The 71,070-nt window shown below is 48.6% G+C and overlaps 1 protein-coding gene across 1 annotated transcript; it reads left to right on the forward strand.

The window, feature by feature from the left end:
- The first annotated feature begins 8,845 nt into the window (after positions 1-8,845).
- On the forward strand, positions 8,846-44,151 carry IGSF5 (immunoglobulin superfamily member 5). Its single transcript, XM_054576157.1, has 9 exons — positions 8,846-9,110; positions 12,367-12,444; positions 17,974-18,291; positions 22,643-22,942; positions 30,448-30,588; positions 33,409-33,433; positions 36,682-36,782; positions 38,071-38,144; positions 43,373-44,151. The coding sequence occupies exons 2-9, from the start codon at positions 12,387-12,389 to the stop codon at positions 43,466-43,468; spliced, it is 1,113 nt and encodes a 370-aa protein (XP_054432132.1). The 5' UTR covers positions 8,846-9,110; positions 12,367-12,386; the 3' UTR covers positions 43,469-44,151.
- The last annotated feature ends 26,919 nt before the right edge of the window (positions 44,152-71,070 follow it).

Consider the following 71,070-nt stretch of genomic DNA (forward strand, 5'->3'; position numbering starts at 1 on the left):
GTGGGTCTCATCTAATCCCATGAGCCTTTTATTTCTTCATGTTTTCAACATTTCTTAAAAAATTTAAATTTATGGGGGTGATTTTGGTTAATAAAATGATACAGGTTTCAAGGGTACAATTCTATAATACATCGTCTGTATGTCGTGTTGCATGTTTACCACCCCGAAGTCAAGTCTCCTTCTGTCACCTTTTATTCGACCCCCTTGACCCTTTACTACCCCTCCACCCCCTTCCCTCTGGTAACCACCACGCTGCTGTCTGTGTCTACGAGTTTCTATTTGATTGCCTTGTTTGTTCATTTGGAGCTTTCAGTTTTATATTCCATGCGAGTGAAATCATTAGGTTCTTGACTTTTAAAAGAGGGGGCTTTCTCCAGGGGGCAGCACAAAGGGAAGTCGGGGGTTGGCAGCCGAAGGGGGATTCAGGGCGCCGTCGCTAGCGTAGGCGACAGAGAGAGCCACGTGCCAAGGAGTGTGGGTGGCCTTTCAAAGCCGAGAGTGGCTGTCAGCTGACAGCTAGCAAGGAAGCGGTGACTGCCCTCCATGCTACAACCGCCGTGAGTTAAGCTCACCAAGTGAACGCACCTGGCAGTGGGCTTGTTCCCAGAGCCTCCGGACAAGGGCCCAGGCCTAGCTGGCACCTTCCTCTTAGCAGGGAACCCGGTTGAACCCGCCCAGAACTGGGAGATAATAAAGGGGCATTGTTTTCAGCCATTAAATTTGTGGTCGTTTCTTATGCCAGTTTCTAAGTCCAGGCTTTAAAAGGCTAGCAGCTTCCCTCTTCTGTCTGGTGGAGCAATTGCTCTTGGAACCGAATAGCCATGCTGTGAGGAAGCCCAAGCAACCCCTGGGACTGAAGAGCTCAGAGCAGCCACAGTTCAAGGCCACCCTTCCAGTCTTGTGACGAGGCCACCGTGGAGGTGGGTTCCCTGGCACCCATTGATCTTTCCCAGCTGACACTGTGTGACACAGGACACTACGCCCTGCCCAGACTACAAAATACCTGATTGTTCTTATTTGAAGGCACTGCGTTTTGGGGTGGTTTAAGCAGAGTGTAAATGTTCTGCTGTTTGCTCTGAGCCAGAATTGCGAATTATGTCTCTAGTGATATGGCTGAGGTTAAAGGTTACTGAAGCAAAGCCTTTGAAAGCATTCCTACATGAGAGGAAGAAACGGCCCTTGCAACTTTGAGGACACAATATTGTAGTCAACTTTCCTGCTAGGATTTTGTGAATCAAGGGGTGCGGTGGACAGAGAGCATTTTGCAAATTCCTGCTTGCAGGGAGCTTTATTACCTTTGGGCCCCAGGGAACTATACTCACAAACACGGTCACATTCCGTGCTGGTGATGGTGGGTGACAGTCACTACAGATCCTGAATGTAGGATCAGAAAGTGGCAAAGTTCTGGAAACTGAGTTAACGCTACCAATAATTTCAAAGTGAGTAAGGTTATGATGTATGATTTTAATTAAAAGAGCTTACTGTAAGATATAGTACCAAATGCAAAATAAAAACTCCCCAACCCTCTTTATACATAAATGCATTTATCACAGTGTTATTTGCTGTCCTGAAAAGCAGGAAACAACATAATGTTTAACTATGTGGCTGTTCTTACAGTCATTACGATGCTCTTATAATGATATTATGTTATGTATCGTAATGTAGTGTGTTATTATGAAGCCATTAGAACAGTGTTCATAAGTGGGTTTTAATGATATGGAACAATGCTTAAAATATAGTGTTAAACTAGAGAGGATATAAAATCATCTGGACATTATATTTTATTATATAGTACGTGAAAGCATGTTGTTCAAGTAAAAGATTTCTGGTAGCTAAAATATAGATACAACTTAATGTTTAATAATAAAGGATTCTTTAGATAACTAATGGTATATCCATAAAACAATACTTTTCAGCCACTTAAAATTATTTCATAAGAATACAAATATTTATGGAAAGACATTTAAGTCATTTGGTTGATTGGGTGTGTTAGTTTCTTAGGTCTCTTGCTACAAAACACCACAAATTAAGCGCCTTAAAAAAAATACATGTTTATTCACTCCCAGTCCTGGAGGCCAGGAGTCTGAAACCAAGGCGTGCTCAGGGCCCTGTGCCTCTGAATGCTTGGCGGAGAGGGGTCCTCCTTTCCTGTCCCTCCCAGCTTCTGTGGCTGCCGGCGCTCCTCGTTGTCCTTGGCTTGTGGCTACATCGCTCCAGTCTCTGCCTCTCTTGTCACATGGTCTTCTCTCTCTCTGTCTTCATGTCCTCTTCGTTCTGTATATGTCTCTGCCCAATTTCTCTTATTACAAGGATACCAGTCATATGGAATGTACAGCTTTCTGTTCCCGAGTATGAACTCATCTTAATTAAACTGATGACCAAGACCCTGTTTCCAAATAAGTAACATTCCAAGGTTCTGAGTGGACATACATTCTTGGGGTGGGGGGAGGTGGTTGAGGGGGAACTATTTAACCCAGTATAGCGGATTAAGTGAAAAAAAATTATATATAAAATTATATATAATACTTCAATAAAAGTTTAAAATTATGCACAATGCATACACATTCATAGACACATAGATGCACATACACACAGCTAAAGGGTTGGGAGACTTCTTAACACATTATAGTGGGTCTCCCTGGCTCGTGAGGCTCTGGGTTCTTCTTAATACCTCTCTGTATTTTTTCTGAATTTTCCATATTTTTTACATTGATAACACACTCCTTTTGTGATTAAAATGATAATGAATTTTTAAATCTTTTGCCATTCAAATTGTCAAAAATTAAAAAGCTGACGGTGTGATTGCATTTTGAACATTCACTGCGAGAGGCAGTGTAATTATCTTAAAGAGATTTTTGCTGCCCTGCCTGGTGTGGCTCAGGGGATTGAGTCCCAGCCTATGTACCAAAGTGTTGACAGTTCAATTCCCAGTCGGGGCACAGGCCTCGGCTGTGGGCCGGGCCCCCAGCGGGGGGGACATGTGAGAGGCAGCCACACCTTGGTGTTTCTCTCCCTCTCTCCCTCCCTCCTCCTCTCTCTAAAAATAGATAAATAAAATCTTAAAAAAAAAAAAGAGCTTTTTGCTAACCAGGATATTTTAGACTTCTTACAGGGTGCATGTCTTCTGATCCACAATAGCATTAAAAAAAGTAGACTTTATTTCTTTTTCAGAGCAGTTTCGGGTTCCCAGGAGAATCGAGCAGAAAGTACAGGGGGTTTCCATACCCCGCTGTGCCCACCGCGCACAGCCCCGCTCCCCGCCCCTCACTCTCAGTATCCCCACCGGAGCGGAGCATTTGTTATTACTCATGCGCTGCATTGACACGTGCTTACCACCAAGCGCCTGCAGTTTGCACTAGGGCTCACCCTTGATGTTGTACATTCTACGCGTTTTGACATATGTATAATAACATACACCCAATGTGACAGTATCACACGGAATACTTTCACTGCCCTAAAAATCCTCTCCTTTGTCTATTTCCCCTCCCCCAGCAATCAGCGATCATTTGTGCCTCCATAAAGCAACTGCATTTTTCAGAACTGATCCTAAAGAAATGGCTGTGTCCTCCCGGATCCAGCTATGCCGGTGCTCGCCACTGCGTTTGCTGGTACAAATCGCAGGTGACGTGCGGGCCAACAGTAGGAACCCGCTTAGGTAAGTGGTGCTCCCCATCAGTGGAGGGAATTGTGCTTAGTAGTTGAAAATAATGCACTTACTGAGAGGGGGCAGAGGTTAGTACATGAAGTAAAAAAAATCTGGTCACGAAACAGCAGGTACAATATGGACATTTCTCAGCAGACACGTGACATGCTGTTCACTGTCCCTCTCCCTGCATAGTGGTCTTAAGAGTAATCTGTTTAAAATTTTCCTCCTTTTTGGATTACCTGCCTTCTCTGATTTTTCCCTGGGGAATACATATCCCTCTTATATAAGGAAAATAATAAAAGTTATTCATTAAAATTCATAATGCTCATCTATGGGTGATAGTGAAATTATAGGTAGGTTTTATTTCATCTTTATATTAGATTGAGCCTTATATAAAACTACTGTTTCTGTGGGCAAAAGAAAGACAGCTAAATGTGGACACTTTTATATGATTTCAGGTATTGCTTTTAATATTTTCCAACTATTCTGTAGTTGGTCATGTCACTTGTACACCTATATTTCTCCAAGGCTTCCAGTTAAAAGATTTAAAATCATGGCTCTCATACAGATCTAAAAAAATCATGTGTTCAAGGTTTATGTAACTCATTAGTTAATGAGGGAACCAGCAAGTTGTTCCACCAGATTCCATGGAGAATTCACAGATCACACATAAATGTGCCATCATGAACGCTGAAACACTTACAAACATTTACTGGTCAGTATCTGCAGGGCAAAAATCAATTGCATGCTCACCCGACGAAGTTCATTTGCATTTCTGTCAGTACTAGAATCATTTGTGCCACTGTAAGTTTCTTACGACTTTGGGGTTATCCAGGGGAGCAGAACCAACAGGAGACACGTATTTATTATGAGAAACTGGCTCTCACGATTATGGAGGCTGAGCAGTGCCATGACCGGCCTTCTGCACGGTGAAGACCAGGAGAGCCGCTGGTGCGGCTCCAGTGCAGGTCTGAAGCTCTGAGAGCTGAAGGGCTGAGTCCGAAGCCCAGGGAACCAGGAGCATCGACGTTCGAAGGCAGGAGAGGACAGAGGGCCCGGCGAGGCCGAGAGAAGTCGCCGTTCCTGCTGCCTTCTCGCTCTACTCAAGGCCTCAGCGGGCTGGGTGGGTTTGCGAGGGGTCCCACGCAAACCCACGGGGCAGGGCAGCCTGCTTTACTCAGTCTACTGATGCAAATGCTAATCTCCCTCAGAAACACCCTCACAGACACACCCAGAAACAATGTTTAACCACATATTTGGGATCCTGTGGTCCAGTCAGGTGAACACATAAAATTAACCGTCACAAACTTCGAGTTTGCAATAGCTCAAAGGCAGCTCAGGTCCTATTAAATCAGATGCCCCTATACTCTTCTCTGCCTGTTTTGAAGTTTTTAACCACTTCTCCTGCACCTTTCCTTTGTTTCTGAAGATAAAAATCAACCTCTTTCTTTTTTTAAATCTATCTATCTATCTATCTATCTATCTATTTATTTATTTATTTTTTAAATACATTTGTCTCTGCCTCCCCCCGACCACTTTCCCTTGTCCCCTCCCTCCTTCCCTCCCTCAGCTCTTCCCCTTTGGTTTTGTCCATGAGTCCTTGCTATATGTTTCTTGACTTGCCCCTTCCCTTCCCTTTCCCTGCCGCCCCTGCCCCCCCACTCCTTTCCTCTTGTCTCTGTTGATTTCTTTTCCTTTCAGTAAAAACCAACCTCTTGATTGTATCTTGGCCTGGACCTTGCCTCCGCTCTGGGCTCATCTATGGCCACCCGTGTCCCCATCTCATTCATTCATGTCCCATGGGCCTCTTTCAACTCCGCAGGTGCGCCAGGCTCCTGCCCCCTGGGAGGCTGCGGTGCTGCCTGCATGCACATTGTCGCCTCTGCCCCAGGGCGTGGTCCTCCCTTCTCTGCCCTCCTCCTCATTCCCTCCCAACATGCCCGCCCCCATCTGAACTCAAACCCAGTTTCCTCGGGGGATGTGTCCCCCCCCCGCCCCCCGCCTCCACAGCTTCCCTCGGAGCCTCTACCACAACTTAAACTACAGTGGGAATGTTTTATTTAACTGTGAGCTTTGTGATTTTAAAATAGCAAAGGCTAAAAATATTAGTCAAACCTCTCTTTATGCTCAAACTTTGAAATAATGCACAGCTCTCAAATTCCAACCCCCCCCCCCCCCAAAAAAAACCCTCCTCAGGAAGGCACAGTTTCGGAGCTGCATTTCCAATGACTTATAAATAGTATTTCCACTGTTGCCCTGGGGTGCCATCTCAGGAAGTGGGGAACGATCATCCCCCGGGCCCAGCGTTGGTGAGGGTGGGAGTAGGGGAGACCCTCCACTTGCTACGGAACTTCTGACGGTGGTTCTCATCGTTCTATATATATTGTTGTTAGGCCACTTGTAGGAGGTCAGAATATGCCACCCCTAAACATGCCACTTGGGCATAGGGTTTATTTTAAGTTGAAGATAATTGAGAAACAGCAGACACCAGACAAACTCTCTGCCTTTCCCTCTTGTACCAGGAAGGGCATGAGGAACAGAATCGCTGCAGACTCGGGCCAGCATCTATACAACAGACCTTCCCAAACCGCCCTTATCTACCATTAAACCCCCCACTCCCATCTACCCATCTTCCCACAGTTCGCCACGCCTAACCCCCAAAAGCCTAAACTTCTTTTCCTTTGTCTTGCCACTTCTCTGCGGATTTATTGTCTTAAGATACTGACGATACAAACCCGAGTCCTGACCACCCCTTTGAGTTACTCCTCACGGCTTTTCTCTCCCGTAAATGAGTGCTGCACCTGTTAATGAATTCTTGTTAATCTTTGTCTTTTTTCTTGTCAATCTGTCTTTTGTCAGTTTCCTTTTCAGGGCCCAAGACACAAACCCAAGGAGCGTAGAGGAAGTTATTTTCTCTCCAACGCGCTCTTTGTTGTATAACAAACCTTTCTGGAAGCTCTGACAACAGGCTTTGGTTGCAGCGCGGAGGCTGAGACTGGGGCTGAGCATCTCTGGGCAAACCAGATGTGACACGGCGCCCTGAAGGCCAGTCCTTGTGCCGCCCAGGGCTGACCGACCGGCCGATAGTCTGAACATGAGGACTGAAACTGAGAAAATAAAAAAAGCACAAGGGCAAAAATGAATTCTACTGGCCTTAGATTTTTATTCTCGTAGCTCTTATTCCAAAATCATTTGAGTTTTGAATTATGCGAGGCCTTCAGGGACACCTGAAGAGGATGCTATGACCCTGTAGTAGATTTGTAACATTATGGGACTAATACATCGACTCCCCAAGTTTCGGTTTTCCTCACCATTTTCCTGACCAGCTCCTAGCATAGGGCTTGGTAGGGAAGGAAAAAAATTTCCTCTACCCTTTTAAGTTCAGGGGCTGGGGCCTGAAGGTCAGATTAACAGGAGAAAAAGGCTTATTTTGCACACATATAGGAGCCAACAAAAAAAGCGCCTGGCTTATTAAGTGGCTAAAGGCTTATATGCCTAATTTAGTATAGTAAAGGGAAGCGGGGAGAACAGGCTTCTTATGGGATGAACACATAGGTTTCTCTGAAAAAGATAAGTAGATTTTTAGGAGAACAGGTGGGAGATATGAAAGTTCATGGGATGTTTGTCTATGAGGGGGGGATTCCCCCCAAACCAGAATTTATTTATAAAAAATTTTGCATTCTTACAAGGTTAAACTTCAGCCACCTTCAAACTACTCTCCATTTGATGCAATATCTATCGAGACGATTTTTCCCACTGCTCAAAACATTTTTTGAACTCGTCGATTTTGATGCCTTTTAGTGCTTCTGCTGTTTTTTGTTTCACTTCTTCCACATCAGCAAATGTTTCCCTTTGAGGACTTTTTTCGTCCGGGGAAACAGACAAAAAAACATTGTGCAGAGTGAGATCAAGTGAATAGGGAGGGTGGAGCATGGGGGTCATGCCGTTTTTGGTCAAAAACTGCCGAACACTCAGTGCGGTGTAGGCAGGTGCGCTTGTAAATCACCCAGCATGCAATGGCCAAATGCGTTGGAAGAGTCTTCAAAACAATTCACTGACGTCGAACGCAGCCTCTCACAACAATGCCGGCTGGTACACTGATCCAGACGGGTTCCTAGGACATTCTCCTAGAAGGGGCCTGCACTCTAGAACATAATTCCGGGGTTTCTTTGGGTCCCCCCTTGTTCATAGGTACCAGTGGTCTTTCCACCTTCAGAATCATAAACTCCCTGGAGAAGGGATGTGGAATGGGTTTTATTTGCGTTTTCCCTTCTGGGGTAGGTGCGCCGTGGAGAAGAATTTGGGGCCGTCTTAATTCTCCAAATTGCTGCTGCAAGTCAGAAAAGGGAAGCTCTGAAGTGTTTTTTTTTTCTTTTCTTTTCATCTGTTGAATCTCAAATGTCTTCAGCTTAAAATACTCTATGTCAAAATGACTCTGGGGTGCAGATTCTGGTGCCTTCAGTGGGAAGGAACAGCGTTCCCTCGTTCATTTACTTCAGGGTCTCACTCTACATAGATGATCCTCATTTTCTGTTGGTGCTGATTCTCCACAGACGCCCTTGAGCCTGAGTCCCCCTGACAAGATTAGAATGTAATGGGGGAGAAGCCAGGTACTGAAAAAGAGACGTACAAGAAAGGACAGCTCGGAAAAAGAGAGGACGGTTCAACGCAGTGCGGTGCAACGGGGTTTTGGACAATGGGATTTTCCCCAGAAAGTGTCAAAGCCCTCGGAAAAGCCACGCTCCTTTGTTTATTCCTGGGGGGCTGGGTGTGGGGCTTCGGCGCCACAGAAAACCTCTTAACAGTCCTGTGCAAATGCTCCGCAGGAAACGCGGATTCACCCCTCAAGGTGGCAACATTCCAGAGTGCTGCACCCCAAGGACTCTTTTTTTCTTCTTTCACAAAGAACCTGTTCTTGCGGATGTGGAAGTGCCTGGCAGGGAGAAGGAACCGGCTTCACCAGCCGCTGGGCCTGCGCCAGAGGCCAGGGGAGCAAGGCTGGGCGGGCCCGCCAGCCTCCAGCGGGTGGGAGAGGGCGGCCGGCCCGGACGGCCTTAGCTCCGCAGGGCGGGAGAAAGGCCCAGAGGAGGGACAGGGACGGGAGGCCGGGCCGGAGGTCAGCCCTGGCCCTCGGCCTTGGCATTCCCAGGCCTCTGCCGGACTTCCTGGGCTGCTGTTTGGGGCTGGCTAATGATTAACAGGAAATATGCGGGGCTGCACGCACCTCCAGGGAGTGAGGGCCTGTGGCTGGCGGAGGCCACCTCCGTGTTTAGAGCCTGGCCTATGACGTGACAGACCGTTTCATTAGGGACTTCCTGTTAGCTGCCGAGGTCGGGTCAGGACTCTCTCGTGGCCGGATTGAATTTGTTCCTGTGTTTGTGCGGAGAGAGGACGGAGGCCAAGAAGCCTTCTGGAAACCGAGAACCTTCCCTGAAGCCCGGACGAGAAGACCTACCTGCCGGAGGTAAGACAGCTCCTGACAGGTGTTTGTGTAGGCCCGGGGGGTGGGGGCGGGGGTGGGGTGGGGTGGGGATTCCCCGCAGCTCCCGGGTCTCCTCCAGGGAGCGCGGGCCCTCCAGCTGTCCTCCTGGGGAAGGTGTGGGCCGTCAAGACATATTGTGGTTCCCAACTTGTCCAAAGTTAAAAATTAAAAGGGCGGCCGCTCTCAGAGAGTGGGAATTTGAGCCGATTTCTAATCAAGCAAGTGTCTCTTTCACAGTGAGCTACTCTCAGGGATGTGTTGAAAGCCGACACTGGGCTGGAATTTGGGAGGTCAGGATTCAAATGCTGGAAAATTACCGAGACTCATGTTGTTCATCAGACCGTCTTTTAAATGGCATTTGATTGAACGCCCGATGAGAAGGCCTATGCAGAGGGGAGCTGCTCTGAGGTTTCTGGAAGCTCTAAGGCTGCCCTAAGTCTGGCAGGCGGTGCCGGGGCTCCTCCCAATGTCGGGCACACAGAGCTGGGGTGCTGAGAGAACCGGGGCGTCCGTGCCCTCTCGAAGGCGTGGCGGCCCGTTCCCACGCACCGTGCAAAGCACTTCTTTCTCTTTGGGTTCGAGATTCCTGATTTCAAGCTGTTTCCAAGAACCCAGAGAAAAGGATTTGTGCGTGGGGTCTTCAGGTGAGATGATCAAATTCAGCAGCTCTCTCCCTGGGACGGCCAGCTTGGTGGGCCCAGACTGTCCGAGTGCTTGGGCGTTCTCGGGGCATTAAGGAACTGTCTATTTGGCGGTTAAGTCCTGTCTATTTAATATAATTTAATAAGATTTAAGATTTAAAAGAGAAGATGGGAGTCTTTCAGCTAGAGGTAGGTAATCCAAGTCCTCCACATTGAAATGAATGAGAAGTTAAAATTCAGGGACCCATCAGACTACACTATAAAGATAGTAACTTGTGAATGACCTGGCCTAGGTCCCGGTGTAATTAAAGTGGCTTGTCTGATTTCAGTTCAGACTTGGAATGGGCTTACAGTTCCTTCTGCACACACCCTTCCAATCCTGACCCCTCGCAAACCCACGTCTGTAGCTCCTGCCGTGACCCCACCCCGCTTGTCCTGGGTTCTGCTGGCTTGTTAGAAGTGGGGTCTCCTACGAAGAACAAGTGAGAATGGTGCGTGACGATGGTGGCGGAATGAAGCATTTAATAAGCTGTCATCAGTTCTTAGTCTGCATCCTGACTCATGCTCCTTATCAGCGACTCCACGAATTTCTTCGTGACCTTTGGCTATTGCCCAGGTTCCGCAGTGCTGCGTCCATACTGCTCATTTATTGCTTTTGGTTAAATATGTCACCTTTTATGACTGCACAGCTCAATTTCTTTTTCATCCTCTGCTGGGGTCTAGCATTCTAGACGATGGGTAGTGATTGACGTGCCAAATTGTGTTCCTTGAACCTTGAAAATTGGTAAACGATTTGATTGGGGATCTTGAACCGATCTCAGGAGGCCGTGACTTCAGTCCGGTGGCTGCGCTCCTTGTCGCTGAGGCGTACGGTTTGTTTAGGGGTTTGCTGAGTCTGGTTCAGTTTACAGCGAGGGGCGGGGCCCCGCAGCGGAGGGGCGCTCCAGCGCCGACACTCTGAACCTCGCCCGCGGACACACGCACTTACGGTTTAGCAAACACACGCTGGCTTCTGCTTTCCAGAGTCATCGGAAAACCGAGGGGTGGAAACCCAGCTTCTGTGACTATCCCGTTAACACACTGGCATGTAACAGGTGGCTTGGCCCGAGCATCGTTGAGAACCACCGCGCTGCGGCTCTGTTTATCTCTGCCCCTTGCGGGGGGCGCGTTCCACAGACTTCGGTGAGGCAGATATTTCCCGGTGCCCATTTCAGGTCTTGTATCTGGGCCTGGGGGTCTGTTCCCTTCGGCCTGTAAGAGAGGAAAGGGACCGGAGCCCTGGAGGCCGGTGTCAGCAGACTGCAAAAATCCCCCGTGGGGCTCTGATGGAACCCGGCGCCCCATGTTCTGGAGGGTCGTGTGGCTCCCCCAGCACAGCTGTGCAATCCGGGTGATGCCAGAGACCAAGGGGAAGCCACCCCGGTCACTAGGTTCCACATGGTGGTGGTTGAAGACCATCTCAAATAGAGACCCTTTCTGGAGGTTGGGAAGCTGGTTTTGTTTTGTTTTTTCCTTTCCTTTTTTTTTTTTTTTGTAGCTAGTCCATGATACGTTTGGCAGGTGATTTCGCCCTAAATGCTTCAGTGAGATCAAGCAGTGCTGGTGACTGCCTTGGATAGGCCTGTCTTTGGAGAAGGGAACAATAAAGAGAAAAAACCCACAGGGATGGAGGGTGAGCCGTAGGGTGACCAGAGAGCAAAGGGGTTGAGAGGGAGGGCCGAGAGGCGCACACGGCAGGACCCCCGCGTGCTGCCGGGGGCTGGTAAGACCTTACTCTGCCTGCCCTCAACCTCCCTGACCTCTGACTTCTCCCCTGCCACTCACCCCTCCCTCTGCCCTGGCCCCAGAGCCCCTGCTGCAGTTCTGCAAATGTGCCAGTCACGAACCCACCCCAGGGCCTTGGCACCGGCTGTTTCTCTGCCTGGGCAGCTCTCCTGCCGGTGCCCACGTTGCGTCGCCTCTGCTCCTTCCCCGTTCAGAGAACACCTCCTCGGGGAGTCTTCCTCTGGCCTCCCTGCTTCAGGTGATATCGAGCCCTCCTCCCCACCACCCCCCGCACATGTTCCCCTGTCTATTTTTCTCATGCCTCTTGCTGCCTTCTAACAGCCTTACGATCCATTTCTTCATTTTGTTGCCTGTTTTCCCTTTTGAGCATGTGAAGCTGTGTGCAGGATTTTCTCTTCCCAGTGACTGAAGCACTGGGGTTGAAGTGAACAGCTGTGAGCCCAGGCGGCTCCGCCGTGGTCAGTAGCTCAGTGGGGATGGTGTACCGCAGGCATCCCATAATTTATACATGGGGTGGGGAGGAAGATCATGGACTGCAGTGATTCTCAAACTTGAACACGTGCCAGAACTGAACCTGGTTTGGACAGGTTGCCAGGCTCACCGCCGGAGTCTCTGGTGCAGCAGGTCTGGGGGAGGGGGGGGTCAAGCATTTGGTTTTCTAACGAGTTCCCAGGTGAGGCTGGTGCCCAGACCACACTGACAAGCGCTGGCTCCTCTGTCCTCGGACACGTGGGCTGGTTGGGGCTCCGGTAGCTCTTTGGGATAGACGCTCATCAGGGAGAGACTGTTACCTGCTTGCTTTGTTTTCCCAGGTGAGGAGGAACATGCGCAGATGGAAGGCAGCTGGCGAGCTTTCCTGGCCGCGCTGGTCGTCGTGGCTGGCCTCCCAGGTAGGGTCGCAGGAACTTGGTGGCCTGCACCTGGGCTTCCACCTGGAGAGGGCGTGAGGGAGCCCAGAGGAGGCCGCTGGTGCACGTGGCTGCCAGCAGGTTGTTCCTCAGGCACTTCCCTCCGTGTCCCCTCCCCACCTCGGGGTCTCTGCAGTGGCGTCCACTTCCTGCCACGTTGACGCAGCTCCAGGAGCGGTTCTCCAGGCACAGCGGACCCCACCACTTCCCTTCCCTGGGGTTCGCGTGTCCTGGCCATTGGCCTCCGGTGCCTGACTCCGTGCCCCGTCCCTCTTCTGTTTCTGTCTGGTCTTTGAGGAAGGCTGACTCAGGTGTCGCCTCCTCCATGAAGCCTTCCTGGCCTGCGGTTTCCAGGGCGACAGTCTCAGTTTCCGTAGTGACAGGGTGAGGGGCTGTCAACAGCCCCTCCTCACTCTGGACCTCTCCAGGGTGCCGGCCGCAATGGCCTCCAGGCTGTCCCTGGCCGGGGTCCCCAGGTCAGACTTTGCTTTGCAGAGAGGAAGCGTGTAGACCTCAGGGGCCTTGGGGTGGCTGTAGTTTGCACCCTGAGCTCTGTTTTGACCCTGTCTTGCCTCCATTTCATGGCTTCAGGTGTGTGTGCCTTGTTTCCTGGCTAGATTTTAACTCCCTCAGGGTGGTTATCCCGTGCTCCTTACTGCAGCGGTTTTGAGGCCTTGTGGTGAAGAAAAATCTACAGATAGGAAAGTGCACAGTCATGACGGCACAGCTTGATGAGTTATCACAAGCTGAACACCTTCGTGTATCCACAATAAGACCAAGGACACGCGATGGAGGTTTCCTTCCTGCTCTTCCCAAGGGGACCGTTATCCTGACTTCTAACTGCAGAGATGTGCTCTGCTGGTTTTGTACTTTATACATAAAGAACTCTATTCCCGATGGCTACATAACATTTTTAAAAATGATTTTATTTATTTATTTTTTAGAGAGAGGAGAAGTGAGGGAGAGAAACATCAATGTGTGGTTGCGTCTCTTGTGCCCCCAACTGGGGACCTGGCCTGCAACCCAGGCATGTTCCCTGACTGGGAATCGAACCAGCGACCCTTTGGTTTGCAGGCCAGCACTCAATCCGCTGAGCCACACCAGCCAGGGCTACATGATGTTTTTTAAAACTCTGGCCATGACAGCATCAAAAAAATAAAATGAAGTGAACTAGAACTAGAAGAGGGACCATCAGAGTGTGTTACGTGCAGTGAGGACCATTTCATACGTTTTGATTTTGGGTTGTTTGCACATGAAGTCTGGGCACCGGGCTGTGGAGTTAACATGTATTTGGAGACAGAGATGTTTGAAAGCCCCAGCCCGGTAGTACACGGTGCTCGGTGTTTGTAAACACTGAGGCGCTTGATAACATTCATTTGCAGAGTGGAGAGGAACACACCGCCCCTGCTGTGCAGAGCCCCGGGACGTGTGTGGCTGGCAACGTATTGCTGTGTTAACATGCGCCTGTTTAAGGTCTTTGCCTTAAATGATGAGAATATTTAAACAAAGTCCGGGGCGTGGAGGTGGGGTGTAAGGGAGGGCGCTGCCCATACTGGTGTGTTGAGAAGGTCCCTCTCACTGACACGTGGAGAGCAGTTTTGGGCGGTGGTGGCGGCGCAGCAACGGTGCTGGCACCTCGTGCCGTCCTCAGCAGGACTCAGCAGGAAGCTCAGAGCCCTCCGGACGCCCGCCCTCCCTCCCTCCCGCTCGGTTTCCTTCGGCCGGTCCCAGCCCTGCAGGAGGCGAGCGGATTCCCACTCTCTCCTCCGGAGCCGCCCCACAGAGCACTTCTCTCCCTCCCTCCAAGATGCTTCCCGTTCTTGTCTGTGACTTTTCATCCCCTTATTCATTCCCCAGGTTAAGTGAGAGAGGGGAGAAGGTGAGGGTCTTCAGGTGCAGTGAGAGGAGCTGGAGAAGAGGACAGTGGGGAAATAGAGGGGTCCACATGCCCCCCACCACACCAGGGAGGCAACCGGCTGCTATTCCGGGAAGCTGAGAAAAAGCCGTTGCGGAAGAACAGGACTTAGGTTCAGGATCAACTTATGGAGGGCAAGTGGGAGCCACGGAAGCTGCCAACGTGCCGCGGGATGACTGGTTTCAGTTTTGCCGATGGAAGGAGGCAGCGAGTAGAGGAGAAGCTTTGCAGTCATGGTGAATAAGTATCCTGCAAGTGGATAACCCCCCCCCCCGCCCCCCGGGGCAGGGGACGGGGAGAACCTGGTGTTGGGTGACCACTGGAGCTGGTAGCCATGGGAGGTTCCTGGGAGGGGAACACCGATCTTTGCCTGGGCTCTGCCCCTCGCTTGCCTTTTTGCTCTACAAAGTGAAAGGGAGAGCAAAGGGGAGAGGGAGGCTTCGGCTGAGATAGGTGACTTTGATTAAAGGTCTTATTTACCATTTTCTCATATTTGTGCTGGGTGGGGCAGGGTTATGCACAGAACCAGCTGATAGGATAGAGGAGCAGGGAGAATGAGGTTTCAGGACCACAGGTTTCCAGAAAGGCAGCTTCTGAGTCACAAGGAGGAGCCGGAGGGGCATTCACTGACAGCGCGAGTGGAGACCGCAGGTTCCATTGTCGGGGCCGTGTTGTGCTTAGGGTTTGGTGCCTCCCGTTTCAGTCAAAGGTCATGTGCAAACTTAAAGAGCTGCCATTTGGTACAGGTCCTTCCCTCCCTCTCTCCCCTCCTCCCTTCCTCCCTCCCTCCCTCCCTCCCTCCCACCCACCACCATAGCTGCAAAGTAAAGCACGCAGCCTTTGTGTTTCCTTGGTCACAGTGCAAGTCCGCAGGATATTTGAGGACAGGTGTGGTGCGAACAGGGTCTGGACTGAAATAATGCACCTAACCTGCCTCCCACCAGACAGGGAAGAGACCATGCTCTCAAATGGTTACTCGTTGCTGGTTCTGCTGCACTTGCAAGCCTGGGTCTCACCCGTCCCTGCAGCCCTGCACCTGGCCCTGTGGCTCTGTCCCGTGAAGGCCCACGACCTGAGTCAGGAGCGGGAAGAGCGTTGTTTTCATGGTGTGGAGCATGAGAGCACGTCCGTCTTTCCCCTGGGTGTAAACTTGGCTGTGTCTTTTCTTTTGTCCTTCTGAAGGTGCAGTTCAGGCTCGTGGAAAGAGCCTGGTTGGCACAGCAGCTGCGGCTTCCCTGGGGAACCATTTCTGACTTCCCTTCCTCTGGCTTTTTCCTTTTATAAAATCCCAGATCAAAGGGGTCCTGGATCTGAGCGATGTGCTCAGACAATTGGAGTTGTTATTTAAGTTACATTTATCTTTTTGCTATCACGCGCAGAGGCGAAGGAAAGACTGGAGAACAGTCAACATGTTTACCCAAACACAGGAGTAGCCTCAGTTACCTCTGACCTTCCCTCAGTTTTGCCTCTTTGGAGCCAGTGGCCCTTGCTTGCCCCTGCTTGCCTCTCCGCCTAGTCCTGCTGGGCTCGGGACCCTGTCTGTGCTGTGGTTCATTCTCTGCCGTTGTCTGAGACCATTTAATACATGCGCCCCACATGCAACGATGCATTCCCACAGTGCATTCTGGGTACTTAGGTGAAGTATTGCTGTGTTAACATGCGTCCACCTGTGTGCTTTTTTTTTCCCCTAGAAACCTTTAGGGCTGCAATGAAATTCTTTTAGAACCCGCAACTGGACCTCAGAAGGTTGGAAGGAAAAAGGGGTTGCTGCTGCGTTTATTTGGGGACTAAACGTATATGGCGGGCTACCTGGTCCACCCAGGGGGATAATACAAGTCCACAATGTGGCAGGTGCAGGGTCTGCCAGGGTGGCTTTCTTCTGCTCCAAGCCCTGAGTGAGATGAGAGGGGAGGGGACGGAAAGGAGGGGGAATTCCGAGTGGGAAGCCACCACTGTGGTCACGAGTCCTGGGATGTTGCTGGTCTTCATTTTCTCAGCAGGGGAGCGTAGGCAGTGGAAGATGGAATAATGATCTTGAAGACCATCCATTGCCATACTTTGAATTATTATGACCAATGTAGGAAAGTCTGGGAAAACCCTGGCCACCAAGGGTGATAAAAAAATCAGTGCCCAGTGACCCAAAGATTCCTTGAGTTCTCCAGGTGCAGAACATGCTCCGGGTCAAGTGGTCATGACTGAGTTCACGTGAGCTGCAAGAGTCCCCGATCCGCTCCACGGGGAGACCGGTCAGAACTGTCATCCCAGTTAAAACCAGTGTCAGAGTGTCCCGGGTGAGCGAAGGGCAGAATGTTGTGGAAAGTGGAGTGGAAAAAATGTTACTGTTATCTATGATTATCTCGGCTCATCTCGTAGGTCGGTCCCTTCCTGCAGGTCGCGTGATAGCACGCTTCCACGGAATGCCGGGGCGTCATGTGAGGGGCTTCAGAGGGACTGTCCTATTTGGTTCTTGAAACAAGTCACTGTGGTGCTAGTGTCTCTGTTTTGCAGCCGAAGACGGTAGGGCGTGGGGAAGTGGAGATAACTTGCCCGGTGAGCCGGGGCCAAAGCTCTGGAGTCTGAGGCCTTACACTCTAGCAGGAGTGTCCAACCCATGGCCCGTGGCCCACACGTGGCCCAGGATGGCTATGAATGCCGACTGACACAAAACCGTAAATTTACTTAAAACATTATGAGATATTTTGTTTTCATTAGTGTTTGTGTGTTCAATGTGTGGCCCAGAGATGCCAAAAGGTTGGACACCCCTATAGGGTGTTGAATTTTAATCCCAACACTGGATGTGGTGAGACTTTCTAGGGGCTGCCAAATGCATCCCTTGAGCGTTCTCACGAAGGGATCTAACTCCCTACGTCTTTCTACCCCTCCTCCTTTTCTCTGTCTCTGGTCCGTAGGAGGAGGGGCATGATCCCAATGACAGCACCGTCTCCTTGCCACTTTGGGACTGACTTTTTATCACTCCTTGGCAGTGTACTCAGGACCCAGCTTTCATCTCTCTCCAGCTGTATTCCTTAAATCCTCCAGCCACAGACACTGTGTGAAGCACCCCGTGTGGGGGCTCGCAGGGTGCAGGGGGCGTGCATGGGTCGTGATCGCAGCCTGCTGGGGTCCCCATTCTCTTTGTAAAGACAAGGTACTCCACTGTCCCCTCTAAGCCCTGGAAGAAGGCCCTCCTCATTTCACCAGGAGGAAAAATGCTCTCTTCATAGCGAGGCTGAAAAATTTCCTTACAGGGACAGAACTGGGCTGGTGGTGGCTCTCTGGGCCAAGCGGAGGTCAGATACCTAGGGTGACATCCTGCAGGCAGGGGAGGAGAAGCACTGTGTCCTCGCTGCCAACCCAGCCGAGATGCTGAGCGCTGTGGAGGTAGGGGAGGGATGTGGAAAGGAGGGATGGCGTGGCTTCCCGTCCCCTGGAAGCTCCCAGTCTTCTGGGGAGACCCAGGGTGGGCATCAGTGTGACATGGAGCCTGGACCACGGGACGGTCACTCAGGGGCCCCGACTTGTATACAGAAGGGTTAGACTTTACGGTGGATCAATACAGATTCATTCACTTACTTGGAAAATGGGTTGTCTTTTAGCTTCTGGATCCAGCTACCAAATCATAGAAGGGCCCAGGAATGCCACGGTGCTGGTGGGCGGGGAGGCCCACTTCAACTGCACCGTCTCGCAGGGCTGGCGACTCATCATGTGGGCCCTGGAGGGCACCGTGGTCCTGAGCGTCACTCCCAAGGAGCCCATCATCACCAGCGACCGCTTCACCTCCGCGAGCTATGAGGAGGGCGGTAACTTCATCTCGGAAATGATAATCCACGATGTGAGATTCAGCGATGCCGGACGCGTCAAGTGCAGCCTCCAGAACAGTGGAATTGAGGGATCCGCTTTCCTTTCCGTCCAAGGTGCGTGTGCGTCAATGGCCCAGGGCGGCGCTCGGAGCCCATTGGGTTACAGGTCAGAGAAATGGACGGCACCTTCTGAAGTTCATGACCAGTGTGATGACGTCTGGGACACCTTCAGTTGGTGTCACACTTAGGATTATTCTGAACTGACGAGTGTTAGTGGTTTTGTTATTTGTGTATTTCTCTCCCGCCTTCCTCACTGACCCTCCTTCTACTTCCTTCCATTCTGTTTCTCTCCCTCTCTCCTTCCATCTTTCCATGTCTATGGTTAAGATTTTTAAAGACAGGTTTTTAATCACTTCCCATCTCATCTATTTTGGTACCTAATCGTTTTTCTGGAAACACATCCTGGAAGAGTTCTGGGGCCAGTTGCTGTCACTTGTCTATGATTTAGAGAGAGTTGACGGTCGCTGCCCCGTGCCCCGTTTTTCATATGCTTGACTCCATTTCTTTGTCTCACATTTTTATTTTTACGTCACTTTGACACCTTTACCAACTTTGAATTACGCTTTAACTTGTTCCTTTTACAGCCCCACCTCCAGTGGTTCTTACAGACAAAGGTGTGTCAAGTGTTTTAGAGAAAAGAAAAGAGTAAACAAAAATGATAAAAATGGATAACTTATTTTTCATTTCCAAAGCTAATTTTTAGGTGCTGAAGATCGTGTTACTTAGTAAAAAAATAAAAGGATGATTTATAAGGATTCAGAACACCTTTATTAAAGTTTAATCACCTTGCATTCCTTAAAAATGCACTTACATACTATTTCTAGATCCATTGGAACTAGCTTTCTACAGCAGCATCTTTTAAAACAGACCGCATTGTGCCTTTGAAGTTTTTTCCACTTTTATTTATTTGCTTGTCTAGGAGACATTTCCAAAGATTTGGGCCATATTCATGCTGCTTTCAAATTAAATTGAATAACATTTGGTGCAGCTCCATGCCTACCTACTTCTACTTGCATTTTTTAATTTAGCAGGATCATTGTGTCTTTACTTTATGTGTCTTTATGTGGCTTAATTAGGGGCCCAATGGTATTTTGTGATGTTAAGTGATTTTGGGAAGCTACCCGGGTTACTGGCCTAGTCTGCGTGACCAGATTCTTCTTATAATAATTTGCGGTATAAGGGCAAGAACACCGGAAAACGAGTCAAAGACATGAGTCTGGTTTTGCTGTCATCAGGTACCCACCTCGGTGACGCCTGAATCGGTTCAATTTCTCCATCTTTAGAGTTGGGACAAGACTCCTCTCCCCCCCTCGCAGGGCGACTGTGAGGATCGGATGATGAAATGACAAGCATGGTTTGAAGACGCCGGGACCGGGGTGGCCTGGCGGCTAACAGCTCTCGGGAGCCTGAGCGCCGGGTTCAGGCGCCGGCTTTGTTGCTGACTAACTCTGTGACAGTGGACATGCCACCTAAGGGCCTCGTTTCCTCGTTACAGGGCTGTGGTGAGAGCAGATGAGTAAGGCTGTGAGTCTTTAGAACAGCACCTGGCTCATGGCTGTCCCCAGATAGTCATTTGCTATCATTGACTGAATCCTCAATAGGGCACCCACTGTGTTAGGCCTTCAGGGGGGACTCAGAGATCAGTAGACTAGGACACGGTCCCGCCCTCTAGAACCCAACGGGAAGAGCAGTAATGCAGGCGCAGGAGTAGCAGTGGTGCATCCAGAGGCTGGCACGTGCATGGGCGGAGGGGCAGCTCAGGTTCAAATTGGGGAGGGGGACGAGAGATCAGCAGCCTTCGAGGGTGACTCCACAGAGAAGGCGCCCCTTGAGATGTGTGTCAAAGGTCTGTGGGGGATAGGCAACATCAGGAGGCGAGGGAGGACGAGGGCCCCCCGGATCAAGGAGCCACGACCAAAGCATGGCTTGTTGTCACTGTGTTTATGGCCTATAAAATTCACAAATCCGTGTGGTTTTATAGCATCTCTTCCCCAAGCTGCAGATCTGTAAAGTGTCTTCAGACATGCATTCTTATAAGCTAATACTTACTGTATCTTTTGGTTTTAAAAGAAATAGAAGGAGAATTGTCTCGGGAAATTAAAATCTTCCCCAACCAAGGTCCCGAGGAAGAACCCTGCAAAGCAGGATGGAATTCTATCGTTTTACCCTGGTTCCACTGAGCGATATATTCCATGGGTCCAAACATCACTCTTTTTTTAGAGGGACAAGTGTTCTCTGAGCAACAGGGTTTCTTTCAAGGGAGAAGAATCTTGAAAAAAGAGGAAACATCCACTATATCTTGAAAGTGAATTATCCAAAGACCATTTTGTTCTCTTTGAGTATCAACAAGAAAAATAAAGAGAACTTATATAACTCCATAGCGAGTCATCCAAAAATCTACGTAAAATGTCCTAGCTATCACCTTATATAACATATCATGCTCCTGGCTGACCTTCCAGAGAGCCAATGGGAAAAGCTGAATCACAAACGCACCCAGAAAAGAAATTGCTCCATTCAGACTGCTGCACGCGCCCAATCCGCCAATGAACCGCCACCAACCTCTAGACCTCTTGTGTGCCGATGGCCAATTTCTTCTGTTGGTAACCGAACCAGTGCCATCGCTCGGGTTTCTGTCACCTTAAACCTCTCCAACCAACAAAACAACGAACAAAGCAAAAAAGAACAGAGACAAAAAACCCTTTGGCCTGAAGGGACAAATCTGGCGCCCTCTCACTGTTGCAGGTACAGCAGTCCTGGACCTGGCAAAGGTGCCCTGCTCCCTCCGAGGGTCTCTTCAGGAAAGGGGACCTCGGAAAGCTGACTATTCTGAGTAAGCGGAGCTTTCCGAGTGGATCCAGGCCAGTCTAGGCTGGGAACTCCCAGGTGTCCCCCAGACCCTTTCGAGGGGACCCGCGTGGCCGTGACTGTTTTCAGGACAATACTAAGATATCAGTTGCCATTGCCACTTGTTCTCACCGGTGAACAAGGAGTTTTCCACTGCATGCTGGAGCAGTCTGCATTACTCAGTGGTCTGGTGATTTGCACAGGACTGATGCATAAGAGTAAACAGAGCCATTCAAAGAGCCAGAGAGAGCAATGGATTTTAACCTAACAGACAATGAACATTTCTTTTTATAGTTCCAAATTCTACAGGGCCACACACCTTTAAGAAGCCCACTGGTCAAGTTTTGGTATAGTATCAAAGAATATCCATGATTACCTAAAAAGCATGTGAAAGGCTCCTCACCCTTTCAACTATATAGCCCTGTGAAGTCAGATTTCCTTTATAACCTTTAAATGAAACAATATATCGCAACATATTGAATGCAGAAGAAGATATGAGCATCCAGCCAGAGATGAAAGAGATTTGCATAAATATAAAACAATATCGCTCTTCTTACTAATTAATTTTGGTTTAAGATCTAGGTATTTTTTTTTTATAAAACTGTGAATCTATATTAATATGTAATGACTGATTGTTATTTTTGAATTTCTAAAAATAAACATTCAATTCTAATTGCAAACATGGTAAGCCTTGGTAGCTATAACCCACATAAACCAAAGGCCTCCGGCGTCCTCACTGATTTGTAAGAGTGGATGAGGTGTGGAAACCTAAGGACTGAAAACCACTGCTCTAGACGAAGCACCTCCTTCCCCGGGAGAAAGTAGCCTGAAAATCTCAGGGACTTGCTCACATGATGCCGACTCTGTGGGAAAGCCAGGGGCTGGGGGCAGAGGTTTTGATTTGTGGTCCGGTGTTCTTTCCATTATATCACGCAGCTGGGTGTTCTGAATATTTTAATTGGAACGTTGTAATGTATCTATGTTTCGGGAAGGCTGTGTCTTTACCGGGGGCCTCAGGTGATTCTCGGAGCGTCAGCAGCACCAGTGTCATTTGCAGGTGGGCCATTAACGATGTGACCCCTGGCACGTGCGCGTTCGGTCGTCCTTGGCGACAGCTTGTCAATAGTTTACCTGAGCAATATTTTCTGATATGTGCTTGAGGATAGTTATTTCTTTAATTCCATTGGGTTTGATTTCGATTTATTACCCTTTTTGCTTGGGCTCCAGGGCAGCCCAGGACAACTTTGGGGACTGTATAGCTCCCACGGCAGGCACAGCGGTCCTCCCTTCCCCGTGCAATTTATATTCCCCTGGATCCTGATTTTTACCCATTTCTATGGAATTACATGTTTTCCGGTGAACGATCCCACCTTTTTCTGTGGGCCTGGGAAGTACAAATAAGACAAAGATACAACCTGAATTAAGGTTCCCCGCTACAGACACAGCCAGTTTGGGGTTAAGGGGGTAGCACTCATGCACTGTGATCTGAAGGAAAATGGAAGGCAACCTGGAACAGGGAGGCGTGGTCATTCCTTCAGAATGTTTCTCTTTTCTTCTTCAGTTGTGGGGACGTTGCTTACCCCCAGTGACAGTCTTGTAGTCATTGAGGATGAACCTTGTAATGTGACTTGCCGAGCGGTGGGCTGGACCCCGCTCCCCGATCTTTGCTGGGAGATTGGCGCTCCAGTGAGTCATTCGAGCTATTACTCCGTCCCGGAGCCGGACGACCTTCAAAGTGCGCTGAGTGTCCTGGCTCTGACGCCGCAGGGCAATGGGACTTTGACTTGTGTGGCTAAAATGAAGGGGCTGCAAGTCCGCGATTCTCTCACAATAAATCTTACTGTGGTTCCTCCTCCGATGGGTAAGTGAAGACTTTTTGCTTTCTGTAAAGTATATTATGATTGCATGCTTATTTTTATATGTTGTGCTGCCTCCTCTTAATGTCTAGGAAAATCCTACGGCGATCTTGATTTCAGGTGGGAATGGCAATGGAGCAAAATTACTTCCCCTGCCAGCTTAATGGCCCCGCAATGTCACCTGATTTTAAAATCCCATCTTCAAGTTTTTCTCCCTTTCTACTTACATGTGAAGATCATTAAGAATCTTGACAATTAGTGGCATGAAACAGCATCAAGTTGAGAGATCAATACTTGAATTCAACATTTTTTTCTCTCTTGCTTTTACTCATCGTTCTGGTTGACCCCATCCTGGGCCAATACGGAGCAAGCTCCCGTAATATTTTAGGAGGGTGCATGGATGGGCCCTCTCAGAATCCTTCCAATTTTAGTGAAATGATAAGGTTTCACTTTTGACCCAACAAAGCCACAGTGTATTTAAAAGTACCAAGTCTATGTGTATTTTTAATGGGACTAAATGACATAAATTTGAAGTTTAGCTCCCAGAGGGAATTACTGTAGGGTCTTCGGCTTAGGAAAAACTCTAATGAGACACCTTCGCCGGGCTCACAGAGCTGGCCTGGGCCTGGAGTCGGCCTGGGCCAACGGGAACACATGGAACTTGGGGGCTGGAGACAGACTTGGACGCCTCCATTTTACAGAAGAGCAGAGAAGGGGAGGCCCGAGCGGTGCTGTGCTTCGTCAGGTCAGGCAGGGGCTGGGGCCGAGGGTCTGGGAGGCCAGGGAGAGCTTGTCTCTTGGGCCAGAACTTGTCCTTGTACGAGAACTCCTTCCCTGAAGGCCTCTCAAAGTTCAAAACAAAGCTACCGCCGCAGCCGGGTGAGGATGATGATGACGACAATATGAGCCATAACAGTAATAATTATCAGCGCTTCACGGCACTTACCAAGTAGGGACACTCTTAAACGTCTCAGGTGTCAACCAAATTGACCTGCGCAGCAGCCCTCTGAGTGGACGCTGCTATTCCTGTTGGAAACGTGAGGGGACAGGGACACCGCGTTGCTGGGCCCATGTCCCTAGAGCTAGTGAATGGCGGGCGGTGACCTGCCAGTCTGTCTTCAGAATCTGCCCCCGTCCACTCTGCCCTGTACTTCGAGCAGCCACTTGGAGGCTGCAGGAGCACCCTGGGGGTGACGAGAGCAGGTATGAGGGGGGCTGAAACAAGAGAAGCGGGTCGCCTCACAGCTCTAGAGCCTGGATGCCAGCCAGCAGGGCTGGCTCCTTCCGAGGTCCGTGGGGGAGAGCCTGCTCCCTTTCCCTCCCGCAGCTTCTCGTGGCTGCTGGCCGTCTTTGCGTTCTTTGCGTAGAAGCATCACCCTGAGCTCTGCCTTCATCTTCAGGTGGCATTTTCCTTGTGTGCCCCTCTGTGTCCAAATGTCCCTTCCTTATAAGGACTCCGGTCATATCAGATGAGGGTCCATTGGATACCCAGTCTGACCTCACTCACCTTAACTAAATTGCATCTTTAATACTTTCTTCCCTAATACGGTCACATTCTGAAGTACTAGAAGTCAGTACTCTCACATGAATTTTGGGGAGACACAACTCACCCCGTAAGAGATGGTGTCCCTGTGAGCCTGTGAAGAGCCATTCAGAGCCTGACTGTGCTCAGCCAAGTGGTTGTGTGCTTGCCCAAAAGGGTGACCCTCAGTGCAAGCCCACACAAGCTCGACTCCCCTCCCCACACCCCGACGTCAGGCCCTTGTCTCTGTCTCCAACTCAGTTGCTCTAGAGACGAGGCGGGCGACAGAAATGAAAGCCTGAGTGAGTACGCGTCAGGTCAGAGATGGAGCGGAGGAAACCCGAGAGCACGCCGCGCCCACAGGGCAGCTGCATCAGCTCCAGCTGTTGTTGCCAACAGGAATGGGGACCGGGCTGCCAGACTTTGGACCTGACTCTGGCGTGCCTCCGGGCTTTGGAGGGTGAAGGACACAGAAATTGGTATTTCGCTGATCTTAAGTTGAGGTCAACTTATTTTAGCTTATCAGACTGAAAGGAGTTTAGCTTCTTCCCCAGCAAGACTACATAAGGAGAGGAAGCTAAAATTCAACTAGCTTGCTTTCCTTCTTCTAGCTTATTATTTTGAAAATTCCAAAACCCAGAAAAGTTTTAAGAATAGTACAATGCATACCAATGCACCTTTATCTACATACAGCAAATGTTTACATTGCGTTCTGTTTGCTTCTCTCTTTCTTAGCTTTTATTTTATTTTTTTGATGAACTATCTGAGAGTTAGTGGGAGGCTTTATGCTCTTGACCCCTAAATTCCTCAGCATGTGTCTCATAAGAACAAGGTTATTCTATGTAACCCCGATGCAGTGGGCAGTCAGGAAATTTATCATCTACACAAAGCTATTATACAATATACAATCCATATTCGATTCTCCCCAATGGTCCTTTATAGCTAGTTTTCCCCCTAAACCCATATCCAGTCCAAGACCAACGTTGCCCTTGGCCGGTAGATGTTCTTCAGTTTCCTTCCATCTCTAGCTGTTCACCCACCTTTTTTGGCTTTCCTGATATAAACGTTTTTAAAAAGTCATTTTTGCAAGATGCCCTTCAACATGGATTTGTCAGAGTTTTTCCAGCCCACTTAGATTTAGGCCAAATATTTTTTCCAAGGCATATGGCTGAGGTCACGTGGGAGCAATGTGCCCGTTCTCTCTGTCGCCAGTAGTAAGTCTGATCATTTGGTTGAGGTAAATCCCTGACGTTTTTCATTGTAAAGGTACCCTTTGCCTTTGTTATTAATCCATAATCCATGAATACTCTGCAAATATCTTCCCCCCCCCCACACTCTTTCACTTAATAGCTTTTGCATCCATCAATAAGTCACTGCCTGAATCAATTATTGATTGATGGTTGTAAAAGACTGATTTTCCTGGTCCCATCATTTTTCTATATTTATTAATTGGGATTCCTCTGTAGAGAAAAGACTTCCCTCTCCTTTTCTTTCTTTTTTAAAAAAAGCCGTTTTAGTACGGACTCCGTTTTATTCGACACGTTATAAGTTGCCCCTGCCATTATTTATTCTGACGCTCAGATTGCTCCGTATTCGGCCGTGGGAATTCCCTCCAGCTGGCTCTGGTGTCCTCCTCTGGGCATGTCCCTGCTAGTTTCTGAGCACTCGGCCCAGGGAGATGTTCCGAACTCCCGCAGCCTTCCCCTGCTCCCGCCTGAAACCTGCCGGTTCTCCAGTGAGCCAAGCCGGTTTGCTTTCAGCTATTTAAATATAGTGGCGTGTGGCCTGGGCTTGGGATAGGAAGATTTTAGAAAGTTCCATTAGCCCCAAGTGGAATGGAATCAACTGTTTAAGCCATACACCTTAACAAGGTGATGATGCAGCCAAGAGCGCGGGTCTGATCGATGAAGGCCATGGAAGTGGAGTGTGGAGATTAGCTTGCCTGCCAGGTTCTCCTTTCGCAGAGGAAGGGCAAAGCCCCCCCTCCCCCCACCCCCCGCCCAGTGTCCCTGGATGGGGTTTAATTCAGCCGAGTCTTTCTTAGACTAGGACTAGTGAAGTGAGCAGCCTTCATCAAGGCAGCTGGAGCCCCGCCTGCCTCGCAGAGGAGGGCACGGCGGGTGTCTTGCAATGAGTCTTGCTTTATTGGACTCATTTGGAAAAGGCTAATTTGTTTCTAAATTATTCATCAAGATCCGGAGCAGCTGGTGGCTGGCTGGGTGTTGTGTGTTTTATGTGAGTTTTAGTAGCTGAAGACCTCCTTGCAGCCTCTGCTGGTGGAGCTGGAGACTAGAAGGCTTCGAGGGGCACACCAAGTTCATGGAGAGCCCAGGGCGAATGGAGCTGCGCCTGTTCTGGCTCCTTCCGGAATGGGATGGACGTCAGTCCTGACACCCATCTCCTACAAATGCAAGGAATTTGCGTTTACTTCCCGAATGATGCCTTTAAATCGTTGAAAGAAGAATGCCAATGGCAGTTTTGGAAGTCTAATTCTTTCAAGCAAAAAGTTCTATGAAGCACGTATTGATTTTTTTTAAAGGAAAACATATTGAAAGGGCTAACGCCCATGCTTTCTAAAAAAATCGATCTCCTCGATTCCAGAAGTAATACAAGCCTCAAGCACTGCAGACACGCATCCCACTGAAAGCTGGGTCACCCCCACGTCTGCCCCCCTTTGGCCCACCCACAAGGTTTTCTCTTACTGTTATGGGTGGGCTTTGAGATGTGAAAACAAAGCGGTCTTTGTGGGACACACGGGTGCCTTGTAGAACGCAGGGACTCCTGGTTATAATCTTAGCTTCGTGAGAAGTGGCAGTTTCAAGGACAGACTAGAGTGCCCGGAGTGACAGTCCTGTGTCGTAGCGCTGGTGCTAGCGATGTGACTTTGGGCAAGTCACTGGCCTTTGGGCCCAGGTTTCTTGCTTGTAAACCGAGCAGGAGAAGAAAAGGGCAGAAGTTCTCTCTCCCAGCTGCTTGTCTCCGGGAAACTTTCACACATAAGCACCACCCAGAGGTTCTGATTTAATGGCTCTTTGTGGAGCCTGGGAATTGGCATTTTAAAAAAGCTCCCAAATTACTGGGCAGTCAGGATTGGGGACCACTGAACTGGGACATTTCAAAGGCCCCTCCTCCCCACCGAGTCTCATGAGACGCTGCTAACCTCCCCGGCTCAGGCCCCAGGCAGCCTGGCTCCGATGCCAGCTGGCCCTCTCCCTCGTTCCGTGACCTCGGGCCTGCTAGGTAACTTCTCTGTGCTTCTGTTTTCTCATCTGTAAAACCGAGATAACAATACCTACCTTCTAGGGCTGTTGGTGTGAGAAGTAATTGGGTTCCAACGTCTCACGTGCTTAGGGTAAACTTTGCCTCCGAGCACACGGGACGGCAGAGTGAGTATCTGTCCTTGATGTGATGGATTCAGAGATCTGTGTCCCTTCCGGTCAGCACAGGGATGTGCTTTGCACGTGCTGGTGGTGACATTTAGTATTAATACAGCTGGTTTTGAGAAGTCGTATGTGCCCTTTCAAAACTCTGAGCATTCCCGTGAGAGCGTCTGGGAAATACTATTTTCCTTTTCTTCACAGATGGGAAAAGGGCAGCCTCTCAGCTGAGACTGAAGTCACACAGTGAACTCAGTGATGCAGCCCTAACGTGCGTGCAGCCGCGGGAGGGGCCTGGGAGGGAGGCCGGCCGGGTGGAACCTGGAGATAACCTTCCTTAGTCACTATTTGTGGGTTACTCAGGTAGAGTGCCCTCACCTGGCCAGCCAGGCTGCCATTCGCCTTGACTCATCCCGCCCACACTCTCCACTAAAGGCACGTTGGTCCCACCTGGCCTGCCCGTTTCCCGTGAGACCCGGCCTGCAGCTCCCCTGGGAGGGTTATTCTGCGGTGGACGTGATACGCAGCAGCATGGAAAGACATGTGCCAAGGTCCTGGGTTTTCCTGCTCTGAGTGCCTTGACCGGTTTCCTGAGTCTCTTTGTCCCAAGTGTCTCATCTGCGAGAGGAAAGGGATGGATTAAGGATCAGATCACACCGAGATTCTGTTTTCCGTCCATGGTCGCAATGTGTGATTTATCACTATCTGACTATTATTTATTTATCTTTCAATACACTCGAAGTGTATGAATTTAAAAAATTAGCTTCCTACTAAAAAAATCCATGATATATAGGCATATGTGTATACATATATTTGTCATAGCTGATAAATTAAAATTATTATTGAAATAAGAAAGGATCTTCTGTGCAGCTCTGGTACCGAATTACGTGCTCCTCCTCACGGCACACGCGCCATGCTTTGCTTTGGGCGCCACTGGACTGAACGGAGAGTGTCAGGCTCTCCTAAGTGTGAAGCTCAGTGGGGAGATTTGAACCCCAATGGAGTGTGGTCACAAAATAGGAAGTGAAAGAATGAGCCATGGGCACCAGTTGCCCTTTCAGGGAGAGTTTGGGGCTCTTAGGGGAGTACAGGCAGCCCTTGGCTGAACCCGGTGGTTGAATTAAGGGACAAGAGAGTGAGGGAGGTCACAATACCACCCGCTCTCTCCCCTGTTTATGTCACCAACCCCGGCGAGGTGGCCCTTCCCTTTCTTTAAACAGGTCCTCCCCGAGGCTAAGAGGCTGTCTCTGCTCCAGTGTGTCAAGACAGAGGTGATTGTGTCCAGACTGGGCTGGCTGAAGCTTGGCTCGCTGATAGCTTTCTCCAGCAGGGAGGAGCATTTCAGTAAGTCAACAAGTGTGTTGACTTGGTCCAGTACGAATTTCAAGCCTAGCTGTTGAATCTTAAGCCAGATCTTCGTGTTGAACCCCGCTTGGCTCCCTTACTACGGAAGCTCCCAATATTTTCAAAGTTTACCTGAGCGCGTGTGTCAAACGTTAGTGGTCTGAGCAGGTTCACACGCATCTCTTGAGTCTCTCAGCAGCCTGGGGTGGGAGGGCAAGGCTTGTTACAGGTGAGTGAGTCAGAGGCCACAGGGAGCACAAGTGAACAGTGGCCATCAGATTTCACAGGTTCCACGGACATGCAGGCCCTCCCCTGCCCTATTGAAGCTTCAGTGATTTTAAAGCAAACCTTATCTGCTGCCCTAGGAAGGCTGACTAGCATCTAATGAAATACATTCATTTACACTGAGATACCTCCCAGGCACTCAGGGTTGAGTGGCAGCCTTTACTGAACAGCATTTCCTATTTAAACAAGTGAATTTAAACGTGGTTTGACTTCACTGCGGTTCGGTTTGGGGGAGGAGGCGGGGAGCGGCCAAGGCTCTTTGGGACACCCATGCAGTTCCCATGGTGCGTGGCTAGGTGGCGCTGCCCCACAGGACTCTCGTGATGAAGGCCCTGTTCAGAATCTATGGCGTTTTGAGAACGTGGCCAGTGCGTCTGAGGCTCTGAGCGTCCAATTGTATATAATTTTAATTAATTTAAACTTGAATTTAGATAGCCGCATGACATGCATTGGCGGCTCAGGCTAAGGCATGGCTGTCACAAATCAAATTGGCTTTCCTTCCCGCCTCCCTTCCCTAACTGTCCCCTTCCACTTCCTGCGCGCCTTGCCCGTCTCGGCCTCTCTCCCCGGACCAGCCACGAGGACAGGGCAAGACAAGAGGGCGAAGTAGACTACGGTGGCGCCGGTAGAGCCAAGGGAGGAGCAATTGCTGCGTGAAAAATGAGTTCGTGGGTGGGGACTGGCACCACGTCCCTTCAACAGGGACCCTCCCTCAATTTGCCCTCATTTCCTTTGGGCATGGGAGGGGCCTTCACTGACGGCTACTGGGGCTGTGTAGCTAAGCAAGTGTCTACTGGCAGCAATAAATGCTGGCATGGAAGATACTGCCAAGGATCGAATACTCGAGCACAGCGAAGCTGTAGCAGACCAGATAGAGGGTCGTACTGTTACTGAAAAACGTAATCTAACTTACAGCGTGGCCGAACCAGGTGGTGGCCAGCATCACTAAAATGTCTTTTTTCCTCCTTTGATCTTCTTACAGGCAGTGTCGATGAAGCAGGGACCGCGCTGCCTACCTGGGCCATAGCCCTGCTCGCAGTATCGCTTTCCCTGCTTTTCATCCTGATAATTGTTCTGATTATAATATTATGCTGCTGTTGTGTCTCCAGGAAGGAAGAAAAAGGTAACTTATTTTTTGTACCTATAGATTTGTATATGTTTTTAATTTTTGGTACAAGCAGTTGAAGTTCATGAACTCATGAGCTCTTTCCAAAAGTGCCCTGGCTTTTGGGGTCCTTGAAAGGAAATGTGTGAAAGTCACAGAGGGGATGAACTTTCTTAAGGAAAGGAGCCCCCCTCGTTGCCCCCCGCAAGAGGACAGGTCCTCATACTTTTGGGAAGGTGATGAAGTGGTGCCTTTATCACCAAAGACACTGACTGTTTGATTTTTTGTGCTCCTTTGCAAGGATATAAGGCTATTGTGAGCTGTCATTTAGGTGCTGTGTTTCTTTCTAGGGTAATACCTACATATCTGGGCACATTAAAAGATTGTTTCCTATTTTGTAGAATTCCAAATCTTCCTTTGTCAGTGAATGTTGATGTAGTGGTAGAGAGAAGAAAAAAAAGGCCTCCTGTGAACCAAAGTAGTACACATAAAATTAATAAAAGTAATTACACATTTCTTCTGAATGAGGTCTTTTGAGATACTTCGAGACACATGAAGGCAGTGGCCTCGTTTGGGGGTCCGGCTCCACACGATGCGGGGCTTGGTGTAGAGTTTGGCTGTTCGTGACATCAGAAACCATCGCTTCTTCGGCATGTGGGGGGCGCCGGGCTTTCCAAGTGCTGAAGAGTGTGTTCGTCCTTATCTTTGTCTCATAAAACCTTCAACTACTTTTATCTGAATATGTCCTACAATGAAATTCGTTATCTTACAAGTCAGAATTTCGATGTTAGTTTACTTGCATTTTTGATTTTATTAACACTAGCTGTTGTTCAGTGAGCACTTTCTACGTGTGTGCCAAGCATCGTGTGAAGTAAATTTTTTACGTGAAAAATCTCTCTCAGTGAGACATTGTGTGCGAAGAGCGTGCTCCAGCCTTAGTGCGGCTAACGGTCTAGGCTCAGCTCTTGTGTAGAGTTGGTTTGTGATTGGGACCTTGATTCTGTGATACAACTTTATTCCCTAGGACACAAAAAATGAAAGGCTGTGAACTCCCGCTGACCCAGATCTGATGGGACTTTGCTTTTCCCTGGGAGTCACCCTCTATGCCCCAGATGGATTACTCAAATAAAATAGGCTGCAATGGAAATGGAGCTATTGGGTAACTTACATTTTAATCCGGAAGTGACTGGGATCACTCAGCGCTGGCAGATGAGTGTTTTCCACGCCGGCCGCTGTGGCAGAGTGGGAGAACCTCCTGGCTGTTCGGATTCCCCTTCTTACGGGCTTTTGTCTGCTCCGCACTCGCCTGGTAGGAAGGCTGGCGGTGCCCGGGCCCCACAGGGTGCGCAGAAGCGCGATTCCCTGATTCTTAGTGTCCTCGTTCACCAAACCGGAATAAGTGCTGTCCTATAGGTTGGTTTGTGAGAATTCAACAAACCAATATATTAGGCGCTTCTGTGAGCCACTCTAGAATTGATGTTTTTTTAAAACTTAGATTAAAAAAAACCCACGTAAGAGTGAGCTGTTTTGTAACAGGTGCTGACAAGGGCCTGTGAGAGCCTCCTTCCAAGGCCCGCCCCCAGCGGTGTCCCTCACAGTGGATGTGACACTTCACTCTGACGTGATGTAAAGGAGCCAGTCAAGTCCTGGGTTTCCCCATGATAATCATTTCCGTGCTTATAAATATTTACATCAAGTTTTTTTCAAAAGTATTTTCCGACATTCTGCTTTGCTGGTGCCTGGAGAATTCCCGGTGCTTTGCCTGGTTATCTGGGGGAGGCGGGAGGGCAGTGGGGGACCCCACCCAGCGGGCCTGCGGGCCTCGGGGCCACGGCCGCTGAGGCAGGGGGACCGAGTGTCCGTCTCCTGCAGCCGTCCTGATGGGAACACCAGCGGCACTCCCTTTGTACCAGGGGGGGCCCAGACAATCTCTCTCCTTCAAATGAGGGCCCGTCCGAGGTTCCGTTTGGGGCGTGAATCAGCAGACGTTATCAGAACTGAAAATAGGTGAGAATGTTATCTTAAAAAAACAAAAGGAAAGTGGTTGCTTTTTATATCTCATAAAACTTCATGACTAGAAGGCCCAGACAGGGCAGCAGAGCTGCAAACAACAGTGGCGTCAGAGGGACGGAGGGGACAGCTGTGTGGCTCGGTTACTCCCCCCATCAAGTTCTGCATTTCCTCCCGTCCAAGGGCCCGTTGAGTGAAAACCTTAGCAATTTAGCGACAGCCTTTGGGGGAGGGTGGACGCAACGGCATGAAGTCGTACCTTTGGGACATAGTCATTGAACATGTATCTTAGAATTACAAGCATACAGGGCTTAAGCCATGTAATTCCTCATCTGTTAAAAATATGGCAATGCTGATTAGGTGGTGTCTCCTCCAGCTTGTTAAAAGTACGATCACACTAACACCTACCTCTTGGGCTGTTGGAAAGATTAAATGAGATAACGCCTCGCACAGGCTGGCATGCGGCTGGTACACGGCAAGGAAGTACTGAGTGAATGGCAGCAGGTGTGGGGACGCAGAGCGCCCCCTCAGGGTCAATGGGTGTCTTTGTAACCTTGCCGGTCCCATTCAGGGTTCCCTAAGTCCTTCTTAGGGACCTACCATATTTCAGGTACTCTGGGCTGATACATATTTATGATAGTAAGTAGCGAATTCTACCTTCCTTATGCTTAGAAGTCATTTGATAATTCTGTGTGGCAGAACTTAATACCTCCTGGGTCACCAATACTCAGTAATGTATTAAAATCAAGGGGGGCGTCTATAAAAATTGATGAGATTTTATTTTCAGAATACATGTCTTGAGTTTGCTAATGTATTTTTTTTTTCCAGAATCCAGTTACCAAAGTGAAATAAGGTAAGTTAACATCACATGTATTTTCTGAAAACTAAAGCAAATGAAAACCAAACACCACCAACACCACGCTCACACACACGCCCCCCACATAACTGGAGGATTTTAGGATTATGTTACTTAAAACAAAGTGCTGAAAGGGGGCAGCTCTGAAAGATACCTGTGCCGTCGCAAACTCGCGTGGCACCGTTACCTGCAGACTGCCCTGGGCGGGCTGTTACGTCTATGTTTGACTGTTCCTGGCTCACTTGGGAAAATTGAGATTTTATGGTTGGTGCCTGGCATTTGCAGCTCTTTCCACAAGAGGACACTATGCACCATGACTCTTGTCCCTCCTGCTTTGAGTCAAGGCTGGGGACTTGAGGATCATGTCAAGGGTGTTTGAGAACCAAGCAGAGGTCCTGCTGGAATTTCTGGGGCGGTGGAAAACGGAGAGGCTAGCTGGGTGGGTCAAGGCAGGGGGCGCTGACCAGGCAGGCAAATGAGGCAGGATCATGGCTTGTGCGTGGGAGAGGGGAGGGGAAGCTGCAAGCACTTTTAAGGTAACCGCCAAGGACTTTACAATAATACCGTAACCAACTTGCAATTGTTTGCAATATTTACGTAATTATAAAGGTACTAAGGGGAGGGATTGTTAGACGGCCATGGATTTGTGGGGGTATTGTAACAAAACTGCATCTAGTTGTCAGTAGTTAATGAGATACTTGTTGAAGAGCTACGATTGTCAAATAGCTTTAGGCTACATATGGTGAATGAAGATGTGTATGACTGAGCATGGGAAAATCTACCCGTTCTCTCTGGGACCCTACTCCCTCCCTGGGGAGGGAGTGTTGTGAGAGAGGTGGCCGCCCCATTCCTGAGGCCTCCACACAATGGCAACCTGAAGATACACCTCCTTTGGGGCTGGACTTAGGGCAAGAGGCCAGGAAGGTAAAGAGACCCTGATCTTCAGTCTGGCGTTTCCCTGGGGGGCCACCCCTAGCAGGACGGCAGCCTGGACTCTTCGGGTCACCGTGGCTGACTGTGCAGCATCTGTCACTTCTAGTCACGGGGACCTTAGGTAATTTCAGTCATAGCACAGTGATCGGCGGCGAGGCAGGGCCACGGGAGGAGAATCATTGTACAAAAACAGCAACAGCAACAAACACGGCCACGGTAGCAATGCTCACAGCTCATAAGTTCTGGGGGACTGACACCCGAGCCAGGCACTGTCCTACCCCAGGTAGATGGAGGTTTCTTCTCACTTAATTCTCACCGTGATTTTATGAGGCTGTTCTTCCATTTGTAGATGAGGAAAATGAGAGGTACAGAGAGGTTAAGTATTGTGCCAGGTACCTCCTGTCCAGAGAGTGGAGAGGTCAGGACACGAACCAGGCCGCTCTGCTCAGGCCCTGGGCCCTGGTCCGTGGGCGGTTGTTGCACTTAGACATGGGTGTGTCAGGCCAGGGGAGGAAAGCCGGGGCAGTTCCCTGGGACTCCTTTTCCTACCTGCTTTCCCTTCCTCTATGCTCATGCCAGCTGCTAGCAGACATCACAGAAAGAAAACAGTCCATAGCTTTCTATAAAATCAATGCATGTTTATTAAAGAAAAATTAAAAAACAAAGATAGGTATAAGACATAATTTTAAAGTTACCCATAATTCTCTTGTCCAGAAGAAATTATTGTGATCTAAGTGTGTGTATACTTACACTGGTAGGTTCACATAGATACACACACACAGGTATTTGGTGAAATTTGAATTATAAAAAATGTTATTTTATAGCTTGCTCCTCTCACTTGACATTTTTCCGAGGATGATTTCTGCTAACAAATCCTTCCGTATGACATTTGTGTTTCTTTTGCTTAATAAAGTGTCTTACTGAAATATACTGTAAGTACAGAAGTACACAAATCATAGGTGTATAGCTTGATTGATGTCCCCAAAGCCTACGCGCCTGGCCTTGAATGCCGCATGCGGAACTGGGGCACTCCCAGCTCCCCACCCCCCGGCCCCGCCCCATCGCTGCCTTCCCTTCCTCAAAGGCCTTCTGACACCCATCCCTGCACCTGCGGAGACTGGACTCCTAGAAACTTCATGTAAATGACATACTCTGTGTCCTCACTCATGTGGGTCTCCCTGAGCCTCCCACGGTGAGACAGACTGTCCTGCTGACGATAGGTGGAGATCGTTTATTATTACATAATGCTACATTTGAGCAGACATGCAATTTATTTTTTCCATCTTATTTAAGTGGGGATTTGGGTACTTGTCAGGTTGCATTCATGATGAATTCCGCTGCACTGAGCTTTCTAATGTCTTTTGGTGACGTGCGCACCATGCATTCTGTTGGGTTTGTAGCTGTGTGTGCAAAGTGGGCCATAAGGCAGGCATGGTTCAGCTTTAGCTGATTCTGCACGCAGTTTTCTAAAGTAGATGTGGTAGCTACTCTTCTAGCAGCAGTGCATGGGGGTTTTCACCTACGGTTGGTTCTCCAGGTGGCATGGGATTCCACCGCAGAGATGCATTTATTTTGCTAGTTCCCTGTGGTGGGACACTGAGGTTGCTGGCAGTTTTTGCTATGGTAACTAGCTCATGAAGGGACATTCTTTCAAGTAGATCTTTGCAGGTATCTTAGATTATTTCCCTGTAATAAATCCTTAGTGGTCAAGCATGAACATTGAAAAATCTTTGGATACCTGTTGCCACACTTCCTGTCCTTGGGAAGCTGCACTGACTTTTTTGCTTTATGTTAGAGGTTGCATACTCTTTCTATAAAGGGTCAGATAGTGAGTATTTTTGGTTTTGTGGGCTGCACGCTCTCATTCACAGCTACTCAGATCTGCTGTTGTACCATGAAAGCAGCTGTAGGCAACACGGAATCAGACAGGTGTGGCTGGGCTTCAATGAAGCTTTATTTGTAAAAACGGGCGGTGGGCCGGATTTGGCCTGAGGGTGGTAGCCTGCCAGTGCCGCTTGATTCGGTCACTGGTTTCTGGGAGTTGAGTACTGACCGGGGAGTGGAGTCCATGGACCGGCCTCTCAGGATGAAGCGCCATCTCTCGCCATCACGGGAGTGTGTGAGCGCGCAGGCCGTCTGCCCAGCCGCAAGGGGGGCTGGGAGTGTCCGGCCCGAGCTTCACCGCCCCCCAGAGCCAGCGACCGAGCTGTGGCTCGTGGTCAGTTCATGTGGGAGGATGCTCTGGGCAGAGCAGTGGGAACGAAACATCCAGCGCCATTAACGCTTGGATTTTAAAAATGGTCTCATTTTAGGAAATCTGCAAATGTGAGGACAACCAATGAAACTCTTGAGCCAAAATTGAAAAGCGGAAATGAAAACTATGGATACAGTTTGGATGAGCAGAGGACCGCACGTGAGTGGACGGGTGGGGCGGAAAAAGACCAGGAATGCTGGGAGCAGGGAGGGGGAGGGTGGGTGGGTTGGGGGTCTCGCCAAACCCCAGCTCCTCCTCCAGGCAGGCGGTGTGGCCGGGGCTGGTCCTCCTTCCTGGGCGATTTTTAGAAGGAGAAATTCCAGAACTGGAAATATTCTAGGATTAGGCTCACGGTAAAAGTCACCTAATTTGTTTAAAATGTAAAAATAAAGTGATGTGCAAACTTGAGTGTTTTTACAAATAAATTTTTTTTCATGATTTCTCTTTCTTTGAAGCCTTCTACCTCACCGTTTGGGAGGAGGCGTTTTGACACAGAGCGGGGGCTGCCTCCCCCAGGGCGTCAGCCACCTTCGAGCGAAACTGAAACTGGCTAGGACTCTGTTCCTGCTCACCTGTACTGGGCGTGGGGGGGTGTTGGCAGGTGCAGCCGGTGTTAAAGAGTCTTTTTGTGGCATCTCACTGTCCTACCTTGAGAGGACACAGCCCTCATGGGAGCACTTCTTAGAAGGCTCTGTCACTAGTGAGAGGCAGGGGTAGGATTTGAAGCGAGGTCCTTATTTAAGGCCCCAAAATTACTCCCTTGCAGGAGTTGGATACCTGGCTCTAATAAATTGTCTGGCAAAACACATTCTACAGCAGGATTTTTAGTTAATCGATTCTTGCTGAGAGGCCTGAGAACCATTTTTTGGGGGGACTAAAATTAGAACAGTCCTCAGAGGCCCGTTCTTTTCACGTTGCCCTGGCCGCCGCCCCTGCACGGTCCAGACTGCCAGCTGCAGACGCGCACGGCTTCCACAAAGCATCGGCTGCTCCCTTTGATAATCCGATCTCAGCTTCTTGCAAAATTCCCTGTGAGCGAATATTTATTCATGCACACTGGGAGCCATTAATCAAGTAGCTTGACCAGGAGCATGGCCCAGACCCAACCTCTCTGCTTCTTTTTTTGGCCCATCTGCCCTGTTTGCTGATTTTCCCTGGTCAGCAGTGAAAACTGTGGATTCATCTTGCTCTGGATGAGACGGACGTGTCAAGAAAGGAACTGATTTTGAGTCTGTTTACCGTATTTTTGTTTCATTAGAAAACCCATGTTCTAAAAGTGTGTAACCTCAAGGGAACTTTAAATAAAAACAGTCAGTTTATGGTTAAGGATTATTTTATGCCAGGGGTGCTATATTGAAATGAATGCCCTTCTTTATGTATCAGAATCGTTAGACTGTGTTGCTTGGTTTTTGTCACGTGTAACACTGACGTCATTCTTCTGTTGCAGAGGCCGCCTCTCTCCCTCCAAAGCCCCGCGACGTCAGTGTTCCTGAACAGCAGAGCGGTGGGCAAGCTCAGCAGGTGATTGAGACTGTTTCCCCACTTTTGGACTTTTTTTTCTTTTGTCATTTAAAAACCCTTGCCTTGTGGTTTTAGGTGAATCGTGGAAGAACGTGGCTTTTGCTCACCTTCAGGTCAACTGATCGTCCTGGAGGGAACTGGGCCAGGGCATCTCTTGTCCTTTGTCGTGGGTTTAGGGGGAAAGACCAGGAGTTTTAATTGGGGCTCGTAGATCTCAGGTGTCTGTTAGACATCCCTGTAGGGGTGTCGGGTGTGTTGTGGGACGCACAAGCCTGGGGCTCCTCGGGGGAGGCCCACATGCAGACACTGCTGGCGGTCAGGCAGATGCAGATGGGCGTCGTCCTTCTAAAGGGAGTCCGCTTAAAGGAAACAGTCAGCGAGGGCCCGTGAGTCCCCAGGAGGTGGGTTGTCTGACAGAGTCTGTGTGGTTGTCACACATGAACGAATTAAGAGTTTACATGCAGAAAATATGATTCTTTTTATCCAAAATCACATCAGGCAAAATCGATGCCACCAGCACCATTTTCTGACCTGTGGAAGTACAGCTGTAACTGAGAAGAACATTTTTATTATATCATCCCGGAAGCAGGTTTCCGCCGGTGCGCTGGATGCTGCCCCCGGCTCTGTTCTGCGGAGGAGTCCCCCGTCGCCTGTGGTCCTATTCAGAGACGCGCCTTCACAACCGCCCACCCCACCCAAACCCCCTACTCTCCCTGTGCGTGGACATTCATGAGCTGCCGGGCAGCTCCAGGCTGCAATAGTCCTCCCCACAGTTGGGATTCAGCTGAGTCCATGCATCTTGGCCGTGACATGGGCCTCGCAGGCCTTCGGGAGAAGGGACGCTCTGACAGATGTTCAGCCGTGTGTCGGGAGGACCTCAGGGATGCTATTAGTGGCAGCCAAGGCAGCCAGGCAGGAAGACATACAAGGGCTCTGGGGCACAAAAGAAGATGGGCCTACGTGACAGATTGTGAGTTTGAGCCACTTTCTCAGGCTGGGTGTCAGGGAAATGGTGAGGCACGGTTCTTCCCGTCCACGCTGCTGTCTTGTGATGCATTGAATCTGGTGCTGGGAGCGATAATTGCAGAGATGCAATGGGCCCCCTTTTGAAGGGCTGGCCTCTTGACTAAGAGGAGGCTGGGGAAAGGGACTCGCCACCAGCCAGGCTGTGAAGACTGTCGCCTGCCAACCCCACGACTGGACCTGAGTGGGGGCGGTCGTGGAGTGATGAAGGGTCTCCCTCCCACCCAGCGCCAGGCACAGCCACCCAGGAACACATTTAAGCCAACTGTTATTTCATGGTTTTTTTGTGGTTATCTTTTTCTGCCACATGTCTTTCCAACAGACAAGCCAACGTCTTCAGGTCTGGGGTGGGGGACGGGGCAGGCCGGGAGAAGATTCGGAGAGGATCCTATCAGCTGATTCGCTTTGAAGTATAGATGAGGAGAAAGGGGAACTCTAGATGCGTTTGGAAACAGGAATGGAGAATGACGTTTCAGAGCTCTGAGTGGATGCTTCTTTGGCTTCAAGTGTTGTTTTGAAGATACGCAGGGAGGGAAATTTAAGAAGTTTCTGCTACTTAAACATGGAACCAGCTAAATAATCTATTGGTGGAAAAAGGACAGTGGCCATCCTGCTGGGCCCAGAGGGCTGGCACACACATGCCTGAGCTGGGCGACGTCTTTGTAAGGCCTGCAGGGAGCCGCGCATCTCGGCCCAGAGCTCTGGGTTCCTAAGGAACAGGCAGGGTGCTCAGAAGGGGAGCTGATTTTGCCTGGGCTAGAAACTTTCAAGGGGCTTTTGCCTAGCTGGTTTTTCCTACTTCCCGTGGGGGACTTGGGACGAGCTGTTCTGAAGAGGACCGTCTTTGATCAGGCACCAAGGGGTGCCTGTGAGGGATGGGCCCGGGCACTGTGTGCAGTGCCCATTTGGAGAACTTGGACTTGAGCTGTACTGTGGGCTGTGCTTCTCGTGAAGCCCTTACAGGAAAGGGTCAGGCCTCGGAGCACGGTAGCTCCCTTGTGCTCCCCCGGCCGGAAGAGCGCACGGTCCTCCACTTGGCCGACTGTCCTTTGTGGCCTCTGGGAGGCTCAAGGTCTTGGTCCCCACCTGTGGACCTCCTGGCTCAGTAGAGTTGAGTAGGCGGCCCGAGCACCTGTGTTTTAGACCAACCCGTGGTGGCTCTGCCAGGTGGTGAAGTTTACGCGTCACTGGTTACGTCATAGCAAGATGGAAGTGGGGGGTGGCTGGGATGGAGAGGGGGACGTTGCCCAAGATCAGCTTGTCTAGTTTGTAATTTCACACCGCCCAGTAATTACCATGTGCTCAGTCCCTAGGCAGGCGTGATAACTGTGCTAACTACGTGGGGGAGGGGTTGTGCCAGACCGCTCCGCCCCCCCCTCCCCCGCCCCAGGGTTGACTGCGCCTGCGCTCCTGCTGGGATCACGTGGGCTCCTGCACCGGCAGGGGAGGGTGCAGATGCTGGGCCCCGGAGGGTGTGGCCACAGCCAGCCCGGGGCTGAGCACGGCTCTGCGGGGCAGGCAGTGTTGCTGGGTCACTCTCCCCCTTGCCTTGAACACCACCCCTTCCTGTCCTACCCAGCGTTCCGCACACCTGTGTCCACACACCGGCGTCAGTGCCCCTGCGCCTCTGCGGCCGTGTCCTCATCGCGTGTTATTGGGCGTGATTTTCACTGCATCCTCTGCTGAACAGTTACAGAAACAGGAGCCTGGGATTTTAATGCTGCAGAAAGGGGAGGGAACCCATTCGCCGCTGTGCCGGCTTCCCAGAGCTCTTGCTCCTTCGACATCCTCCCCACGAAGGCCCAGAGCGCCACAGGCCCAGCTGCTGTGGGGAAGATCAAGAAGGGATTTCGAAGGGAACCCCCTTTTTTGGATCCCGAGTTGGGCGTTGACGCTTGCAGTGCTGGCAGTCCTTAGAAAACTTCAGAAGGGGTGAGGGCTTGTCTCTGGGACAGTGGCTTTGGAGACAATCTGTAGTGCTGGAGGTTTGACTGAGGAAGGCAGCTGGCGCGACCTGGAGCTACAGGGGTTGGTGGCTGGCCTCGGTCAGGTCTGTCGGTGGCGCTGGGCCAGGTACCATGGGAAGAGGCCCCTGCCGGCTCCATGGAGGTCGCTCTCTTGCTCACCCCACCCCTCAGCCCACTCCCCGCCGGGTCTCCCTCCGGGGGCTGTGATACTGTTTATCAGGGGCAGAGAGTGGGAGCAGCCCTTGCTCCTGCCACCAAGCGGCAGGAGTGGGGATGTGCTTCCTGTACCTGGATCCCAAAGAATGGCTCCTGTACCTGGAAGTGCACCTAACAGCACAGACATGTTCACCTAATAGCACAGACGTGTTCACCCAGGAGCCCTGCCGCTTTGGCATGGGTCTCAGTGCAGGGAGGCTCCGTGGGTGCTTGTTCAAAGGCAAGCCCCTTCCAGGGCTTTCTGGGTCAGGCTCGTTGGGAAATCGGGCCTAAGAATGGATATTTTTACCACCTGCCCTGTGGGTGATTTGCTTGGAGGAAAATATTTTGTGGCTCAGTGTGAAAACATATGATACGTATAACTGCAGTGCTGTAACTGCAGATCTGTGTCTGGGGGAAACCCGTCTCGTAGGTCTGGGGATTTTCTCATAACTGTGCGTTTGGAATGACTTGGATTTCATGAACCCGCAGCCCTGAGCTTGCCGCCAAGTGCAGGGGAGAATTTGTGATGCTCGTGGGGCGCACTTTTTAAACCCTCCTGGTTTTGGATGGCCCCTAAAGCACCCTGAATTCGGTGAAAATGAAAGAAATGGGATTTTAGGCTGCGGAGACCCCCAGACCAGGCATTAAATTGTAGCAAAATTTAGAAGGTAAAAAAAAAAGAGACCGATTTTCGAAACTGACACATACCACAACAGGACACTTTTCTACCCTGATCATTTCTGTTCTGACCGAGTCTGTGGTTATAATACCGACATTATTTTCCACGAGAATTTCTGTTGGTGAAGTACAGTTAACTCAGGTGTAACCTTCCATAAAGCACACTAGGACAAAACCAATGGATACAACTGGAAATTCTTACCAAAAATTACAGTTGATGAGAAAGGCAAGTGCCTTTTATTTTTATCTGAAGCCATGGGGTTTGGCAATGTTTCGCATCTTGATGAATATTTAAAACGAACAATCCTCCCCCTGCCCACCCCCCACCCCGCCTCCCCTTCTTTCCAGACTTCCATTCACGGTTGGTCCATTTTCGGGTTATTTTAGGCAACACTGTGTCTTTCTTTCCTGTGTCTGTCAGTTTTGGGGGACGAGCACATGGAACAACTTGGAGCCTGGATCAGGTCTTCCCTATTCGTCACTCCCCTGTGGAGATCAATGTAAATAAAGCCTTGATACGTTTAGAAAACAGCTGAGTTGGCGCAGCCAGCAGTGAAAACAAAGGGCAGGCCCAAGAGCAGGACTCCGAGGCATGGCCGGAGCAGAAGCGTGGTCGGAGCAGAAGTGCGGTCTGGCAGCACGTGGTGAGGGAGACCCATCGGCTCCCCAGGCCATGTGACTGCGAGTCAATAAATGGAGACCAGGCGCCAGACTGAGTCTGTCCTTGAGACTTACTGCCATCCCACCGCCGCGTGAATCATTTATGGCGGTCAGTTGCATTATTTAAGACATTAAGTGCAGCCACTGTGCCCTGGAATCTAAGCCGGCCTTCTCAGGACTGGCAGGAAAGCATGTAGCGTGTGTTTTAATGGGGTGATGCTCCTAGGCAGGCCTTGGCGCCTCTGGGGGAATCAGTGGGTTGCATGGGATGACCCTTCAGAGCGAAAATGGCCAAGACCGCCTGCCTCCCTGATAGGAGCCCGATGCGTGATCTACGTGGAGTGGGGCCTTCTATTTGACCCCTCTCCTTTAGAAGATGTGTGTTATTAGGTTAGAAATAATTAATGTTTTCATGCAAAAGCAAGAATTGCCATTGGAAAATTGAAAGGCAAAATAGTGCATCTTTGTAGCAATTTGCCTTCATATAAACAAATATTGATTCTTGGAGTTGGTTGCTCTTTAGGGCCTGAACTTGGGGAGTTTCTAGGGTATGTGTTGAAAATACTCAGGGAAAGGAAGGACATGTGTTAACACTTGTGTTCCTCTCTGCACCTTCATTTTATTTTGTCTGACAGTTTCCTCTTCAGTGTGCCCTGCACGAGGTCTCACCGATTTAATCACCCCTTCCCGCTTTGTTCCCAGGAACCCAGTCACCATCAGCCGGGCCCCACAAGCCGCCCGCAGGTGACCTTGTGCATGGCTGGTCCTAAACAGGTCAGGAACGTGACGTTAGTATAATAAAGATGTCGCGTGTGGCCAATGACTTGCATCGTGACGAGGTCAGCGCTGCTCTCTGCTGTCCCAAGGCCCCAGCTCTGCCTGCATTACAAGTGACGTTGGTATCATCGAAGAGGCTATTTCACAGCAAGAGAAGGACTTGCTTTCTCAACTTCCAAAGCAGAATTCGACTTGTAATGTGTTTCAAGATGTCAGTCAATTCCATCGAGTTACTAAGTACAAGCTGCAACTTCGTCATGCTAATGTGTCTCATCGCTGCACACTCCTGTCTGCTGATCTAATAAATGGTGGATAAGTCTCTGTCCTACTGTGACTTTAAAAATGTTTTTATTATCTTGCATCCTATGAAGATTATATTTATGTATGTTTCATATGTGGGCATTATTGCATATTATCAGTGAAAAAAGAAGACAAAAATTAAGATGTCAGACATCTAAAGTTGCCTGGAAAATCAGAACTCATAGGCTAAAAATAAGATTCAATTCTATTGCTGATGCACACCTGGCGAAATAGCTCATCGTTGGGTATTTACAAGAAGACATTCATTTCTATGGCCCCTCATCAGGCTGCTCTCGTGTTCCCAGGTGACTTGCATGTGGATTATTCTCTGTAGAGGGTGTAGCTCACATACCACAAATGCCAGGATGAAACTGGAAATGAGTAATCTGTTCTTTAATAAATAAATGAGAAAAACACATAAAGCTTGTATTGCCTCTCTGAAATCTTTATTTTTTTAAGTGGTAGTTTATAGGATCATAGTGTTGAGGAATCAGGCACTTTTTTTAATTGAAAAAAATTTTTACATATCATCAAATAGGATTCAGTACTGTAATTTTTCTCATTGTCTTGTTATGTTTAAAATATATTTTATTGATTATGCTATTACAGTTTTCCAATTTTTTTCCCTCCTGTTTATTCCCTTCTGCCCTGTACCCCCTCCTACCAGCGTTCCTCCCACCCTTAGCTCATGTCCATGGGTCCTACATACAAGTTCTTTGGCTTTCCATTTCCTATACTATTCTTAACCTCCCTTTGTCTATTTTGTACCTACTATTAATGCTTCTAATTCCCTATACCTTCCCACCATTCTCCCCCCTCTGCCTCCCCTCTGATCTCTGTTCCTGTGATTTTGTTCCTGTTCTAGTTGTTCGTTTAGTTTGTTTTTGTTTTCTTTTAGGTTGAGTTGTTGATAGTTGTGAGTTTGTTGTCATTTTACTGTTCATAGTTTTTGATCTTCTTTTTCTTAGGTAAGTCCCTTTAACATTTCATATAATAATGGCTTGGTGATGATGAACTCCCTTAGATTTACCTTATCTGGGAAGCACTTTATCTGCCCTTCCATTCTCAATGATAGCTTTGCTGGACAGAGTAACCTTGGATGCTGGTACTTGGCTTTCATGACTTTGAATACTTCTTTCTAGTTCCTTCTTGCCTGCAAGGTTTCTTTTGAGAAATCAGCTGATAGTCGTATGGGAACTTCTTTGTAGATAACGGTCTCCTTTTCTCTTGCTGCTTTTAAGATTCTCTCATCTTTAGTCTTGGGTAATGTAATTATGGTGTGCCTTGGTGTGTGCTTCCTTGGGTCCAACTTCTTTGGGACTCACTGAGCTCCTGTGTCTCCTGGAGGTCTTTCTCCTTGGCCAGATTGGGAAAGTTCTCCATTATTTTATCAAATAAAGTTTTCAATTTCTTGCTCTTCCTTTTCTCCTTCTGGCACCCCTATGATTCGGATGTTGGAATGTTTAAAGTTGTCCTGGAGGTTCCTAAGCCTCTCCTCATTCTTTTGAATTCTTGTTTCTTCATCTGTTCTGGTTGAATGTTTATCTCTTCCTTATGCTTCAAATGGTTGATTTGAGTCCTGATTTCCTTCCCTTTACTGTTAGTTCCCTGTATAGTTTTCTTTATTTCACTTTGCATAACCTTTACTTTTTCCTCCATTTTGCGACCATAATCAACCATTTCTGTGTGCATCCTGATTATCAGTGTTTTGAACTGTGCATCTGATAGGCTGGCTCTCTCTCTGTCACTTTGTTCTATTTTTGGAGCTTTGACCTGTTTGGGCCGTATTTCTTTGGGCACACCTGTTACATTGAAGGGGTGGAACCTTATGTGTTCGCCAGGGTGGGGCAACCCAGGTCGCTGTGTTGTGACGCAGTATGTGGGGTACGGGACCGAGAGGGAACAATGCCGCTTGCTCGGCTCTCGGTGGGTTTTCAGTCACTTCCCCCGCTACCCACAAGCACATTGGGCCCTTTTGGTGCCGATTCCTGGGTGGGTGGGTCTCTCCAACAGACTCTCCTGTGAGGCTGGGAGTTTCTCCCACAGCCGCATCCCCCACAGGTTTTTACCTCCAGAGGTTCTGAGGCTTTCTTTTCCAGCACTGGAACCCTGGGTTGTGCGGTCTGTCTCGCTCCCCAGCTGTTCCTCCCGGTTCGTCTGCACGCAAATGTGGTACCGTCCAGTCTGCCAGCCACCACCTCGCCCTCCTGGTCCTCCAGCTGCCGCCTTGCCATGCGTCCTCTCCGCCCTGGCTGCCCGTCTCTGCCCTTCCTACCAGTCTGGGTGAGTGTTTCTTCTTTAACTCCTTGGTCGTCGGACTTCCATACAGTTTTATTTGTTTGGCCGTCTGGTTATTTTTTGTTTTAAAATTTGCCGTTGTCCTTCTTTTGGTTGCGCGAGGAGGCAAAGTGTATCTACCTACACCTCCATCTTGGCCGGAAGTTGTCTTGTTATTTTTTTAATAGTTAGGTTTTTTTGGGTTTAAAATCCAGTCTGGGTTCATACATTGTATTCAATTACTGTGTCTCTCAAGTCTCTTTTATTTTTCAGTTATAGTTGACATACAATATTATATTACTTTCAGGTGTACAGCATAGTGGTTATATACTTACATACCTTACCAAGTGATCACCCCAATAAGTCTAGTACCCATTCGGTACCACACTTAATTATTACAACATTACAATATGTTGGATTTTACATCCTTGGGACTATTTTATAACTGGCAATTTGTTCTTAATCCCTTTCACCTTTTCCCATCCCCAGGCATTTTCCACGGCACAAACAGGACGTGTCCGTAAACACAAAATCACATCTTCATGTTAGTCTTCGACTACTGTGCATTTGCCTCATTTAAAGTTAACATGAATGTTGTTACTAAGAATGAAATTGCTGCCTTTTCCAAATATATATTTTTTCCCATGGAGATCTTCTCAGTGTGTCTCACCATCCGCCCCATCCCTTTATATTTCACCCGGAGGTGAGGCTGTGGCTTGGCTGAGCTCTGCACTGGTTGGTGCAGATTTCTACACCTCATGCCCTCCCATGCTTTTGCCAAAGTGGAATTTGACTTTTAAAATGGGTTAAGATTTCCATGAATTCCTTCAAGTTCCTAAGTCAAAGGTACAAATTCATGGTGAAAATGTTTCCTTTTATTCAACACTCCTGCTTGCTGGCCCATTAAATGGTAGACAAGTCTATATACAATCATGATTTATAAAACACTTTTATGATCTTAAATCACATGGGGCCCCTACTATGCATGCTCTACTATGAATCAGCAGCTAACTCATGGGCTATTTGCTGGCACATTGGGCTGTGGCAGGTACCCTATCTGTTCTGATTGGTTGGCCCCCATAGAATGTCTATTCTGATTGGTTGGTGCTCACACAATGGCTCGTCTGACCGATCAGTTCCCGTACACCATCTTTTCTGATCACCTGGTATTCCAGCCTTACTGGTTGTCAAATAGTTTGAATATCACCATGGTTTGGGGGATCATGAAAACAAGTCATCTTTTCTAAGGCTGTACCCATAAAGTGAGGGCATTGCTGTCTATTTTCTTTGGAGTAGAACTAAAATGCAAAATTTCAAAAACCCATTACTATTTCAATTTCCTAGGAGCCCATTTTATGGGAAAAAAGTGCCAATGCACGTGCTTAACTGACACTCTTATTTGGTACAATAATTTGCCCCCTGCCAGTGTGATGCTGTCTCCCAACACCATCCGTGAATGGGTACAAGTCAAGGAGAAAGATGAGAAGGTTCAGGAGACCCTCTGGGCAGAGCTGCTCAGTGAGTGACCCTCACGTTCTTCACTTCATTATTCCTTCAACCACCACAGAACTCACATCCCAAGACAAGGCAAACATTGTGTCATTTGTGCCTTTTATAACCTTTACAGAATCTGACATTGTGTAGGTGTTCAGGAAATGTTGGTATCAAACAGATCAATAGTGAGAAAGACAGTATATTAAATTATAACGAATATGTGCCATCTGCTGACTATGTGAATCATATTTTTGTGGATGTTTTACGAGTTGGAGGTGGGGTTGCATGTAGACTATAATTGAACTTCAAGTTCTGAACTCAGGAACACAATGCCAAATGATTTTCATAGAAATTTACCCAACTTAATATGTGCTTCTTGAATCACTCTCTAAATATTTTTATGTCTCTCTGTGGGAAGTTTGCCTGTATCACTGATGAAGAGGTTGTTTAGTAGCTTGTTCCAGAAGTAAGTTTTTCAAAGGATCCCACCAGTTTTTATTTCACCAGAAGTAGATAAGTTCTTTGAACATAACTCTCAGGAGCTGCTGTGTCCAATCCTGTAGCCACATGTGGCTTTTTATAGTTAAGCTAATTGAAATGAAATAAAATGTAAGATTCATTCCCTCAACTGCACAAGCCACGTGCCAAGCGCTCAATAGCCATGTTGGCTACTGGCTACCATATTGGACAGCACAGGTTACAGGTGTCATGGCTGAAGATGGTTCTATTGGACCGCGCCGACCTAGAGCTAGCTACTTGACAACGACCTCGATATGTCCAGGATGGGCTCTTTCACACAAATATGCCTTTCGTGTTTTCTCTTGCTGTTACATTGGTGCCTTCGCCGGTTTCTCTGCAGGCACCCTGCACACGCCAGGGCAGCTTGCAGCTGAAAATGGTGTTTGGCTGATGGGGAAATTCATCTCTCACTTCTGCAATGCAGAGAGGTGACGCGGGCTCCGGGGGACAGGGTGATGGACGTCAGTCCCTCCAAATGTCATGGGCAAGGGTGTTCCTCAGAAGGGTAGGTATGACTCTCTGCTGATGAATGGCTGATGAGGCTGTTGTTATTTCAACAAACATCCCTCAAAGCCCCGTGTCATAAATTCCTAGCCAGGGAGACCATACCTGACCGCTCTTCCAGGGCTCTGGGACCTGGTTACTCTGTCAGATTCTGAGCCTACCCTGTGCATCCAGAAACTTCCATGGGTTACCTAGGAGGGGACTTATGTGGCAATGTCAACACATCGAAGAGAATTAGAGAGCTCTGCTTGGCTCTGACCTTGGAAAAACCGTTTGGGATGTTAAGGCTGGGTTGCCAGTTTCTAGGAGTTTGATGACCTTAAAGGTGAATGGATGGCCCAGAGCATGCAGGAGACGCTGTGCCAGTGTGCGACAGCTGCCATTAAAGTGCTTCTGACGTCCTTGAGCAAACACTCCATCCTGCCCAAAGAGGGAGGATAGTCTTCTCTGTAGAACAGCCAAGAACAAGAAGACTTCAGAGACAGAGAAATAGGTGGGAGGCAGACCAGTAAGGAAGGGTCCGGGGCAGGTATGATAGACAGGAGAGGATGGATGGCTGGTCCAGCTGGCCTGGGGCAGGACCTGCGGGCCTGGGGAGCTGTTACCATCTACAAGGCTGACAGGCAAGGGGAGGTGGGTGGCTGGGCCTGTGGGGAGAGGGTCCTTGATGACTGCCAGGCCTTAGGTGGAGGGACACAGCCAAGCCATAGAAACCTGGCAGGGAGGGAGTTGCAGTGACAAAGACACTGGCCTCCTCGCCCATGCCTCACTCTCCTGCTCATGCCTCCGGTTCACCAAGCCCACCCAGAACCCACCCAGAGCCGGAGGTCCAGCGTGTCCCTTGATGTCGTCCACCTGGAGGGAGGAGGGCGGCACACGGATGTGGAGGGATGAGAAGAAGATACCCAGCCAGGAGGATCTGGCCAAATTCAGGGACTAGAAACCGAGGAACTAAGAATGTGTCCGGAAAGTCCCAGGAGAGATGCTTTGCCTTTTAGCTTCCACTTTTTCCTTTTCCTGAGGAGGAATCCATTTCCCTAGGACACTGGCTGGAGAAAAGGAATGTGGCTGCATTGAATTTGAGTTGGTCAAGTGTTCAATGACACGTAAGTAGAACAGAGGGTGTGGATGGTAGACATGCCTAATGGCACTTACCTTTGTAGAGATATTCCCAGCGCACGCATGCGCATGCACACTCACACCCACCCATCCACATACTCACACCCACCCACCCACCACACTCACACCCACCCACGCCCCCGCCTGCCCTTATCTGACATGGCCCAGCTGTTACAACTGCCCCAGGCCACGGGCCATGGCTTCAGGGGTCGGGGTGGGGCTCGCTGCCCAAGATCCACCAGGCGTGTGTTCCAGCCTCTCAGCCTGACCTGGACGACTCACAGAGTCTGAGGCAGCAGGCTTGGGTCCTGAGCCAAGAGCAACCCCACAACTCTCTTCCCTCTTTTGTTGAGAGAGTTCTGTTATTTCTAAAGATATGAGGAGATCCTGACCCCGCAGACTGGTAAAGGTTTGTGGGAATTATTGGCCAACCCCTGGCTTTGGACTGAGAGATTCATGCCCAGCCTCATGATCATACTGGACTAACAAGGCAGAACACTTAGACGATTCTAGTAAAGTCTGTGGGGGAAAGGTAGCACAGAATGCACTGATTCCATTTCCTTTCGAAAACCTGAAGAATGTTTGATACTTCATAGGGTAAAATTTGGGAACAGTTAATAATATTATGCTTTAATTTCATGGCTAATAAAATCTGAGGCAGCTCAAATAATAATAAATCATCGTCTAAATCAAAAACTAAAAATTACAGCTGATTTTGTTTTTTTTCCTCAAAAAGTATACATTGGACTGGATTAGGTGAAATGCAGTCAGCCTGCTCACTGGTATCGTGGTGGTAGCAGGCGAGGGGAGAATCGTCTGAGCCTCTGCGTCTTCACAATTGTAGTGTGTGTGTGTGTGTGCACTTGCCTGTGTGGGTGTTTGTGTGTGTGCATGTGTGTAAAGAACAAGGGAAGGGAGGGACCTGTGTTGCATGTCTGTCACAGGGGTCAGCAAACGTTGAGCCAAACCCAGCCTGCTGCTTATTTCTACGTGGCCCACAGACTAAGAATGGTTTTACATTTTTAAGTGGTTGAAAAAAAATCAAAAAGACTATTTTATGATGTGAAAATAATATGAAATTCAAATTTCAGAGTCTACAAGTGAAGTTTTACTGGAACCTGGCCAAGAGTTGTGTTTTGCCTGTGGCAACTTTCATGCCACAGTCGAGCGGGTGTGAGAGAGACAGGGTGAGGCACAAAGTCTGAAATATTTACTCTCTGGCCCTTTCCAAGAAAAGCGTGCTGACTTTGGTCTCCTGAACACAGCCTGTGTCCTGGATGATTTCACACAATCCTCACTCAACCCTCTGGTGCTCCTGGTTCTCCATTGTAACAGTGAGCAAATGAAGCCCTGAGCATATGGTCACAGAGTGACACGCATGTCTTCTGACCCCAGGCCTTTCTGACTTCAAAGCTGGTGCTCCACCTACTCTCTATGCCATGTGACACCTTTCCTGGCTCTCCATCACTCTTAGGGTAAAGTCTAAAATCCTGTCGAGGCCCGCAAGGCCCGGTTGAGTCTACTGCCAGCCCTCCCTGGCCGTGACCGCTCTCCACGAACCACACTCCAGCAGCTGCAGTGCAGAAAACCCCCTAGGCGTCCAGGGGCCCGCCCACCACAGGGCCAGGGCCTTTGCACGTGCTCCACACAATCATCTCTTCTCTCTTCATTTTGTTCAACTCAAGCTGATCCTTTGGATTCTCCTTGGTGAAGCCACTTGGATGGTTTTGTACTAGGTCAATGAGTTATGCTTCCCTCTCTGGTTCTGGCGGTGGGGGGAGCCGGCCACAGAGAAATATGCCGAGGCTCCTTGTGCTGAGGCTGACCTACCAGCCACCTCACTGGGCGGCCTGCCACTGGGACTGCAGCAATGGCCAGCTCAGCCAGGACCCGCTCCTGTCCTCCCTGGGTCCTGGGCCGGGGCATGTGCAGCTCGGTGAGGAGAGGAACCAGCTTCCGCATGTCCCCTGTGCCTTGCGGGTCAGGCAAGCTGAGAGAAAGGCAGGGGTCCTGTTCTCGCCAGGTCTGAGTTTGTGTCACTGCCAACTTGCATTTCACGTCCAATTCTCCTCGCTGACACGGTGGCTGTGGGTCTGTCCCAGACGCAGAGGAAGCCGCTCAGCACGGACTTCTCATCAGAGTCCCGTCCCGGTCCCTGGCTGGCGAGTCTTCTGTCCTCTCAGCTTCCCGTGCTGGGCCGTTATTTCCCAGCATCTCCCAGGAATAAGTGACACTGAGTTCCCCTAGTGAACGCTTTATTCCTGTCACTCGGGGCATTCTGCTCCCTATGGAACTCTAACGCCCTCCCTCATGGTTTGTGCCTCGACTGTATTAATATGTCATAATTAATCATGGAAGGAACAGACTCCATATCTGCCTCGTTCCCCCTGTGGCCCCACGCGTCAGTAAATGTTTGTAGGATAAATGACTCATCCCACGGGCATTGAGGGGACACACACATCGATGTAGCTTTTTGGCAGCTGGTCTCACTGGTTTCAGAGTCTTCAGGCTGTCAAGGTGTGTGGATGAACATACGTCAGTGGCCCCTTCCCACTCATTGGCTCACCTGATGCCACAGCATCTCAAGCCAAGGGACACAGCACACACCTGCAGCTGAGAGATGCTCCTTTAAGGGAACCACCATGACTTTTGGGGTCGGGGTGGGTGGGTCATTGCAGAGCTGGAGTTTTCCTTTTTGGAGCCTGGAGGCCGCCAGAAGGACGATGCAGAAGAGAGACTGGAGAGCGGCCACTGGGTTTGCTGCCGACTTGCTCTGTGACTTTGGGGCTGTCACCTGACTCCTCTGAGCCATAGCCTCGTTGGTGAGAGGTGTGGCTCTTCTCCCAGTGGGTGTGGGTCGGTGCTTGAATTTCCCAGAGATTGACAGGTGCTAGTGACTTTCAGTGGAGGTTGGGTTCTTAGACATCCTACAAGGTTGGGGAGAAGCCTGCAAAACTTTCAAATGTCCCATCAGACATTTATGTAAGTGATAAACATTTTTTTATCTCTACCTGCTTTTCACTATAACTATTTTACAATGAATACAAAATAAAATATATCTGCCATACATGTGACATGCATCAGATGTTCCATGACCACTGGTACCTTGAAAATTGAGGAAGACTAAGGTTGGTTGTGGGAGAAGCTTCACCAACAGCTGTTTGCCCTTTTGGAAAACCACATCTCCAGCGGCCCTGCCACTTGTCATGTCTGAGTTGCTCCTGACGCAGGCTTTAGAGCTGTTGCATGCCCGGTGGATGTAAATGTAGGTGAATGGCTTTGACTACAGTCTTTCTGGTGCCTTCTGGTGGAATCCTACTGAGCATTGCATTTGCTGTCTTACAAACGACTTCCCTTTTATGTGTCTTTTATATCATCTCTAGGGCATTATGATGGAGTATCTTGGTTGCAAAAGATGTTTTTGCTGGTTTGGAACTTAGATGCAGCAAACTTACCACTCAAAACTGGATGTGGGTTCCACCTCTGCCAGGGATGTAGAAAGCTGGAATGAACGTCCCTTCGGCTTTAATGAGAAAAAGCCAGAGAAACCACAACATCAATAGCTTTTCCTGAACCCCTCCGAGTCTGAGAGCTGAGCTCATGGGCAACCGAGCAGCCTGAAGCGAGAGAGATGAGTCCCTGCCCCAGAAAAGGCAGGACCCAGCGCTGCGGCAGAGCAGGAGGGAGTCCCGTCGGCGACAAAGTGCTTCAGAAAAATCGGCTCCAGTTTTAACTTGCTGCCGCAGGCCTGGTGTGACCAGCGTGGCAGCAGAGAGATCCTGGGGATTCACACTCACTCACACACTCCACACACCGGACTTTCTCTACTCCACTTGGGGCTTTCCAGAAAGGGCGGGGTGGGGCCGGAAGGAGCCTGGGGTGTGGCATAGGCTTGCAGCGTTCCCTGGTTCCCCTGCCGGGGCAGGGTGGGTGTGGAGTAGGAGGAAAAAGCAGGAAATTCCACCCAAGCACCTGACCCTGCAATCAAAGCACCAGCCTTGAGCTGCTGGGATGGGGGGCATGAGATTTGCAGCCTCCAAGGGGCAGGTCCAGACCCGGGGAGCTGAGGGCAGGTGAGCCGCCGCGCTGGCCTTGGAGTGTCCTTGCCCTTGTTCAAAGCCACCTGCCCTGCATCTGGCTATTCACAGAAACTTCTCGATGCCTGCTCCTTCTGAATGGACTTTTCTGTCATCTTTAAATGCAAGATATTCAAATGCATCCCTCTTTTATAGGAAGAAATATGTCAGGTCTTAGTGCTGATATTCCATAACTCAAAATCATGGATTTTTGTGCCTTTAGCTTATCAATAATAAGGTGGTCCTCCAATTCTGACTTCTCTCTTTTTCTCTCTCCTTTCATATGATAGAAACACACTGAATGAAAATGACCCTAGAATTATAGAAATGCATGCCTAAACCTTAAAACATTTTGACACAGACATTTTTCCAAAGTCTGTTTTTATGTCCCTTCATACACAAGGAGTGTTATTTAAATACTTGTTGCTATGGCTTGACTTGTGTTAGTTAGAAAAACAGAGAAGAAGACTTCAATAAAAGATTTTTCTGTTATGGGAGTCAGCAAATACTGTGAGTGAAAGTTACGTAAAAATTAAACATGAATAGCTGAGGAGAGCTGTGCCATCGTCAGATAATCTGGCTTCGAAGATAAACCTGCGATTCCTCTGCAGTACAGAGGACCACGGATGTAAGACTGCTACATTTGCTTCAGAACTTTTATTTTGCTCTCTTTAATTGAACTTACAGATCAGCCAATACTATTTGTTGATTTTCCAAAGCTGTGTTGAACACAAAGAATCAGATGCCATCTGCAGAGAATTCTCAAAGTCACTGGTTTTGTCCGGGTGCTGTTTTCAGCCTGGCGGCTACTTAACAACAGTAATGTCCCAGTGGACTTGCATTCGGGTTTCTGCATGAACTAATATCATCTGAAAGAGAGAAACATCTTTGCTCCCTAGGCCAGTCTGCTTTATATTTCTCCGAAGACTGGCCACATTGCAACCAATGTATGGGTTGGGGTTTTTAGAGGAATCAGGGAAATTTTCAGATGTCCCAAAATTGTCACTAAGCATTAAAATTGGTGCATAAATTCAGTTATCTCCTCACCTAACTTCCGGACTATAGATATGGCAAAATGGACAGGGAAGGGCGTGTTAGCTGGCATCTCCTGCCCACCAAAGACGGTGACTCCAGGAAGCAGGAGTTAGGGAGTAGCGAGCAAGCGGGCAGGGCAGGAAGAAAAGCCAATGAACGGGGATGGGTATAGTCAACATAATACATAAGCCAGCAGGGCTCACTGCTGTGACAATGAGGGATGAGGACTGTGGCCAGGACTCCTGCGAGGAGTAAGGGACTCCCACAGGAAGGCCCACCTGAAGGACAGGAGGCTGCAGTGCTAGTCACCTGCCTCATTGCCACTGACTGGGGGCATTGACCTGCTCCCTCTCTCCCCCCGCCTCACATCTGCTGAGAAGACCCCCGGTGGCTGCCTGAGCTGGGCGCCGCCTGGGCTGAGCCTGCCCTCATCTCGTTCCCCCTACATCTGTGGACAGTGGGTCAAGGAGGTGGGACTTGGGGCATGGGAAGCACCTGCCGCAAGGAGCTCTACATCCCTTTTTCTTTTCCTATTTGGCCCCAAAGAAAGATCAAGGCAAGAGTAGAAGAGGAGGACTTGACATCTCAGCTATGGTCCATCCAGCTTCTGGCGCCAAGAACTGACTACTTGAAGTCTTTGTATTTTATTGGCAAAGTGCTGGGAAGCGGGGCAGCCCCAGCAGCTGCCTCTTGATTACAATCATTCTGAGGGAACAAATGGATGAAGGAGCCGAGGGTAGTGACGAGCATTCGTTCCTTGTCACCCATCTGCACAACTGACCTGGTTCTCCGAGAGGCCTATAGGAGGCGCTGGACCTAAAGGTTAACGAAGAGTGACATGCTTTAACCTCATCGATCTTTTCAGGGCACTAGCGGCCTGCAAAATGCAAAATTGCGATCTTTTCTCTGGAAAGTGCGCACGTGTAAGCTTCAAAGACCAGTGGCAAAGTGTAGGAGAGAGCATCGCATTGCTACAGAGGGCCACGCTTCAGGGGAGTATCAGCGTACTCCTGACTTCCCCTTTTGTTATTAGGATAAAAATGATAACATCTGTCTGAATGTGACACTACATAATATAAGGCTGTGACGTGTGCCTTCTTAAAAGGTTAAAATATAGAACAGACTGCGGAGGTGTGAGACTAAACAATGCAGAGTCAACTGTGAAAACATTGAAAGGAACGTTTAGAAAAGCGAGCTCTTAGCCTCATTAATGAAGAGCAAGGTGGTGTGAATTGTGCGGTGATGCGGTTTCACGTTCACACAGGGGAGGGCAGGCTGGGAGATTTTGCTGCTGTTTTCAGGCAGTGAGCTCTCTGGGAGAAATGGGGTTCAAGGACTGCTCAAATTTAGGAAGAGATAATGAGAAGAGGGGGGATGGAGGACGGCTAGACTGGGACCCCAAAGATGACGCGGAGGTGGAACTGTGATCAACGTACCTCGAGTATATTTTCCAGAGAAGAACACAGATTTTAGGCAATTGAGGAAGAGCTGTTGTCAGAAGGTGCGCTCTTAAAAATGTTGAACTAAATGGATAAATGGATGAAGAGAGATGGTGCGTGAAGGGAAGCAGCCCAGAGAAGTGTGGACAAATACAACGAGGTGGTGGGTTTTGGGCTGATTCACTGTGCGAGGGAAGGACAGCTCCCTGGGAAGAGAAGTCACCGGATTTCCCAGCTCTAAGTCAGGGAGGCAGAGAAAGAATTCTTTCTTGCTCAGACTTTTAGTTTATTGAGGCCATCAACGGATTAGACGAGACCCACCAGCTTTGCAGAGCACAATCCGCTTTACTCAGTCTACCAATTCCAATGTTACTCTCACCCAGAAACACCCTCAGAAGCACCCCCACAATCAAGTTTGACAACGTATCTGGGCACCTGTGGTCCAGTCTGGTCCATACATACAATTAGTCATCACACCACGCTGACCTGTCACTATCCTCAGCTCGGCTTCTGGTCACTTCTCCCTGTTCATTGAAGGTTTGGACACTTAGTTCATTATTGTTCTCTGGAGAAATGCGGAGAAAGTATTTTCATGTTTCTGCACTGTGAGAGCTTTCTGAGAAAATTGTACCAAGACATAGGACCTGGGCTAAAAGGACAAGTCTTGGACGTTAGAGGGCAATTAGCTGGTGGGAGACCTTCCAGAGAGGTGTACCTCCCTGGAAGGCTGTGTTTAAATGTCAAGGTGGGGGTGAGACATGGGCATGAGACCTGGGACCATCCCATATGCCCACATGGGTTTAAATCTGGAGAGACTAACCTTCTCTTCCTCTTAATGTCATGTATTTACATTCCAAAGGGTAAGAACCCAGGATGTTTTCCAAGGAGAATTTATTTGCACTAACGAGTGACAAAGATTCTTTGCTTGACCAAACTGTAGTCAAGCTCTTGAACCTCCTCCTACACTCATGCGTGTACTTTCTTGAAAAATCTATTTTTAGCAAGAACCCTGCTAAGTCAGTTTAACAAGAACACCACCGTCTTGATATCTGATCGCCTTCAAAACCTCATTATGTTCCTCATCCTCCCCCATCCCCCAGGTGATGCCCGATCACCCCGGCCCGCCTTCAGCAAGGGTCCGGGTAGGTCAGTTTGGCCCGAAGCCCCCGGACCCCCGATGTTTCCTCTTAGGAATTTGCCTGCTCTTTGACTGTAGTTCCCACTTGTCCATGATGTATCCTCATGTTGCACTGAGGTCTCTTCCTCCAGTGCAATTCTTCTGAATAAAATCTGTTTTTACCACTCCGACTACTGTCCAGCTGTGGAGATAAGTTTGACTCCCCGTTTCCCAAAGGGGAGGAGGGTTGGAAGCCCTCCTGCGGCGCCGCCCAGATGCACGTACTTCTTTGCAGGACGCAGTACGTGCAGCGCGACACCTGATGTGGCGCTTGTTGCGTCGTCCGTGTTTCCTTCTCTCCCGGATCGTTCCCATTGGCAAACACGCCGTTTCCAGAGCCAGCCGAGCTCGTCCCTGGCCCAGAGCTGTGTCCTTGCCGCGCCCTTTCCGTTGGCTCCTTGCTCTTTCCTGGACGTTCACCAGGTTTGCTCCCTCATTTCGTTCGGGTCCGTGCTGGCGCGGCCCCTCCACGGGCAGGACCCCCAGGTCGGCTGTATTTATGAAGGTCCCATTCCCCACTCCTGCCACCTCTCCTCCTTCACTGCTGGATTTTTCTTGGTTGCCTTTATTAGCATTTGAAATGAGTGTCATAGACCCCTTCCGTTGCTAGTTTATTGTCTGTCTCTGCCCCTAGGAAAAAGCTTCATGAGGACCCCTAGTGCTTGTCTTGCACGTTGCTGTTTTGGGCACTGATGGCTATAACGGCTCCTAGCGTATGATAGGGGCTCCAGATATTTTTGTTGAATGAATGAGTAAAGGGAAGAATGTGGCCAGAGTAGCTAAGTCAGGGGTTCGATGCACCCACCTCTGCCTCACCTCAGGCGTTTGGAGAGGGAATGGAGAGAGAGGCTCTCAATTTTCTACATGATTAATTCTTTATCAGACAGATAAACACATCAGTGGGTTCACGGGGTGAAGGGTCTCTGCAGAGATATCAAAGGCGGTGCCGCTGCACTGGCTGGCACGTCAGACATATCCCCGTACAGCAGAGTTCAAGGCGCAAGTCAAACAGGGGGAGCGTCTGACGGGGCTGGTCAGCCCCCGCGTCGGGGCTCAGACGTGCGAGAGGTCACAGCATTTTGCTTGCTCCTTCGGTTTTCTGCTGAACCCGCACAGTTTTTGAATGTCATGATGACTAGAAGAAGATAGTCCCCTCCTCCCATTTACAAAATGAGCTGGTCCCGATGCAGTCACGGCCTGCAGGTTAAGTCACCGAGCATGACCTTTCAATGAAGCCGTGCCTCTAACATCTCTCATTTCTGATGACACTGCTGAAGTGCTGGCACATCGGGGCATGTGCTGTTAGAAGATACTTATTCACAGAACACCTCCCTCGTCTCGAACGGAGCTCCAGCAGGTGTCTCCTTCAGCCTGCGCGTGCAGGAGAGCTCTCCTGTGTCTGGCCCCTTCCTCCCACCTGTGCTCCGGGACCCGAGGACACAGTGGCACTCAAGCTTCTACAGCCGCCTTTGTTTGCATCGTGAGTTTTCTTGAGGTTTTTACCAAGCATATTTTACTGTGATTTAAAATAGAAATTTACATTTATTTGTCTATTTTAAAAAATGGTTCATTTGCCCGGGCCAAGTTCCTCTACCGGTGTCCTCTTCCTGGATGAAGCAGCATTTTGGAGCGTATGTTCACTTCAGTATTTCCATCTGTAGCGATCTACATCTCGGGCGTCACGTGGAGCTGCACACAGGGCACGCCTTGTGGTGGAGATGGCACATCAGAGCATGTGCCGGGCTTCCCGCTGAGAGCCGCCCTTTGCATGCGCGGTCCCTCCTCCTCCATTCTCTTTCTGCTTCAGTCCAGCTTCTGTCCCCAACCCAGAGGGGAATCAGCTCACGTCCAGGCCGCCAGCGACCGCCATCTTGCCAGGGTGCAGGAGAGCCACGCGGGCTCTCCCCGGTCCTCCTGGCCGCATTGGAATGAGAAGGCCTCTACCTTCTCCCGAAGCCTTCCTTCTTTGGCTCCCATGTTGCTTCCTTCTCCTGAGCTGCCTCCTCCCTCAAATTGCCCTCTTTGTTGCTTGTTTTTTTTTTTTTTTTTTTTTTTTTTTTACCAGATCCCTTGTCCATGGTCTTCTTTTCTTCTCTGTTTATATTTTCTCCTTAGGTGAGTTGCTGTGGCCCCATGACTTTAAATAACGGCTATAGGGTGATGACTTCCAAACTCATCTTCATGCCCGTCTCTGCCCCTGAGCTCCAGCCTCATGTACGCAACTGCCCCCGTGATATCTCTGCTTCAAGGCCTAGTAGCCCTCTTGAACCGGAGTCCCACATAGATAAATAAAGTCCCCCACTCCAGAATGAAGAAGAAAAGTAGAAGTTTTCTTTGATTTGTCTCTTTCTGCTACCGCCACATCTCAGTGCATTAGGAAGCTCTGTCAGCTCCGCCTTCACAGGCTCTCCCCCCGCCCCAGCCAGGAGCTCATCCCCAGGGCTCCCATCTCGGTACAAGTGACCATCACCTCTCACCTAGATAATGACCCTCTTTGCTGGTTTTCTTACTTTCATGCCAGCTTTAGTCCAAACAGCAAGAAATCTTCACAGGTGTAAACCAGAAAATATTTATTCCTTCACTAAGACTATTCAGGGGCTGCTTATCATGCTTAAGGGGAGAAAAATCCTCCAATCTCCCCTAACGTGGTTCTTCTTTATTACCCTGGCTTCAGCTGTCACCGCCTACCTTTCCCCGTCCATCAGCACACACACCCACAGGAACACCATGCAGCAGGCTCCCTGGCCTCTTTTGTCTTCCCCACATCGGTCAATTCGGTTTCCACCTCAGGGCCTTTGCATGTGCTGGCCCTCTGTGTTGGGTGCCCTCCCTATACATCTCCACGTCGTTTGGGTCTCAGGTTTGTTGTCACCTCCGCAGAGAGGACTTTCTTGCCTGATGGGGAAACTGAGGCTCAGAGAGGGTCAGTAACCTGTGTGAAGTTTCTTCGCTGATAACACGCAAGTTCGGAGCCCAGGGGCCTGACTTCGCATCTTAGGATTTGACTGCTATTTTCTCTGTCTTTCCTCCCTTATAGCAGGGGTCAGGGCACACAGTATGATGCAGTGACTGTTGGGGCCTGAAGGGATTAAGGGAAGCAAAGGAGATGGGTAAAGAGGAAGTGAGCTCATGAGCACTTTTGGCAAGAGCAGCAGAGCTCAGTCACAGAACAAGTGGCTGTTGAATGAGATGAAGAGGAAGCCTGTTAACTGCTCATTTCAGCAAAGAATAAGACATCGCATCATGATCCAGAGAGGAAATGATGAGGACTGCAAAACTAACCTGCTTCCTCCCCAGCTAGCGCAGCATTATTTATTTCCTAAGGAAGAGAAATAGGCATAAGGACTTAACTCATACTTGTGTCTCTGATTAGTGCCTTATACTTGATTTAACGATTTAGCAAACACCCTCAAAGATTCATCACAGCAAGTTAGTTATTCTCCTGTAAGTTATTCAGTTTAATATTACTATTAAAATAATCCCAACACTGGTTGAAATACAAATACCTGAAACAGGCAACTAATGTTGTCAGAGGCTGGGGGTTGGAAAAGGCCCCAGAAACAATCACAGGAAGAGGGGATGCACCAGCTCTCGGGTTAGGTCATTGGGGTGTTCCCTTCGGTGCATCCCTACCCCGACCTCCTTGGCAGAGAGAAGAATCCTCACAGTGGGGCCAAGAAAGACAGTAATGAGAGAAACACGCTGAGATACCAGCATGAGCCCCAACCTTTTTGGCACCAGGGACAGGGTCGTGGGAGACACTTTTTCCGCGGACGAGGCAGGGGGATGGTTTTGGGGTGATTCAAGTGCATTTACGTTCAAGCTCACCTCCTGCATTGTGGCCCCGTTCCTAACAGGCCCAGGCCAGGACTGGTCCTTGGCCCAGAGGCTGAGGACCCCTGCAGGAGCCACATGCTCTGTTTCCTAGTGCTCCCTCACTCTCATGTCCACCCAGAACCTGTGAATGCGCCTCTATTTGGACACAGGGCCTTTGCAGATGTCATCAAGTTAAGATGAGGTCGTTAGGATGGGCTCCAAAGCAAAGGGGAAATTTGGACACAGAGATAGAGACATGCAGAGCGAAGGCCATATGACAAGACAGGCAGAGATTGGAGGGTGCAGCCACAAGCCGAGGAACCCAAGGAGCGCTGGCAGCCACTGGAAGCTGCAAGAGAAAAGGGAGGAGCCTCCTGAGAGCCTCCAGAGGGAGCGTGGCCCTGCTGACCCTCGGACTTTAGACACGTGGTCTCTGGGATCGTGAGAGAGTAAAGCTCTGATTTTTGTAAACTAGTTCATGGTGGTTTGCTATGGCAGCCCTGGGAAACTATGAACAGAAATAAAAATTCCCCATAATCACGTTTTATTTTTGTTGGAATAGCTTATTCGTATTTTAAAAGTAGTTTCTAGCAATCTCTATAAACAACACGCTTGTCAACTCCAAAATTAAATAAGGAATGTGCGATAAAACCCCTCTTTCTACCACTCCCCCTGCCCCACAGGCAACATTGTCCATTAGTTTCCTGTGTTCTCCCAGGAAACGTTTGTGCACAGGCAGAGCAATTCAAGGTCATAGCCTCCTTCCGTTTTTTAGACAAACCACAGCATACGATGCACTCTGCTTTGCACCTTGCCTTTTTTGCTCAATTATTTATCTTGGAAAATTTTCCATGTCAGTATAGAGGGAGCAGCTTGATTCATTTTTACAGCAGCAAAATTTTCCATCGTGTGCTTGGAATGATAATTTATTTAGCTGGAGCTTTCACGATGCCACTTAGACAGCTTCCAATATTTTACGATTACAAACAATGCCGCCACAGATAACATTATACGCATGTAACTTTATGTGTTTGTGATTAAATATGTAGGATGCATCCCACAAAGGTGAAATAGCATAATCCTAAAGGCATGTGGTTTTTCTTTTTAAGAATGTATTTATTTTATTGTGGCAATATATACATAACATAAAAATTAACATCCTAATAATTTTTAAATGGCATGAAGTGCCTTTGCATGGTTATGCATCTTAATCATCACCACTGTTCATCTTCAGAACATATTTATTTTCCTAAACTGAAACTCTCTCCTCAGTAAAACTAACTGCCCACTCTCCCCTCCCCCTCGTCCTGGGCAACCGCTTTCTACTATCTGTCTCTATGACTTTGACCAGACTAGGGAGCTCATAGAAGTGGAATCATGTAATGTTGTCCTTCTGTGTCTGGTGAACTTCACTTAGCATGGTGTCTTCTAGGTTGTTCATGTTGCAACAGCAGTCAGAACTTCCTTCCTTTATTAAGGCCGATAAATATTGCATTGTATGTATACATGATACTTTGTTTATCCACTTCTCCTTGAATGGACTTTTGGGTTTTTTTCACCTTTGGGTTCTTGTCGACATTGGTGTACAAATATGTGTATGAGTTCTACCTTCAGCTCCTTGTGTATATACTCAGAAGTGAAATTGCTGGATCACATGATAATTCTATGTTTAATATTTTGAGGAATTTCATACTGTTTCCATGGAAGCTGCACCATTTTACATTCCCACCCACCGTGTAAGAGGGTTCCAGTTTTTCTACACCCTCAGCAATACCTTAATTCTTGTTATCATTAGTATTTTTTAATATAGCCATCCTAATGGGTATGCAATGGTATCTCATTGTGATTTTAATTTTCACATCCCTAATGATTAGTGGTGTTGATGATCTTTTCATGTACTTATTAGCCATTCATATATCATCTTTGGAGAAATAGATATTCAAGTTCTTTGCTCATTTTAAGAACTGGGTTCTTCGTTTTTTTTGTTGTTGACTTCCCCATAGTTGCTTTTTATATATTTAAACATCACAGTATTTTGTGCCATTTTTGATAAAAAGTGTATAACAGGCAGTAGTTATAATATAACTATTTTCCTGCCATACATTGAACAGAACTTATCTTTTTCTTTCCAACTCAGAGATGCCTGAGTTTTTCTACTGCTCTGAAATATGAGCTGTTGGTCATGGTTCAGATATCCAGATGTTGCCATTGAGCCAACATTTCCATCTTCTTGGTGTAAGATTCTCAGTTCATTATTGAGTTAACATTTAATAAGAACCTGTTATGTAGCAGACACTGTTCTGGGATTAATGGCACAAAAACGAGTTAGAAGTGGTCCCTATCTTTACAGAACTTGCAGATGGAGAAATGAATGATCGTAATAGCATGGAAGGACTGTATGTTGTGTGTGGTGGGGTGACACAGGGAATCTTTGTGGTATAACTTATATCTCAGGCAGGTCTTGGGCTTTGTTGCACGTGTTAGATGACTTAGAGGAACATTGCTGTACCAGGTAACCATAAACTAGAACCAGAACAAAGGCTACCTGCAATATCTCCATTCAGAGTCATCACCTCCATAGACTCCTCAACTACAAAACGGTACAGAAGGTGGGAGGGGAACTCACCAGGTGAACACTACCAGAATAGAAACGAATCAACCTAATCAAATTTTCCTTGAGCACCCGTCAGAGGCCTGATATGGTGCTAAGGCAGGGCCAGGAAACGCTCCTCTTGTCTTCCTCATGTCAGCCCTGGAGTAGTGTCTGTAGCCTAGGGTGGGACGGAAAAAATACAGCATATGGCACCCATGGCAGATGTTGCTAATCGATGGCGGCCTTTTCCCATGTGGTCCAGCAGTGGCTTCTCAACCCACAGCTACCAGTCAATAGGAGTTGGTGTTGGAGATTAAAGCCATTTGTTATCTGGTTGCTGAGGGTCCCTATGTATAAGACATTTAAAGGTCACTATTAATGTCTGCTGCTTGGAGGAGAGGAAAATCTAGGGCCGCAGGGGGTGAAATCAACCAGCTCACTCCCCCCTGGGCCAAGATATGGGGGAGCCAAAGTTGTTACCTTCTTTGTTTTTTTTCCTTAAGTTTATAATTTCTGTCTCTTTTTCATATGGTGTTTTAAGAGTGAAAGCATTAATGTGCCTGCATCTGAGAAGGAACAGCAGTTGCAGGCTTTGATTTGGTTGATGTATTCACATTTGTTTGAGTCCTGTTGGTCTTTATATCCCCAGTTTGGAACATAATGGGGCTCAGAGAACATTAGCAGGATGAACGACTGGATTTACAGGAAGCCAGAGTCTTCAGACTACCCAGCTGGCGAAATAAAAGTCCAGCTGGGCTGTAGACCAGTTACCAGGTAACCAGTGTCTGGGCAAGTAGGAAACCCCCCAGACAAGGCTGCTACGTGGGGGCCATTCATGCATTCATGTATGTGTTCGTTCAACACATACTTGTTTCGGGTACTCAGGCGCTATAGGGAGCACAACCCCCAGCCCACTGGAACGTCCAGTCTAGATGAGGAGATGTACCTTAGACAAGTAAATACACAACTACAAACTGATAAATACTAGGAAAGAAAATGAGAGAAGGACTCAGTTGAGATTGGGTTTACGGTTGGCTGGTTGTGAGGTGCAGTGGAGTTTTACATGCCGTTGTTCACCCTGCACACATCCCGACACACGTCCCCAGTGGGGAGGACCCAGGAGCGTGGAGACCAGCTGCCTTGCTGCAGGACAGGCTCTGGGTTCTAGGAGCGAACTGCTCCCCTCCGTGGGCACGAGGCCGGCTACCTAACACCCTCCCCGGGCAGAGCCAGTGGTGTGAACACAGCGTGTTTTCCAACATCATTAAAGTTTCAGCTGCTGAGACTTTGGTTCCAAAGAGGCAATAAACTAAATATTTAAGAGAGCTCAGAGTTGAAATGGACAGGTGGACCCAGAGAAGTCTCCTACTCTGTCAAAATTAGCATAGTTTCCACTTTATAAAAATCTACACTTACAGGCTTTATGGGTTGTCACTTTATAAACTCAATCTGAGTCCTCAAGAATTTGGATTTTTCAAAAATTCCATAAAAAGAGTGACTTCATTTTGTTCTATTTAAAGCATTGATTTATTTTCTCTGTTTTATAAAATGATGGGCCAGATTCCAAATCCTGGTAAGACTTTGCAATGCTTCTTCTATTCGATTGGGTTTTTAAAAAAGTGTTCTCTCTCTCTCTCTCTGCAAAATACAGAACTTGAACCCTAAAAAAGGGAGCCTAAAATTAAACCCTAAAAAAGTTAGAACTGGTTTTCTCTTTACTAACAACCCATGAAGTATTCCAGTTAGCTCTGGGGTGGGATAAAGGAGCCCACGTTAGAGCCCTCTCTACCAGTTAACAGTACTGTAAGAAATGAAATGTTTAAAGATTAATTGTTAGTAATTCTCCCTTCAGGTGACTATATATTGATTTCAAAGCAGTCACTATTCAGTCAATTTTCCATTCATTTTTGTAGAATCAAGTCTTCCTATTATCTATCTTTCCTCCCCGGTCCCTGACATTTGAGGCCACTCACTGCTTTGCTGGCTTTGGAGAGTGTCTCTTTGATGCTCTGCTCAGTGTTGTCCTTGCAGCAGGGAGAGTGCCTGGGCTTCTGGGAGGTGACCTAGAATGGCTTACTGAAGGCACAAAACATTTGTGTAAATCTCATGTTTCAGTTTCACGTTTTGCTTATGATTTGTATTCTTATCATAGTCCTACTTATTTCAATATAAAAATGTCTATTTCCCCCGAACGCTCAACACTGTCACTTTGGGACACTGTATTAAGCACACATGCCCTACAGCTGTGTGTCTGAGGAACTTGGGGTGCTCGGCCCCAATGAGCCAAGGGGCCCAGCAACCTGGTGCCCGATTATGGACACAGTTCTAGTCCCACCTCCCCCCGTGTGACTCCTCACGTGGGTGTCTACACAAAGCAGCAGAAGATTGAGAGAGGAGTGCCACTGTCACCAAGCCCAGCTGGGACACCCCGTCTGGGTTTGTAGTCTCTGTTTCCTAATATGAGGCACCAAATGGAAATTTTTCTATTTTTTTCCTCATGTCTCCATGCCATCTCCTTTGAGGTTTCCTTTATCACCCCAGCTGGAGAGCTCCCTCCTCCTTCACGTCCACATGGCCGATGCGAAACAGAACAAGACAGAAGGAGGAGACAGTGTTAGATAGAAAATGACGGTATTAGAAAAAACCCATTATTTTGCAATTATCACCGTCACTGAGTCAGGGGAGATCACGTGATGAAGAGTGGTTGGGGACAGCATAGTCCCATGGCCTCAGGGAAACACCCCCTGGGTTATTATTAGTTACCAGGGGAAACTTCCCTTCCTGGTCCAGCCACCTGTCATCAGGGTCACCGGAGAAGCCGACATCATAGGCCCTGCTCTGATGCAAGGCAAGGGCATCAAATATTTAGCATTCCGGCCCAGGGTTTAACCTGAATCTAACGATGAGGACACAATCAGACCAATTTAGACTACAGGACACCCTGCACAACAACTGGCCTGGACTCTTAAAAAGTAGGTCACAAATGAAAACAAACATAAAAGCAAAAACATAGGCCAGGGATTTGTTCTAGATGAAAAGAGATAAAAGAGGCATGATGATTAAATACATTGTATGACCCTTGATAGAGTCTCGGCTGCCTGGGACATGGGTATGCATTGTATGCTTGATAATATTATTTATCAATTTTATTTTTTTGGGGGGTATGGGCTTCTCCCTGCTGCAAATACCCCCCAAAATTATATAGAAAATATCTTTTTTCTTAGAAGAAACTTTTGGGGATAAGACATCTGAGGACAACATGTCATAATGACTTCCACTGACTTTGAAATGACAGAGAAAGAGAGGAAGCGGCCAATGTGGGAAAGTGTTAGCAATGGGTGAATTGAGGTCAAGGGTGCATAGGTAATTGTTGTAACCTTTGACCTTTTTTAGATTCAAAGTGTTTTAAACTTTTGCAGGAAAAAAATCCACATAGCAACGTAACTATTGACAGTTCTCATTTGGCAATTTTATTTTATTTTATTTTATTTTTTTATTTAAAAAATTTTTTTTTTCAAATACATTTGTCTCTGCCTGCTCAATTGGCAATTTTAATCTTGTGCTCCAGCTGTTTGTGGGTGTTCTCCTGTCCCTTATGAGATGCTGGCTTCTTGAGGATGAGGTCCTATCTCCTACATTCCACAAGCACCACCAGATGCTAGCTCACTCATGGCTTTTCCCACTACATGTGTTCAGTGAATATCGCTGGTGTGGGTGCTGCATATTCATACCTGGGACAGCGAATGAACGAATGAGCCTCTCCTCCACCCTTTCTAGGGCAATAAAGTCAGCCACTGTCTTCTGCAAAGGGCAAGGAATTTTAACCTTTGTGGGTCATGAAGATCTTATGTGTCCCTCCAGTATGCATGCCCCACACTAGGACACCGGACTTCCTGAACTTGAAAGCCTGGCTGTCAAAGCCCGAACTTCATCGACACAAGATGATGTGCTTTTTGTTCTTTTTACTTTTTTGGTGGTTTGTGTGAGGGAGTTGTCCAAGTAAGTTGAGAGTAAAGTAAAATTAAGGTCTTTCTAGTAGAGCAGGGGTGATGTGCAAAGTTTCAGCTGATCAAGTTTTTATGAAGTTATGCTTCAAGGACGTAGGGCATGAATGATAAGAAGGAAATGCACATTTAAGTTAGAGCAGTCGCATTTTTCAGAATTACGTACATTCAACCTTCAAAAATGCTGTGTACTTTTCTCATTTTCACTTGATTTGGGAGGCATGGGTCTATCTTGTAAAGGGCCTGGTCATCTTGCGGTGATGTTGGCGGGGTGCTCTAAAAGCATTGGGGTTCTTGCCATCTTTATCCTGAGGACTTCACAGTTTGTTTCTGGGGACTCCCGCTCGATAGAGAGGCAGATCGGGTCTTCAGGGGAGGATCAGGTGGATTTCAGGACCCTCCGCCCCTCCCCTTAGGAGGACTGAATTTTCTCTCACCATGGTCCCTTCACAAGCCTAGAATCCCGAGCGCCTGCAGATTGGGCCGGATGTTGCTGGGGGCTCCTGCTGCTGCCGAGGCCACAGGTAGAAGCTTCGCATGCTTCCAGGGGGTGCCCGGGAAAGCCGACGCCCGCCTCTCTTCCGCCTCACTCTCCACCTTCCTAGCTCACCCGCAGAGCAAGGACACATGGCCAACGCAAGACAACACAGTTGGTCTCACCCAACGAAAGGGATGTCGCTCCTATTACATTACCTTGTCATTATCCCTCACTGAACAATAAACCCCAGCTTCACTATGCCCAGGAGCTTTTGGCTTCCTTCCACGACCAGCTACCATTACTGGAGCCATCCCGCTGGCTGTGAATGGGCCTCCGTCTGCCCGCAGGGAGGAGGATGCCGCTCTCATATGATGGTTTTACCTCCAAGTCTTCCCCAATGATGGGGTCTAGGGCTGTGGTGTCCACGTCACGCAGTTGTAAGGCATGAGGGGATATGGTAAAGTAAGACCTCAGCATCACCCCAAATCCTACATACGATCTTTGTTCTTCCATTTTTTTTCTCCATTTTGATTCTCAGATTCTTCTCAGGGACTCATGGATGCGGAGGCAGAGGATAGTCGGGAATGTGTCTCTCCTCCGGCCAAAGGAAGGGGCCCTTTGACCACAGCAGATCGGTGCTGCTGTCTCTGGCTTCACCTTTGGCAAAACTTCTCCCTCACTCCTTTCCTCAGTTCTGCGACCTCAAAATGTGCTGTGGTCCAGGGAAATTGCCAAAATGCAATCTACATTGGGGTTTCCAAATGGAAAACATTTTTTTTTGCTAGATTTAACCCACATTTTAACATATTCAGGGGGTGGATGGCCTCCCCGCAGGCTGCCTGTTGGGCATGGCTGGCTACGTGGAAGCTGGACTTCATCTGAGGAGCTGAACACCTTTGATCCCTCCCCCTTCCCATTCTCAGTGGCTGACTTGCTCTTATCAAGCAAGAGAGACGTGTTCAAATTTCCTTCCAAGGAAAGAAAAGAAGGAAAGAAAATGCCTGTTCTGGAAAAAAGTGGGGGAGGGGAATCTCAGAAGGAGAGTTTTTTTGGGGGGAGGAATCACAAAGTATAAATAACGCAGCAAGCGCAGTCCAAAGGCATTGTCCCGCCCAGGGCAGCTCTGCCGGCGGATCACTGTGAGGTCACGGGAGAGGAGAAACCCGTCTTCCCACCTGGGAAGAGCTTTCTTTGAGCTCCAGCCACTTTTTGCACATGAAGAAAATCCAGCCTGCCAACAGCTTCCCTTCCCGCCGGGGTTAGGGGCCCCTCCTCCTAAGGCTGTATAATGCGGCCCTTAAATCTTGAGCCTGGCAAACAGGCGTGGGCCTGGCCGCCCGTGACTCCATGTTTCTGCATGCCAGAGTGGGGCGCAGGTGCACTTATATCGCCCCCTCTTCCCGAGACGGCGAGATAGGGTTGCCCAGGACTTCTTGGAACACGTGAATTTTCTTGTCTGAAGAGAGATTGGAATTTGTTAACTGATAATTGACATCTTTTTTACTTTTTAATTACTGTATTTTGCCATGTATAATGCGTACTTTTTTTACCCAAATTTTTGAGGGAAAAATAAGGGTGCGCATTATACACAGGTAGTACTAATTCCGCATCTACATAATTGTTTTAAATTCTTTTATTTATGCTTATGTATTAAAAGTGTAACTCTAGAAAGCAGTAACAGTATTTGTATGCAAAACAATACCCTGGAATATGATAATTGGTTTTGTTGAACTTACAAAGCTGTAAAAAAATGGAATTAAAAAGTTAAAATGAAAGATTTTTTTTTCCCTGAACGTTTGGGCCAAAAACATGGGTGTGCAGTATACACAACAAAATATGGTAAAAGTGAACTGCCAGAAGAAGATTCCCCAGCTTTGTGCCCAAGCGGTCAATCCTGTCTGCGCTTTCCTAACCACCAGCCAGGCGGAGGGCCAGAGGGCACTCTTTGTATGCAAGTGACAGGTCAGGGACTTGGGGAGACTGGAATAAAAGTTATTATTTTTTTAATGCAAAATTATGCAACGGGTGAGGCTGAAACAAAAAAGAAAGTCATCTCCAAGTCCACAAAGCCTTCGGCGGCCAGCTCAGCCCCACTGGCTGCTCGCTGGAGAGAGGAGGAAGGCTGCAGCCCTCGCAGTGATGGCTGTCTCCGGTACCTTCCAGAACTGGGGGACAGATGGCCACGGTGCTCCAAGGCTCCGTTGGGGCGGTACCTTCTTTTTGCCCTTCCAATTGTCATGAGCTGTCACAGATGGTGTCGAATTAAAATTTCCCCAAAGGCCACTTCAGTGGCCTGTGCTATGGTCCGTCCAAGCTCAGGGGGCGGGACACCATGTTCTTACCTAGAAGTTGTTTTGTTAATTGTATTTTGCACAATCCAAGTTTATTGGCATCCTTGTAGGATTTGTGTTTGTATTTTGTTCCACGCCTGGCACGGTGCTAAAGCCATTAAGTGTTAGTTTAAACCCCAGGAAATGCAGATATTCAACTGTTAGACCTGCAAAAGCAGACATTTCCTACCGGCTAACCTAATACCGATTTTCTCAATCTTTACAATAAGTCTATGGTGGAAGGTATCATTTCATGCAGTTTTTGGATGGTGAAGAACCAGGTTCAGGGCGGTTCCAGTTCCGGTGTTTGCTTAGGGCCGCTTGGCCACTCGGTTGGCCTTGTGCTCAAAGCTTGCGGTATTTGACCTTGCTCTGGGCCGGGGACCTGCGTGTTTCGAAAAGCGTAGACTGAGATGCCTTGCTTTTCAACGGGACGCATCGTTGCTCTCTGAGGAGGCGCTT

Source organism: Pteronotus mesoamericanus, unplaced genomic scaffold (genome assembly GCF_021234165.1).
Source record: "Pteronotus mesoamericanus isolate MK-2021 breed Mesoamerican mustached bat unplaced genomic scaffold, CSHL_Meso_final contig_116, whole genome shotgun sequence".
In the NCBI taxonomy this organism is placed as follows: domain Eukaryota; kingdom Metazoa; phylum Chordata; class Mammalia; order Chiroptera; family Mormoopidae; genus Pteronotus; species Pteronotus mesoamericanus.

What these genes read in the sequence shown, in the direction of transcription:
- IGSF5 (XM_054576157.1), top strand. Translation starts at nt 12,387, where the DNA reads ATGGAAGGCAGCTGGCGAGCTTTCCTGGCCGCGCTGGTCGTCGTGGCT. An exon ending in CGTCGTGGCTGGCCTCCCAG is followed by an intron (nt 12,445 to 17,973) that starts GTAGGGTCGCAG and finishes GTTGTCTTTTAG; the next exon opens with CTTCTGGATCCAGCTACCAA. An exon ending in GCGGTGGGCAAGCTCAGCAG is followed by an intron (nt 38,145 to 43,372) that starts GTGATTGAGACT and finishes CTTTGTTCCCAG; the next exon opens with GAACCCAGTCACCATCAGCC.